The sequence below is a fragment of the Anolis sagrei genome, chromosome 3 (genome assembly GCF_037176765.1).
Source record: "Anolis sagrei isolate rAnoSag1 chromosome 3, rAnoSag1.mat, whole genome shotgun sequence".
Taxonomy (NCBI): domain Eukaryota; kingdom Metazoa; phylum Chordata; class Lepidosauria; order Squamata; family Dactyloidae; genus Anolis; species Anolis sagrei.
This window is the reverse complement of record NC_090023.1, coordinates 203,215,075-203,287,163: the sequence shown is the minus strand read 5'-3', so window position 1 is coordinate 203,287,163 and position 72,089 is coordinate 203,215,075. Positions and strand designations below refer to the sequence as shown.

At 39.8% G+C, this 72,089-nt stretch overlaps 1 protein-coding gene across 3 annotated transcripts; it reads right to left on the bottom strand.

Moving 5' to 3' along the window:
• Positions 1-13,643: 13,643 nt before the first annotated feature.
• On the bottom strand, positions 13,644-50,503 carry FAM204A (family with sequence similarity 204 member A). 3 transcript variants are annotated; one of them, XM_067465807.1, is made up of 9 exons: positions 50,423-50,494; positions 41,145-41,287; positions 38,056-38,312; positions 36,428-36,521; positions 34,641-34,677; positions 33,492-33,591; positions 30,729-30,818; positions 14,930-15,036; positions 13,644-14,616 (listed from the first exon to the last, which is right to left on the bottom strand). In XM_067465807.1, exons 3-9 carry the CDS (start codon positions 38,308-38,310, stop codon positions 14,565-14,567), a joined length of 735 nt encoding a protein of 244 aa, XP_067321908.1. In that variant the 5' UTR covers positions 38,311-38,312; positions 41,145-41,287; positions 50,423-50,494; the 3' UTR covers positions 13,644-14,564. The 3 variants fall into 3 exon arrangements, with proteins under 3 accessions (XP_067321908.1, XP_060624494.2, XP_067321907.1); XM_060768511.2 differs by lacking the exon at positions 41,145-41,287 and having other exon boundaries at positions 50,423-50,503; XM_067465806.1 differs by lacking the exons at positions 41,145-41,287; positions 50,423-50,494 and adding an exon at positions 43,311-45,660.
• Between the last annotated feature and the right edge of the window lie 21,586 nt (positions 50,504-72,089).

Here is a 72,089-nt window from a genome sequence, read left to right as displayed (position 1 = left end):
CCCGACTGCTCATTGGAGGGAAGGGTATTAGAGGCAAAGATGAAGTACTTTGGCCACATCATAAGAAGACAGGATGGATGGTATCCTTGAAGTGACTGGCTTGACTCTGAAGGAGCTGGCGGTGGTGATGGCTGACAGGGAGCTCTGGCATGGGCTGGTCCATGAGGTCACGAAGAATCAGAAGCGACTGAACGAATAAACAACAACTGCAAAATTACACAAATGACATAATAATATCTCAAACTGCAGGTGCACCTATATAATCATTTTGGCCCAAGTTTATATAAATTTGCCTTTGTTCAGTGGATTTAAAGGGTCCTCTTATTACCTGACAAATGTGATAAAAGGTAACTTTACAACTCAGCGTAAATCATAAGACACATATCTGGCATTTGCAACCAAATCTGCACACCAAGGTTTAGAAATATTGAAGGAACTGTGTGTTTTTAATGACTTCTTCCTTACTGTGTAACACAGACAAGCAATCCATCAAATGACAAATCTACACGTTAAATAGTGTGAGGTCATTGCTCTCATTAACTGTAGACCATTTGAAGTCAGCTGCAAAGTAATTCATCAAGGACAGATCAAACTGTACATAAAGTTGGGTGAAAGGGGGCAAATTGTGTGGAATGTGAAAAACAGTATGGATATACATATACAAACCTAGTACTTCAATGCAAAGTAGAATGCTCTCCTTACTATCACAGATTAGACCAATCACTAGTGCCACTAGGAATTTCACAATTATTGTAAAACAACAAACAAGACTTTGTACTGGAAATGTTAAAAATACACCATTAAATTATGTTTTAAATACTTCCATATTTTTTTAATTAAATCTATTTCTGAATTGTTTCCTTAATGCTATCAATTCCTCAAAATGGGGGGGGGGGGCTATTGGGAGGGATATTGGGAATTGCTTCCACAATAGCCTTGAACAACAATCATGGGAGAAAAAACAAGAAAATTAAAGAACTCACATAAAGCTTTTGTGTGATCACACAGAATAAATCAAATAGAATGATTAGGTTCTACTTTATTGGATACCCACCATTCTCTTTTACTGTCAAATCACAGCTTTCTATTTTCTGTCAAAGAAAAAAATAAATAAATAAATACAATTGCCTTTTCAAAAGTCATATCAAAGTAGTAATTTCATTGAAACTGGTTTGTTCAAATAAAACTAGAATATTCATAAATCAGCTGGGATGCATCTTCCCTACTAGAGTGAATTACACGTGCCTAGATACCCTTCCTAATGTAAAACCAAATATTGTCCAATAATCACCCTGTTTATGACTATGATTCCATATCAAAAACTATTTCTTTACACAGCAGACCTCATTTGAATGATGTACACTGGAAATTGAAGTGCTTTAAAAAAAAAAAACTAGACAGGGTCATTCAAAACCTTAAATAAATTACAATATATGCTAAATGAGAAGAGCTAGAATTAGTTATCACAGAACAGTGGTTCCCAACCTTTTTTTTGACCAGGGATCACTTTGACCAGGGACCATTCTATAATATTAGTACCAAAAGGGTTATGAATCAATTTTTGGTCTGTTTTAGATTCTGTTTGGTTATTTGGGGTGCTGATTCAGAAAATTACATTGGACAGACCACATCAGCTCTAGTTTCTGATACAGAACATATGCCATCCAGTAGTCACCATCTGCTCGCCAAAAGAAAACCATATTTAATAATCTGGAATTGATGTGGCCTATCCAATGCAATTTTCTGAATCCGGACCCCAAATAACGCCAGGAACAAACCTAAAAATGAAGACACCAAGGCTTCCAGGTGCCACATGGAATGGCTCCGATCAGGAGGGAAGAGGCGGAGAAGCAGCAGTCAGGAGGCTTGTTATCACGCCTTTCATGAGTAGTTAACCTCTCCCCTCCTGACATCCCCGTTGCCTCTGCACTATAAGAGGGTTTCATGAGACCAGTTGCTCTCATTGCAAAGGTGTAATAATGGTGAGGCTGCAGAACATATTTTAGTTCTTTGGGACCACTTGTGGTCCATGGACCACAGGTTGGGAACCACTGCTCTAGGTTTCATTCAGAGGAGACACACTAACCTCAGCTGAGGTTGTTTTTGAAGGCATGGAAAATATATTTTGGTGACATCAGCATACTGATAACACTCTGCCCCATGCCTCTAGATGATCTCTTTCAGCAGTTTCATGTAAATATTAAAAAAACATCAACACTGGGGACAGAATGGCACCTCATGGGATGCTATATATCAGCTCCTTTTTTGAGGAGCAGCCATCCCCAAGCACTACCATCTGGAACCTGCCTGCGAGGCACAACTGGAACCACTGCAACACAGTGTCTTCCAGTTCCTAACCCATTAAGGCATTCCAGAAGGATACCATGCATGGTCAATGGTATTGAACAGCATTGACAGATCTAAAAGCATCATCAAGATAGAAATCATCCACTAAAGTAACCATAGGAGTCTCAACACCTTGTCCTGTTTTGGAAGCAGTTTGAAATGGATCAAAGAAGTGTGTGTCATCCAAGCCTGCCCAGAGTTAGGCACCTCCAGTGAGAATTAATCACATGGATTCTCCTCCCCCTGATCACCTTTCTGTTTGCTAGGCAATAATAATGAGAATGATTCTCACTAAGTTATAACCCATAGCACAGCACATTCAGAGTGTTTGGGTGACAGGTTTATACAGTCCCCAACCTTAACCTTCTCTGTGCTAATGACAGATTTTGCAGCATGGTGGAAATAAAGAGACAACAGCCTTATGTGAAATCCAGATATCAACTTTGCCTCCACATCCATACTAATATCAACCTCAACATGAAGAATGTATTATTTCACCAATTTTTCTTTGCGACATATGCCACCCTCTGTCAGCAACATTCCTCTGTGTTCTACATAAGGCAAAAAAGGCAGTCTCTACTCAAGAAAAGAAAATGGACACAAAACTGACATTACATAAAAGCCAGCGGTGAATCTTTTCTGACTCCCAGGACAATCCATTGCTGACCTCAATTTAGAGATCTGGAGCAAAAGAATTTCAAGAGAAGACTAGAAAGGGAGACGGGAGAATCCGCAAATTCTAATAGTGGAATTAGTAACAATTTGAACAGGGATAATGACTTCTTAGCACATTACATATATTAATAGGCTGGCTTTTATTATATTAGAGTATATGGCCAAGTAAAGACTCTTATCTTCAATAGAACCAACTGTCCTGAAAGAAGAATGTATTGCTTTTGCAATTTAAAGTCAATTAACAAACCAGCAGCTACCAAATTTGTGCATTTGTCTATAGATGTTAAGTCTGTTCAAGATTTATGATAGAACTGGCTTTTTCCCATTTCACTCTGATGCCATCCCTATGATAATGTAACCATCAGCACATACGAAAAAGTGGATGAAGATTGAAACGAAAATCAGTTTTAATAATGTCACAAGATTATCTCCTTCCATTCTTTTTTATAACCATACGATTGGGCCTAGCCACATTTTGATATTCAAATGTGTACCATAGCATTGCCAAACTTCTCCAAAGCAAGATAGTTCCTCAACTAATAGTGATGTTGGAATGGTTACCCATTTTGTCCTTTTATGAAAAGGTTAGACATCTGAAATACATCTGTCTGTAGCTGTTGGCCCATGTTTTTAAAATCATTTATTTTTAAGCAGCTAAGAAAGGGAATGGACTTTGACTCAAAAACAGAGTATTAACAAAACATCTGGGTATAGTCTCAGTGATTTGCCTGAAATATCTTATGCAAAGTAAACAATGGGAGTGTTTTATAGTAATTTGTGTTGTTGTGATTTGCATGAGGAGCACAGAAATGAAGGAATGGTTTGATGACTGAAATTCTTTCTCTGCAAGGCTCCTTTCAAAATGGTACATGTTGTCAACATATTGATTGATTATAGTTGAAGTCAAGCCTTCAGAAATTACTTCCTCTAATCAGCATAAACTGTTGGGAAAGCATTGCAGAGAGAGAAAATTGACAATTTAGAATGCTGTTTTGCCTGTTTAACAACGACCACTACAGAAATAATTGTCAAGAATGTTGGGGCCCCATGATTCACACCAGTTTGTAATTTTTTTTTTTCTGTGAAAGGTTCAATTACCTGTTAAACAGATGGAGATCAAGTCAAGTCATGCCAATTTTTACTGTATGGCTAAAGCCATTAAAATAGACTTTCAGTCAAATGAACAGATCAGGAAAACAGTAACATAAACACTGAGTTTCATGCCAAAAATTGTAGTCCATCACTCCTGCAATTTAACAAATGTAGATGTATTTTACCTCTCTTAATCTTGGTAACTTTAACAGTAACTTTAAAAAAAAAACCCATAAATATGTCTATTGGTATGAGTCCAATGAGGTTTGGGGATTGACTCAAGACAATGGAAGTTGTAGTTTACTTTGCATCAAGATAAGAGTGCTGTGATCCCCACTGACAATGGACCTGGACCACATTTGGCACATAGAAACCCCATAACCAACAAAAAAAAATTACTGGAAAAGTTTGGGGGGAACTGACCTTGATTTATAGATGTTGTAGTTCACCTAAATCCAGAGAGAACTGTGAACCCAAAGAAAGATGGATCTGGACAAACTTGGCACGCATACCCGATATGCCCAAATATGAATACTAGTGGGTTTGGGGGAGGGGGGAATTGCCCTTGACATTTGGATGCTGTAGGTACTGGGATTTAAAGTTTACCTTCAATCAAAGAGCACTTTGACCCCCACCAATGATTGAACTGGACCAAACTAGGCACACAGAGCCACTATGCCCAACAAAAAATAATGGAGGGCTTTGGGAGAATTCACCAGGGTCTGAGGGAGTTGTAGTTCACCTACATCCAGAGAGCACTGTGATCCCAAACAACAATGCACACATGCCTAATACGCCCAAATTTAAATACTGGAAGAGTTTGGGAGAGATTGACCTTGATTTCTGGAGTTGTAGTTATCCTGCAACCAGATAAACTGTGACCTCCACAGATGATGGACTTGACCAAACTTGGCACACAGAACCTCAATGACTAACTCAACCAGCTGGAGGGGTTTGAGGGGACTGCCTCACCATAGTGGGAGTTGTACTTTACCCAACAGCCAGAGCGCACACTGAACCCCACCGATGATGCATCTAGAGCAAACTTGCCCAACATAACAAACTTTAAGTACTGATGGGATTTTCTCGGTGCTAACTTGGCATGATGTGAGTTGTAGTTCACCCACAACCTTGGGCAACCCCAGGTACCCAAGATAGTATTCTATAAAAATCAATCTTAGGTTTATTTGTCTTATTTATTTCGTATCAAAAGTATTGCATAAAGTAGTATAAAACTGATAAAAATAGAAGGTGTGCAGGTGGCTAAATATTTTTGACCAAAAACGGGCAACAGCAACGGCATTGTCTGTAGCCTCCAACAATTCCTCCTCTGTACATGGGGCAGGGCACAATGGACAAGCATACAGATGCAGAGGTGTCTGCTCTGCTCCACAGTCACACAAGGTGTGGGATTTTTTTAGGTAGTGCCATTTTACCAGGTTGTCTTTTGATCTGTCCACTCCGCTTCTGAGTCTATTCAAGGACTTCCAGGTTGCCCATTCTTGATTTGCCCCTGGAGGAAGACCCTCATGGGGGGGGGGGGGGGCATCCAGTTGGGATTTCCTGATTTAGCTGCCCAGAGGGATACCCTTTCTGTAGCCGGAGGGACACCAAGAGGAGTGGTAGTTCTCATAAAGCTTTTCCTTGATTTGAGTCTACTGTGAGGAGGCTGGTAGCCATGTAGTGGGTGGCTTTCAGAGTGTTCAACCTTATTTCTCTCAGATTTAGCAGCAACTTCCCATCGCATATCGGGGGGGGGGGAGGGGGGTAAATGACAGATAGCTTGTTGAGTTTATCAACAGGTGTAGGTTTAAGACACCGTGATTATTCTGCATGTTTCATTTAATGCTATGTTCACCTGCTTTGCATGGACAGACCAATGCCAAACAGGGCAGGCATACTCAGCAATTGAGTAAGACAAGGCCAAGGCCGATGTTCTTATTAATTTTGGGTCTGCATCCCATATGCTGCCAGTAAGTTTTCGCAGGATATTATTGCGTGCAGCTACTTTGTGCTTGGCGTTCAAGCAGTGTTTCCTATATGCTAGTGTTCGATCTAAGGTGACACAGAGGTATTTAGGATGGTTACAATGTTCAAGTTCTTGACCTTCCCAGGTAACTTTCAATTTCCTGTTGGCTTCACGGTTGCGTAGATGGAAAGCACATATTTGTGTTTTGGCAGGGTTAGGCTTCAAGTGGTTATCTTTGTAGTAGCTGCAGAGATCTTTCAAGGCTTTAATAAGTTGGATTTCAACTGTTTCAATGTTTTTTGCTTGTTTGTTGTTTGTTGTTTGTTGTTAGGCCAAGGTCCTCAGCATATATAAAGTTCTTTGTGAGTGGTGGTTGTGGCTGATCATTTGTAAAGATATTAAACAAGGTCAGTGCAAGAACGCTGCCTTGGGGTAAGCCATTCTTTTGCCTCCTCCATCTACTTTTCCTGCCCTGAAACTCCACATAGAAGCTACGGTTTTCTAAGAGAGTCTGGATAGTTTTTGTGAAATCATAATCTCGGGTAATATGGTAGACTTTCTGCAGCATTTTTCTATGTTGCACCGTGTCATAGGCTGCAGTAAGGTCAACAAAAACTGTTCCAGTAATGCAACCTTTCTCATATCCTTCCTCGATGTACTTGGTCAGATTAAGAATTTATTTGACTATAAAATTAGTATAAATACTATTGACTTTGTGATGCAAACTTTTATTTTATTTTATTGCTAAATCAGTAATTATGTTTTCCCTGAAGGACCCTTACCCCAAATTATAGAATGTAGCATTTGTGTTCTGGTCAGTTTTCACAAACAGAAAACATAAAGTAACAGAAAAGTTTTATGCATAGTTATTCAAATGTTGAGAGAGGTTTACTTCTAGGTCGGTGAGTTTGGCTCAAACTTGTGTAAATGTTATTTTAATGAATTAAATAAAATATTTTATTTATACAGTAAGAAATACCACCAAAGTGTTTAAGTTATGAAGTCTGAAATTACTTGATTCACAAAACTTTTAAGGCTTTTTTACAGGTATAAAATAGGAAACACTCTGAGAGCATAGCAACAAGAACATGTTGACGAAGGCTTTCATGGCTGGAATCATTGGGTTGCTGTGAGTTTTCCAGGCTGTATGGCCATGTTCCAGAAGCATTCTCTTCTGCTCTTTATTTACTAAAAACCATGAAAATGAACAAAATCTGGCTACAAGTATTTTAAAAACTCTAAAATAAGGACAGAAAAAAAAGAGCAACACTTAAAAAAAGTGAATTCCAGACAAGGATCAATCAGGGCCAGCTAAAATCTCCCAACAAAGAATCCCCCCCAGACAGCAACCGGGCAGGCTTTGAAGCTACAAGGCCATTAAATGCTAATCAAGGCAGCCAATTGCATCATTCACACTTGCCTCAAGCAGACAACAGTTCTTTCCTCTACCTTGAACATTCCATATATATAAACCCTACTTGCCTAGTTTCCAACAGACCTCACACCTCTGAGGATGCCTGCCATAGATGTGGGTAAAATGTCAGGAGAGACTGCTTCGGGAACATGGCCATACCGCCTGGAAAGCTCACAGCAACCCAAGGCACATGTCAGTTACAATGGCAATGGGTACAAACAGCAATGTTTACTTAAATACAATCATCATCCTTTCTTAGGCACAGAAAATTGAATTCCTCAAAGACTGTCTGTATTATTACATCTGGAAAAAACATTTAGGTGCTGTATAAGTAAACCTCGCAAACTGTAATCCCAAAATGCATTCAAATGAAAGAGTTTTGCCTTTACTGGAGGTAAAAAACCTCAAAGTCTTTTAGTTCTCTTTTGTTTAGGATTCCACTATTGCAGCTAAATATGTCATCTTGAAATCCAGAGCGGAAAAAATACTTGGGGTAGCCATGTCAGTTCTGCAGAAAAATTAAAGAAAATCTAAAATCAATAAGCAGCAATACCTGCTTTACCTTTAATGCTTTGGTGAGGATCCAAAAATATATATTTCTGTTTGTGGATTTTGTTTTTTCATCTTTTTCCTTGGTACTAGATATAAAATAGTGATAGTTTGTTATTATCCTTCCAGCATCTATCACTTGAATATCAAAACTCTGTTGAGGTTTCAATGAAACAAGATCTTGGAGCATCTTTGCCAAACTTGTGTTTCCTAAAACGGCTTCTGCCATAGTAAACCCATCTTGCCTGATTCAGGAGCACACCTGCCTAGCCCCTCTTCTTATCACACAAATACTTTTGGAGCGCACTTAGAGAAAACTCAAACTACTTTGAGGTTACTGCACATGCAGGGATGCAACTCCTCCCAATTTGTACTGTTCTCATAGAATAAAAGAGTTGGAAGAGACCTCATGGGCCATCCAGTCCAACCCCCTGCCAAGAAGTAGGAATATTGCATTCAAATCACCCCTGACAGATGGCCATCCAGCCTCTGTTTAAAAGCTTCCAAAGAAGGAGCCTCCACCACACCCCGGGGCAGTGAGTTCCACTGCTGAATGGCTCTCACAGTCAGGAAGTTCTTCCTCATGTTCAGATGGAATCTCCTTTCTTGTAGTTTGAAGCCATTGTTCCACATCCTAGTCTCCAGAGAAACAGAAAACAAGCTTGCTCCCTACTCCCTGTGACTTCCTCTCACATATTTATACATGGCTATCATGTATAAATGATATATCCTGTCATCTTAATATAAGAAGTGTGCTAACTCTGAAAGTTAAGATGTTAGATGGTGCATGTCTTCTGAATCTTGTGTTGTCACCATTCCGAACCTTCAGTCATACACATATTCAAGGACCTTTTAAAAAACCCTTTGCAATTTAAATGCTTTTCGTATTGTGTTTATTCAGCAAATTGGAGGTATAACTTTAAACTTTTAAAGCTTTTGTAATGAGGCAAAAGCACAAATGAGTGGAAAACTCCGCAAAATGTTGCTACCTTGCAAGAAAAGGAAATGTTCAATTAACAAGGGAAAATTAATATGAGGGGCTTGTGCAGAAAAGAACCATCCCAGTTTCTTCGGGGTTTGTTTTTTAAAGGAAGTGATTGGGACAATTGGGGGGAGAAAGTCAGGTTTTGCAGTTGAGAAGGACAGCCTATAATAATTGTCATATCCCCCCTCCCCTTCCCCCAAAACTGTGGCTGAAGTGCATTTCTCTTACCACATGGTAAAAGCTGCTTTTAAAATTCTTTGAAGTTCATTCAGGAGCTGAGAGACAGGGAAAGCTGGCGGAAAAGCGTTTTTATTTAATACAACTTTACATGACTTGAAGCCTGATTTGGAATGAGATTAGGACAATGTTGTGGGGTAGTAAGTGTTTGTATTCCTCTCTAGGGAGGCTCCAACGTGACTTACAAACTTGTGTATTAATCTCCCTAGTCTTCTGAACATACATATAAGGTACACAACACCTTTGCAAGCCTTGATGTCAGATGATCAACTGGGGGAGAAATGGATCACATTGACCAAGAAACACAACATATTGGGGAAGATCAGAATGGCTTAGATACTGATCAGTGGCTCATCCTTGATCAGTGTGCGGGGGATAGCCCTGACAGGGACAACACTTCACAACATTCACACTTGCACAATCCTGCAGGTGTACCATCCCCAACCATAGACCATGAGCAACAGGAACACATACAGGAGAACCATAGGCTCTCGGATGAATCTCAATGGATTGTCCTTGACGAATGCACCGGGGATGTCGAGGAGGAGGACAACACTTCTCACCTACACAATACACACCAACAGGATCACTTCTCTGGAGACCTACACACCACATTGCACAAAAGGGGCGCTGTCATTCCTGAAAGTAAACAGGTCTTGGTAGTAGGCGACTCCCTCCTTAGAGGAACGGAAGCTGTCATTTCCAGACCAGATGGGATGGCTCGAGAAATATGCTGCCTACCGGGGGCAAAAATACACCATATCACTCAGAGGCTCACCAGGCTCCTCAAGCCCTATCACCGTCCTCCCCTCATGTTGATTCATGTAGGAACCAATGATACTGCAAGGCATACGTTTCAAAAGATCACAAATGATTTTCGAGCTCTAGGAGCAATGCTAAAAGAATGTAATGTACAGGTGGTCTTTTCATCCCTCCTCCCTGTTGTAAGACACGGACCCACAAGAGCCAGAAAAATAGTACAGGTCAATGACTGGCTTAGAAAATGGTGTCAGGAGGAACGCTTTGGCTTCCTCGACCATGGCCTGCTATTCCAGGAGGATGGCCTACTGGCAAGGGATGGGGTGCATCTCACACAAGCAGGAAAACACTTTTTTGCTCACAGACTCGCAAACCTCATTAGACGCACTTTAAACTAGGTCCACCGGGGGAGGGGGACAACAGCCTTGCGAACGCTACTTTACCCATAATGTCTGGGAATCGCCAGAAGGCTAAACGGAGGGCTGCACAAACACAACAAGGACCACGTACCAAAAGCACAATAATCCCAATTAAACAGCTCAAGGGAAGATTCCAGGGGCTCACATGTCTTTACACTAATGCACAGAGCATGGGAAATAAACAAGACGAACTCCAACTTCTAGCACAACACCACAAATATGATATCATAGCCATCACTGAAACCTGGTGGGATGACTCCTATCGCTGGTATGTAGATATCGAGGGGTATAACCTCTTTCACAGAAACCGAACAAAGGGGAGAGGAGGCGGAGTAGCCTTATATGTCAAAAACTCTTATGCTGCAGAAGAAATTCAAGACAGCAATCTGGGAAACCAGCTTGAAATCATCTGGGTAAGAATCAAGGGAACTGGGACTCAAAAAGATGTCGTTGTAGGCGTCTACTACAGACCCCCAAGCCAGGAGGAAGATCTTGATGAAGTCTTCTGCCAACAGTTGACCAAACAGGCACAGAAAAGAGATGTAGTAGTCATGGGCGATTTCAACTATCCCGATATTTGCTGGAAAACAAACTCGACCAAGAGTACAAGGTCCAACAAATTCCTCGCTTGCCTTGCAGACAATTTCATGGTCCAGAAGGTAGAAGAGGCAACAAGGGGATTGGCTACTCTTGATCTCATCCTAACAAATGCGGAGGACCTGATCGATGCGGTCGAAGTGGTAGGATCCTTAGGGGCAAGTGACCATGTGCTCCTGCAATTTGAGGTACAAAGGAAGGCCGAAACTAAGACAAGTCAAACCCGCATTTTGGACTTTAGGAGAGCTGATTTCCAAAAAATGAAGGAAACGCTGAGCAGCATTCCGTGGACACAGATACTAAAAGACAAGGGAGCTACGGATGGATGGGAACTTCTCAAGAGTGAAATACTCAAGGCGCAATTGCAAACCGTGCCAACAAAGAGAAAAAATAGGACAAGTGCAAAGAAGCCAGAATGGATGTCCAAAGAACTTCTAACTGTGCTAAGACACAAAAGAGACATGCACAAGAAGTGGAAAAAGGGAGAAATCACCAAAGAAGAATTCAAACAAATGGCCAACACCTGTAGGGAAAAGGTCCGCAAAGCTAAAGCAAAAAACGAGCTCAGACTTGCCAGGGACATTAAAAACAATAAAAAGGGCTTCTATTCTTATGTCAGTAGAAAAAGGAAAAACAAGGAGGTGATAGGACCTCTTCGAGGAGAAGATGGGGCAATGCTGACAGGGGATAGGGGAAAGGCAGAACTACTTAATGCCTTCTTTGCCTCGGTCTTCTCACAAAAAGAGAGTCTTCAACCTCAGCAAGATGGAGTGGATGAGGGATTGGAGGACATCCAACCCCAAATTGGGAAAGAAGTCGTCCAGGAATACCTGGCCGCTCTTAATGAGTTCAAGTCCCCAGGACCAGATCAACTACACCCAAGAGTATTGAAGGAACTAGCGGAAGTCATTTCGGAACCATTGGCAATCATCTTTGAGAGTTCTTGGAGAACGGGAGAAGTTCCAGCAGATTGGAGGAGGGCCAATGTGGTCCCAATCTTCAAGAAGGGAAAAAAGGACGACCCAAACAACTACCGTCCGGTCAGCCTCACGTCGATACCGGGCAAGATTCTGGAAAAGATTGTTAAGGAAGTGGTCTGCAAACACTTAGAAACAAATGCAGTCATCGCTAATAGTCAACATGGATTTATCAAAAACAAGTCATGCCAGACTAATCTGATCTCTTTCTTCGATAGAGCTACAAGCTGGGTAGATGCGGGGAATGCCGTGGATGTAGCGTACCTGGATTTCAGGAAGGCCTTCGACAAGGTCCCCCATGACCTTCTGGCAAGGAAACTAGTCCAATGTGGGCTAGGCAAAACTACGGTGAGGTGGATCTGTAATTGGTTAAGTGGACGAACACAGAGAGTGCTCACTAATGCTTCCTCTTCATCTTGGAAAGAAGTGACGAGCGGAGTGCCGCAGGGTTCCGTCCTGGGCCCGGTCCTGTTCAACATCTTTATTAATGACTTAGATGAAGGGCTAGAAGGCATGATCATCAAGTTTGCAGACGACACCAAATTGGGAGGGATAGCCAATAGTCCAGAGGACAGGAGCAGAATTCAAAACGATCTTGACAGATTAGATAGATGGGCCAAAACTAACAAAATGAAGTTCAACAGTGACAAATGCAAGATACTCCACTTTGGCAGAAAAAATGAGATGCAAAGATACAGAATGGGGGACGCCTGGCTCGAGAGCAGTACGTGTGAAAAAGATCTTGGAGTCCTCGTGGACAACAAGTTAAACATGAGCCAACAATGTGATGTGGCGGCAAAAAAAGCCAATGGGATTTTGGCCTGCATCAATAGGAGCATAGTGTCTAGATCTAAGGAAGTAATGCTACCCCTCTATTCTGCTTTGGTTAGACCACATCTGGAATATTGTGTCCAATTCTGGGCACCACAATTCAAGAGAGATATTGACAAGCTGGAAAGTGTCCAGAGGAGGGCGACTAAAATGATCAAGGGTCTGGAGAACAAGCCCTATGAGGAGCGGCTTAGGGAACTGGGCATGTTTAGCCTGAAGAAGAGAAGGCTGAGAGGAGATATGATAGCCATGTATAAATATGTGAGAGGAAGCCACAGGGAGGAGGGAGCTAGCTTGTTTTCTGCTTCCTTGGAGACTAGGACACGGAACAATGGCTTCAAACTACAAGAAAGGAGATTCCATCTGAACATTAGGAAGAACTTCCTGACTGTGAGAGCCGTTCAGCAGTGGAACTCTCTGCCCCGGAGTGTGGTGGAGGCTCCTTCTTTGGAAGCTTTTAAACAGAGGCTGGATGGCCATCTGTCAGGGGTGATTTGAATGCAATATTCCTGCTTCTTGGCAGGGGGTTGGACTGGATGGCCCATGAGGTCTCTTCCAACTCTTTGATTCTATGATTCTATGATTCTATGATACCTTGAAAGAGATTGTTTGCTGACAACTAAGTGTGTTGAATGTACCTTTTCATTTTGCTGTTCCTATAAAGGCTATGAAAACTTGAAAGAACTATCTGGATAATAGGCTATTACTATAAGAAAGGAAATTAATATGTCTGTTTTGTTTCATGATGTTAATAATATTGCACACAGATATTTGACATTATGAGACTAGACAATACTTGTTTCCCTCTTTATTACAGGGGAAAAAAAGTCTTCCTGAACAGCTCCTGTGTATAGGATAAGGATTTGCAGATTTATAGTGCTGTGCAGTACAAACCTGTTTGGCCAGTGATTTAAAGACATTGCTGTATATTTAGCTGTCAATATAACTAATTACAGTTGACTTTAGATTGCTGTATTGCAAACTCTCATCTTTGTGAAATATAGCATTACATGAGGGGAGCAGAATCAAACATCCTTCGGGCTACAAAACAAGAACGAACCATCTGATATCAAGATGGAAGACGTAAGACTTGTCATAAAATCTGAAATTACTACTAGTTGGCGAAAAAAAAATAGTTCACAGAACTCAAATACAATAAATCACCATTAGGTTAAAATCATTCTTTGGGCCTCAAATATTTCATCTTGCTTAACAGTAAGTGAATTTTACTCGTCTCTCACCCAGGTAACAGACATTTGTAAAAGCTTCAGGGGAAAATAAAGCTAATCTACTTGCCTTTTTTGTTTTGAGGAAATATTACCATTGCCTGGTCTTATTAACAATAGGAACACTGCAAATACCATGTTTTGTTTTTAGGGAGAAACTGATTTTGATAGTGATAAATAACCAACACATTGATACAAAAGGATCTCCTTCCCAATTATATTCTTAACAGTTTTATGAAAAACAAGCACATTTAAATCCTCAGGCACTACAAAGAGAATACACTGAAGAAATGTCAAGGGCCAAATATAAAATATCTGAGTTCTACACACACACACATATACTAGGGATATCTCACCACACTGATTCATCCAGCTGTACAAATAATACATATAAAAACCAATGAATATATTAATTTATACATTTCAGTGTTAACAAACTTCCCTTCTCAGCTTTAAACCACCACCACCTCTTTTCAAGTCATAATGAGCTACATGTATCCCATGTTGCTTTTTGTTTCCCATCTTTTCTTGGCTTCAAACCTGAAAAGAAATACAAACATATGTCAGCGTCTACCAAAGTACACTTTAGGGACTTTTCAGTCAGATTTCATTTAGCAGCAATGGCTAATTTGGAAGTAGGTTTATAATACTCCACCAATCACAAAAGGGAAAGTATAAACATTTGAATAATGTATCAGTTGTAGTAAAGACTCTACATTAAACAGATGCACTACTCAAGGAAAAAGCCAAGGTCAAATTAAACAAACAAGGATTAGTGTGAGCCAAACTGAAGGAGGTAAACATTTGACTCAGAATCTCCCCTAGTCTTAAAGAAAGAAGGCCTATGATGTACCCCCAAGCAAGCTTCTTTTTCTTTCTAGCTTCTTGAGAAGTTTCTTCTTCTTCTTTTGCTTTCACAAAATTCCGGCAAGCAACAGCTTTGGTAATTTCCACACCAAGCTAAGGAGGAAAAAAAATCAAATGAATCTACAGGAAAAATGAATGCAAAACAACTTTTCTTCAGACCTTTTTAATATGTTTACATGACTAAGATTTGTCCTATATCCACCATGGAAGATTTCTGTGTATGTTCAATGAACAGGTGGAAGCATGATGATTTTTATAAAACAAAATGCAGAAAAGTATTATAACACATACACAACATAACATCAGAAACAGCGTGTGATTGTATTGTTCCACTGTCAAGCAACTAAAATTATGTTTAATTAGTCATATTTAGCTTGGGTATAGCTTGAAATGAGGCTTATGTGATCTTGTAGAACAACACATCATATCTTCTAAAGCCACAGTTGTACTTGAGTGTCATTTAAAAATATATGTAGGGCTTAAGATAGCAATAGCTACATTGTATTATTGTTCTGTAGCAAGACAAAAAGACACCAGAAAGCTTCAGAGTGCTGCTTACAAGACCTAATAAAGGAAGTGCTACTGTATTACCCTGAAGGTATCTAATGTTGTCCGATTTCAGCAGCTATCATGGTTGGGACTGGTTACTACTTAGTTGTAAAGCCACAAGGAAATACAAGGCTACTGATGCAGAGCTCAGAAAGAATCCTGTTTGAAAACAGAGTCACTGTCAAGTAGAGTGACAGCACTTAACTAGACAGATCTACAGCTGGACTCAGTATAAGGTTTCTTTCTGAATACCTGCAGGGCAAAAGATATCAGTGAACTAATGATTGACTGATTATACACAATGATTCAAATACAACTTCCAAATGGGCAAATTAGGGTATGATCCATTTGGGACTATTGCCATGAAATTCTGTTTGATATAAATAGAACCGGCACAGGACTGCTTGCAGAATTTAATTCAGCGCACCTCAATGTGGTGTGGATTATGTCCCTTCGCTAATGAAAACAGAAGTCTGATGTCATTAATATTTTTGGGGCAGGGGATTTTGTACAGCTTATAACCAAGGAAAAACTCCATAATGTAGCAAAATATTATCTTTGTTAAGATGTACATAAATTTTTTAAGAACATATATATTGAACTGCACTGAAGGCATAGGGGGTGATCTGTGGTCTTAGTAAGAGGGTCCTCACCTTGTAGGCAAAAACGCTCATAATCCATTTTTTGTCGGTTCTGATAATGGAAAACCAGTGCAGAGTGGTTACAGGGAGGAAAGGGAGGTTCGAAGATATAAGAAAGATAGTTGTGACAGGGAAACAAATGATTACAGAGAAATGAGAAGGCATTAACACACTCTCTATATAAATGCAGGCAAAGGGTTCCTTTTCCTCTGTACTCTAATTTCTTTCAAAAAGGATAAGACACTTCATGTACAAAGCTTAAAAATCATAAAATGGCAGCCAGTATATATTATTCAAAATGTTAAGTATGCAAATTTTCTTTGGAACTACACCAGCAATTTTTCTTGTCAATCTTATCATTAATCTACATGTTAGATTGCAAGCAGGGAATTTGTGGCCCTACAGATATTACAGGACTAATCTAGTCAACATAACAAAGACCTAGCCAACATAATACATTGTGAGGAATCATATGGCTTATGCTCAACAACATCTGAAAGGCCACAGGTTGTCTATATCATGTGAGATAACCTAATAAACTCTCATAATACTACCAAGAAAGTAAACATGATCACAGTAAATACAACAGATAGGTGTTTAGAGTATTTTGTATCAACTGCTCAGAGCAACACATTTTCATCTTTGCTTGATCCACTGTTATAATTTGACATTCATTACAAAAGGACTGAAGAATTAGTGTTCTATTTTACTGGAGAAATTTAAGACTTTGACCCTCAGTTAAACACTAGAGGGCTACCTCTACTCTTGACAGCTGTAAAATAGGAACTTGCCCTATCCCTGTTGGCAAGTTGGTTCAATGAGATTCTATGCATCAGTGGCTTCAAAAATATAGACAGAACAAACTAGTAGTTCGCAACATGAATCTGACCGATAAAATTGCTTAGGATAAATGTAAGCCTTGAACCAGGCATCTGATGGCATTGAAACACATTCTGAACTCCACAGAGAATGGAGTTATCTATTCTCTTCAATTTTCGTGAGTCCCTCAAGTCACAAAGATACATAGAGGTCTTTCTCCAAATGGCAAAAAAAGAATAACATCCATTTTAAACATGTGAAGCTGCTAGATTATAAACAACCAAAATCTCCAAACTTTGGCATCCCAAGTAATCCTTTCACCATTAATTAATGAGAAATGTACATTTTATTTGTTACTAGCTAATTAAAACATATTGTAGGTTGCCATGTGTTCTTGTTTTTGTGAGGAAAAACATGTTTTTTCCAAGACACTCTGCAACAGATATTTTAACTTACAGCAAGAAAGGGGGAGACAAAAACTAGACTAATGAGAGATAATAAATTAACAACTATAATGAGTATAGAATAAACCTTAAGGAACCAACTATATTTTAACTATGATGTAAGAAGTCAGCAAATGAGTAAATGTATGTGCTAGGCAAAACTACGGTGAGGTGGATCTGTAATTGGTTAAGTGGACGAACACAGAGAGTGCTCACTAATGCTTCCTCTTCATCTTGGAAAGAAGTGACGAGCGGAGTGCCGCAGGGCTCCGTCCTGGGCCCGGTCCTGTTCAACATCTTTATTAATGACTTAGATGAAGGGCTAGAAGGCATGATCATCAAGTTTGCAGACGACACCAAATTGGGAGGGATAGCCAATAGTCCAGAGGACAGGAGCAGAATTCAAAATGATCTTGACAGATTAGAGAGATGGGCCAAAACTAACAAAATGAAGTTCAACAGTGACAAATGCAAGATACTCCACTTTGGCAGAAAAAATGAAATGCAAAAATACAGAATGGGGGACGCCTGGCTCGAGAGCAGTACGTGTGAAAAAGATCTTGGAGTCCTCGTGGACAACAAGTTAAACATGAGCCAACAATGTGATGTGGCGGCAAAAAAAGCCAATGGGATTTTGGCCTGCATCAATAGAAGCATAGTGTCTAGATCTAAGGAAGTAATGCTACCCCTCTATTCTGCTTTGGTTAGACCACATCTGGAATATTGTGTCCAATTCTGGGCACCACAATTCAAGAGAGATATTGACAAGCTGGAAAGTGTCCAGAGGAGGGTGACTAAAATGATCAAGGGTCTGGAGAACAAGCCCTATGAGGAGCGGCTTAGGGAACTGGGCATGTTTAGCCTGAAGAAGAGAAGGCTGAGAGGAGACATGATAGCCATGTATAAATATGTGAGAGGAAGCCACAGGGAGGAGGGAGCAAGCTTGTTTTCTGCTTCCTTGGAGACTAGGACGCGGAACAATGGCTTCAAACTACAAGAGAGGAGATTCCATCTGAACATTAGGAAGAACTTCCTGACTGTGAGAGCCGTTCAGCAGTGGAACTCTCTGCCCCGGAGTGTGGTGGAGGCTCCTTCTTTGGAAGCTTTTAAGCAGAGGCTGGATGGCCATTTGTCAGGGGTGATTTGAATGCAATATTCCTGCTTCTTGGCAGGGGGTTGGACTGGATGGCCCATGAGGTCTCTTCCAACTCTATGATTCTATGATTCTATGATTCTATGATAACAGAAAATCCTAGTCATGTCTGCTCTCAGCAGTAACTTCCACTGACCTCCATGTAGCTTAGTCCAGGAATGTGCTACAGGGTTGGAGCCTAACAAATTTTTAATTAAAACCAATCAATATTTATATTCTGCAATGACCAAAACAAAGTCCACTCAAGTACTTATCACATACTTCTAGTCCTCCTCCTAGGACAGAGATGAAAATTGTGCAGCGACCTAGCATATCCAATGGTGGGGAATGCTGAGTGTTGCAGTCCAACAGTATCTGGAGAGCTGCATGATTCTCACCTCAACAAGGTGCTGTGACTATAGTAATCTACTGCTGGCTACTCACTACTGGTTGATTTGAATGCCTTTGCCTTCTTTCATCGACACTGAGGCAGAACAAAATAACTCTTTCTTGTTTTGGCCAAATATGTATTAGGGATTACAATCACTCATGCCATTGTGGAAGGAGCAGAGAAAAACATTTTGCACTATTCATGGTATTGTCAAAGGATGGTACTTGCTGCAAAACGCAACTCTGAAAAGACAAGTGTTGTGAATAAATCAGCACAACCATATCTGATTCAGTCAGAGTATTTTGCCCTCCCATAAACACCCTCATACACAGCTGCACTTCCCTTCCTAATAGAAGCCCCGGAAATCTTGGTCAATGGTTTATACATTTTAAAAAAAATGTTTCAGGTCATCAGATTATACAGCAAAATACGTTATAAGAAGCAGTAAGACATGAATAAAAATACATACAACAATTTCTTGTGTAGTCAAAGTATCAGCATTTTCCATATAGAACATCCAATATTTTGCTGCATTTTAATTAAGGTGTCTAAACATTATCACAAAGAACTGCAAATTGGTCAGAGCACGCAGTAAGGAAAATTAAGCTCTAAAGGCTTTTTATCACCACATTTCAGGAACCAAGGGTGTAAAATGTTCTAATTTGGGATATATTAAAAGCCATAAAAGGTCTTTCAAAAAGATTAATGGTACTTTGCTTGGATTTAAGATAAGGGCTTTAGCTGGTTGGAAAAGCAGGGCCCTGGCTAGACCCTTGAGGCATTCATCTTTACAGCCACTTGGAAGATTTGTAAAAGCGTCTGCATAACCTCAAGCAAACGCACTGCGACATTTTTTTTAATTCCTTTCAATTTTATAGGTTTAAAGTGTGTAAATCATATTGGGAAGTAATGTAGATATAACGGTTCATCCTTGTAACATAGCAAAAAAATTTAAGAGGCGAACTTTTTTTAATCAAGTAAGTTTTCTAGGAGGCAAAAACCATTCCTATTGAAGTTCAGAGATAATCGTTTCAAAAATCTTGCTCTCGCAGCTTAACCAGCGTAACGGCAAACTTCCTATCAATTATTTTTCTCATGGAAAAAAAGATGTGTGCCTCCATCAAGGATACCTGGTAACAAATCTTCATAGCTGCCCAAACAGTGTAAAGACACTTCTTTAAAAAAATGCCAATTATCATATTTAAACTTTTTGGGTGAAATAACAGGTTTCTATGAAAAAATATTTATGCTATTGGCTTTTGTTCTTTAATTAAATGAAAACAGATGTTTTCTGAAGTAAAGCGGAACCATTACTGAAGTACTTAAAGTGCTAAGGTCTTTAATTTTTATATCAGTTTGGTCTACAATTCCTGATTGTCTTTACTCAAGCTCAACATTAATGTCAAGCAAGTTACCTAGGAGACGAAAGAGATCAAAGAGACAAAAACCCCTCAAATGTCTGATTAATCAAGCCTGCAAACAGCTTATTTCTTTTAGCCTGCATGCAAGTATGAAAATGAGATTCAGGGAGCCGTACATTGTGCAGATTTGTTCATTCTTATCAGAACAAAGCCAGCGGCAGCTTATTTCATGGATCATTGGCACTGTCATCAGTGCTACACAGAACGGGTGACAGCTCCTCATTTTGAGGCTTGAACAAAATTAGCAAAAAGTCGGCACAAATTAGCCTCTCATCTTTTTAGTAATATGACATTATTCATTTACTTTTTATCCAATTTTTAATTTTTTCCTTGTCAGCTATCCCTTTCTAGTGTTTCTTGCACAGCATAAAACGCTTTAAAAATGCAAAGCAACGACTGAAGTCGAAATAGTAAATAAAGTTGAGGAAGGGAGACTGGGAATATGTGGCCTTAGTTCAGCTCCAGAAGATATTAATTCCAACTTTCAGCAAACATTGTCCTCCTCCTCCTCAAAAAGGACCTCCAAAACAAAGCCCAAACCAAAAGTTGGAATATTTGGTGGAACCATTGGTGATCCACCATGGCCCTTGAAACCCAATGGAGATGGTATTCATGCATCTAAGTAGAACATTTAAGAACATGTAAGCAAGCCATCTCGGTCATGGTTAACTCAAGAAACTCTGGGACTCATTCCCTTTGGAAACTTCCTTGATGCAAGCATGGTTTACATGTGTGGGATAATGCAAAGTATTTTCCTTAGCCTGGCCTTTAGTGGTCACTGACTGAAGCTTCCGTTTTGAGTTGTATATATTCATTTGAGTGATTTTTATTATTGTATTTATGATTGGGCTTATGAATAATTGTATTTTACCTTTTGAGCACCACCTTGAGGCTTTGGGCTGGTAGGATAAAATTACCCCCCTTCTTCCCCCAAAAGGAGAGATAAAGATTTATTTCAAACACCTATTGTAAAATACATACTCTCCAGGATATGAATAATGCGATAAAACATTCAATCCCTGATTCAGAAATGTCACATATATAGGTATGCTCTATAAAAGGCTAAACCCAAAGGGGATTTAACAAAACATCTCTATTCTAACAGGTCCTGGAGCATCTTGTGGTCTATCAGAGAAGCCAAACAGCCTTTTAATACTATATTACAGTTTCTCATCAAATATGAATCTAGTTATTTCAGGTTCTGCCTGTGGCAATGATTTTCTCCTTTTATGTTATGGAATGTTATCCATTGCTGATGTATATTAAATATATAAAGCAAACAAGAATATTGAGTGGATTTGGAAGTGAGAATGATCTTCTGTCAGTGATTTGTTCAACTTCTGCTGCAAAATACTTTGTAATACCTTTGTTGGGTTTCTATTGCAGGGTATTAAAACATAAGTTTATGTACAGACACTGACAACACCGATATATAGAATGGATATAAACATGTTTCTATATTAGAGCTTTGGTTTAGACTCAAATATTTATATGCAACTAAATTCTTCCATTCATAAAAAAGCATTAAAATTAACCATAAGCTGTTAGATGTTTTACACAGTCCCCTTGTAAGAAAGGCTGTTTTTTTTTAAAAAAAGAACTGTAGTACTGTTTTCAGCAATTTCTTTATCTCTGTTCTTCTAAGTAAGAAAGCTTATTAACAAGCTTTGAACTTAAAATCACATTTACAATAATGTGCCATCAACAGTTTTATAAGCTAATTAGAAAAAAAGATTAATTAATGACTGGCTGCTAATAAAATGGCAATCATGAAGAAAGAAACCAAGGGTGCTAAGCTTCAACTACCACCAATTAAGAGCTAATTACAAACAAATTATATATGTGTTTTGCTGTGGGCTTTAATTTACTAAAATGGTTTTAATTAAAAGAGAAAACATGCTGATTAATTGAACTGCAGAAAAAATCTACAGTATAAACTGTGCTTTGTCTCTTTAATTAGACTTGTAACATCTGAAATCTTTTTTTAAGGTTTGTTAAAAAGAAGATATACATAATTAAGAGAATATATGAATATAATCCTAGGTGATAACCTTTACTATATGACAAGGGTTAAGAGAAAAAAAAACCTCAATAAAGAGAAACACCTTCAGTAAGAAGAGGTGGGAAAAACAGTATAATGCATTTCCTCCCCACAACATAAACATTAAGGGGGAATTTGGGAGTTACATATGGTTTGTCTGCATTTCCCCACCAAATCCTTTGAAGATCTACAATACTAATGCAAATTCTGAATGTAATTTTGAAAAATAGTGCTTTTAAAAGCACGAATAAATTTCCTGGGGATTGTACTATGGATTTAAATGATGTGCCACAAAGTTCCTTTTACACAAAAGCTAAAGAAATTAGTGCAATCTGCATAACTCTTTCACTTGCATTTGGGAGCAGTACAGGGGAACTTCCAGATTGTGTCCCATCAGTTTATTTATCAAAGGGATCACTGTAGGTTCTTCTAACTATTAATTCCATCTAAACGGGAAATTTTAAAAAACTAGAAAAGGTAATTTATGATAACCTTAACACTAATAAACATTAATAACCATATTTATGAATTTTGTATTCACACTCATTGCGAAAGGATTTCCTCTTTTCAAACTATGGTTTGTTTAAGAATTAACAGGACGAGCAGGTAATAACAAAATCACTGGAGCACACTGAGAATAATGGCAGAAAGTACATAAACAACTTGGCTATAGTACAAGAATGATACCATGATTTTTGTAAAAAGCTAATTAAATGATACAGTCATTTAAAATGTTTAACCAAAACATACACCCACTCTTCACAAATGTAGCCTCTGACACCAAACTTCTTGAACTATGAGACAAATAAAGCAATTTTGACAGCACTGGCCTTATTTATACCGGTCTTATTTTCCCAATAGTTGGTTCCATTGAACTAAATAGAACTTAGCTCTGAGTAGACGTGTATGGATTATGCTGTTAATTTTCAGTGTTTCTGCTGACAGCTATTTTCAATTTCTTTTGACAAGAACATCAAATATGTTCAGGGCTTTTTCTTCTTCTTCAAGTTACTGCCCTCTGGGTAGTGCACTCTTAGACAACAGAGCAAAGTAATAAAGTCACAAGCTAAGAGAAGAAATTATCATAGCATAAAACCTCAGGGTTTTTTTTTAAAAGTTTATTTTGTTTATTGGGGTTTTTTTTTTTTGCAAGACATCAATTTTGCCAAGAAATAGTAGAGTATTTTTTCTTGAACAAAACAATATCATATTTTGAAATATTAAAAATAAGTGGGAAAATTGTGGCAGAACAAAATTAACAAGCTTATAATGCATAGGAAAAGAAGTGTCCCCCATTTTAAACCATGGGAAATTAAGTCTCACTGGGTCTTGGTGGCTTTACTAAAGATTCAAGTCCTTTAGCCCCTGCAAATAATTTCCATCAACATTCCTCCTTCCTCTAAATACCCTTATAAGGGAGGCTCCTAGGTTCGGAAGTGTCATGCTTAATGCCTGTATATTCCTCCACTGCTGCCAAGAACTGAAATCGTAGTTCCCAAAGCTCCCTAGCTTAATCCATTAGCTTCTGTTCATCAATAACCCCACCAAACCTAGCAGCCTCATTTGTTACGATAAGTTTGGGAAGTAGTCATATGGAAAGGTTCACAAGAAACCCTAGGATTGAAAGAGCTTCGGCTTTGTTGAGCTCTTAAAGACATTCATGCCAGTGTGGTAACTGGTGGCCTTCCAAATATTGTTGGACAGTATTAGTGGAAATGTAATGGGGGACAGGTTTAATTTTAAATTGAATTATATTGTTGGTGGATTCTCATCACAAAGAGTAAATATAATCATGCTGTCAAAGAAAACAAAGAACAAGCGGAAAGGTAGCAAAAGAAAAATAACACTACTGAGAATATGGATAAACAACTGTTCAGGGAGGTTAATGGTCATATCAGATCCACAGGGTCACGCCACTGCCATCCCCACCCCCCAAATGAAGTCCACCCCCAAACTCCACATCAGTTACTCCCTAGGCCCTAAAGGGATGGAGCATTTCTCCCATTTATTGGTCTTCTGTTGGCCATTTTAGGGCAAAGAGAGAACTTATTTCTAGCAGGATGTGATCCAGAAGCCAACTTGTGGGTCATTTCCTCTTCAAAATTATGCTTTCCCTAGGCCTACAATGGCTATATTTTCTCCAGATCCTTTAAACAGCAATTTTGAGGCAGACAAATTGGACACTCAGAAGCCTTTGGGGCCACAAACACAGCCCAGAGAAGTGCTTAAAAGAATGGTTAGCTATGAATTGAAATAATTAGTAATCAATCCTCTGAAAAGTCAAAAAATATTCAAACATAGTTTTTTTAATGCCAGTTTTTCTTAGAAATATACAAATAATCTTAAATAGTAAACTAATTTAAAGTTAATAAAACTTTCAACTAATTAGTAACTTTTTAATATTCTTTCTGCATGATGTAAAGTGTGGAATTATTTATGAAAAATATAATACAGGAATTGTCCATTTCTTTTTAGCATCTCCAAAGCAATAATGACAGAAATAAATAAATAAACTGAACTATGGTTTTCTGTAAAACTCAAAATAATTGTAGCAGGCTGCCTATTTTCTCTAGTAATCAAACATCCATTCGTCTTGTGGAAAGTTAGTCTTGTGGAAATAAGAGGCACTTTCACAAATGTCCTATCAGTACCCTCCCAACCAATACTATGACATCCTGCAAAATGGAGGGATGCGGGAAGACTCAGCAGATGGGGGGGGGGGGGGGAGGACAATGACGACACAATTCACTTATTCATCTTAAAATGAATAAATGCCAGAAGGGAGAGAGTCTAATGTATGCTGATAATCATGCCATCTCTGCTCGAGCAGGGAACTTTGAAATGGTTGAACAGAAGTTCTCCGAAGCTTTAGGTACTCTTACTACCTATTACAGGGAAAACCAGCTGATTCCTAATTCATCTAAAACACAGACATGTGCTTTTCACCTTAAGAACAAACAAGCATCTCGAGTTCTGATTGTTCTACAAATTTTCAGTTTTTCTCAGTTACGGAAACGAAATGTGTCGTTTCTTAATAAATTTGACATGCTGAATTCAAATATAATAATTAAATGTGTTAATTGGCTCTGGTTTTTATGCAACAGCTATTTCAATTTTCTCCACAATAGGTAATTCGTTAATATTATGATAATGCGCCTAACCTTACTGCATGTATATAAACCGTGAATATTTACTAAATTTTAGTCAAATTATATTGCCAATAGTTTATACATGAGAAATATTTATTTAATTAGTCTATTGTTTATGTTTGTGCAGCAAGAAACTATATTAGTAGGCCTAATGCAGTTGAAAAGTTTGAAAGTTTAAATGTCACTTTAATCGTGACTTTAGTTTATATCCTGTTTGCTTCTCTTGACTTTTCTTTTGTATCCAAGGAAAGGATTGTCTCTTACAATGCTCCAGCAGTAGTCTGATAGCATTGACGGAGTCCATTTGCCTTGATATCTTTTTTCCATAGTACTTTATTTACACACGTGCGAGGCATAAAATACAGTAAAAAGAACAATGTAAAACAATGTTTAACGATACTGTCTCAGTCTTCAACTGATTGACCCTCACCATTCAAAAGTCTGGCCTTATATAGGGCTTTCTGGATTTTGCACACGGCACTAATACTGCGTCATCAAACTTTCTAGAGTATTCTAGAATCTTCCATAGTGTAAGTCGCAACATGCATTTTTTCAACTATACGTGATCACGTGATTGCTTATATCGTAAAAACTAGAGCCAATATACATTTTTAAATGTCATTTTCGTTTTCAGCACCCCAAAATCATAAAAGAACAGCTATTTTCAGGCCCGAAACTTTTTCTCCGTTGAACAGTGTTACCTGGGAAGGAATCCCACTGAAGCATTGCAGCACACCCAAATACCTGGGAGTCACTCTGGACCGTGCTCTGACTTACAAGAAGCACTGCTTGACTATCAAGCAACAAGTAGGTGCTAGAAATAATATCATAGGAAAGCTGACTGGTACAACCCGGGGATCACAACCAGACACAGAGAAGACATCTGCCCTTGCGCTTTGCTACTCTGCTGCTGAGTATGCATGCCTACTATGGAATACATCTGACCACGTTAAAATAGTCGATGTGGCTCTTAATGAGACATGCTACGTTATCTCAGGATATCTTTGGCTAACACTGCTGGAGAAATTATACCGTTTAGCCGGTATTGCACCACCTGATATCCACTGGGAAGTAGCAGCCAGTAATGAAAGGACGAAGGCAGTAACATCTTCGGCCCATCCTCTGTTCAGATATCAGCCAGCATGCTAACAACTTAAATCAAGAAACAGCTTCTTAAGATCTACAGAGATACTTGCAGGAACACCTCAGCAAGCAAACACTGTGTGCTCTGGTACTACGAGATGCACAGCCAATCTTAGGAAATGGGGATATAAAACTGAATCCATGGTATGTCAGTGTGGAGAAAAGCAAACCACAGTCCACTTACTACAATGCAGTCTGAGCCCTGCCACATGCACAATAGTGGATCTTCTTACAGCAACACCAGAGGCACTTGAAATGGCCAGTTTCTGGTCAAAGGAAATTTAGCATAATGAAGAGTTTTTAACTTTGTTTGTTGTTTTTTATACATTATAACTGTATTCTCGATTTGCTTCTGACACAATAAATAAATCTTAAAAACAAAGTCATTATAAACTAAAGCAACATGTAAACCTAGAACTTTTAAACCTTCTATTTTCACAAAAGTATTACTAATTACAATTTCAGAATCAATTCAGTTATCTGAACCAGGTACATTTGGAAAATCTTTACTGAATAATTCCTGTGATGTATATGATCGTTAAGAACTCCACAATGCAATGACCATTAAATGGCATAGATAATTGTACTACTGGGATGATGTTGTTCTGTCTGGAGACATTATAAGTATCCAAAATGAAATGCAAAGAGCTATTTCTGTGTCTGTTTTGGGAAACTGGTACAAAGTCCTACTAAAGCTAGAAGAACAAATCTTACTATGGAACAACCAGCTTTAATTTTTTCTAAGAAAACCCTATCATCTTTGAATTGTATCAAGTAGGAAGGTATGGGCATATTAGTATGTGTTATGTGTCTGGAAATCCAAAAAGCTTTTGAAGGACACATTCACCTAATGTAACTACATTATCTTGAGATTGGAGACACTTATAGAACATCAACAAATCTGACATTAATATAGGTGTAGATGTGACTGGAACTTGTACTGACACAAATAATTTTGTATAATATAATGCACATTAGAGTTGGATAACTAAGACATTCTCAGTATGAGGTATCCTATGTAAGTCCCCTGAATTATCCATTCCTTATCATATCAGGGAGAAAAAGGAAATTAGTTTTACATGGTAAGAATTATACCAAAAAGTCCAGAGAGAAGTTCAGAATTGTTAAGAATATTTCAAGTGCAAGGAAGTGAAGAATCTGCATAACGCAGCCCAATACCTACTAATCTATTATTAACATATTCTGCTCCACCAGCACTAGAGTAACAATCTTAAAAATTCACAACTAGATGAAAGCCTTTCTGCAGTAAGTGTCCCGTGGTAAAGACCTTTCAAAGTTATGACTCTTTCTTCTAGTATATGTATTTCTTTTTTTACTCAATTTCTTTCCAGATTATGTACATTCTTCAAATCCATCCTCAGTTCTAAGGCAATCTGATTCTATAAAAGTAAGTTTTCCCTGCGACATAAAGATAGTGTACTGACTTACAGCTATGCTTGGAATTCCTTAACTTTTCAGAGCACATTTTCATAGCCTCTTTTTAGCTACCTCATTTGGGGGTTCATTTTCCCTGACTAAATACTAATGCTGCTCTATCAATTTCATGGGCTTATAAAAGACATACATCTAAAATTGTTTCACTTGTTTAGTAAAGGAACAGTGCTAAGAAGTTTGGGATCTGTGCCTTACAGCAATGGCTTTATCAGCAGATTCCAGTTTTCAATTCCAGGTGAAAAAAAATTCATTAATCAGACACTAATATACCTGATTTCCAAAGAATACCTACGCACTGAACACACATTCTATCATACTCTGAAACAGCTGCAATCACAAATGGAGCTCAAGTCATGTTTTGCATTAATTCTGTTAAAACAACAACGTATGATGTATTCCAGCTATAGGGTAACCATTTTCATGCTTTCTAAGTTGGCATTTACAGGTATATCTCAGTTAATAAAGCAGATATATGTATTGTCGAAGACATTCATGGCCGGAATCACTGGGTTGTTGTAGGTTTTTTCAGGATATATGGCCATGGTCTAGAGGCAGTCTCTCTTGACGTTTCGCCTGCATCTATGTCAAGCATCCTCAGAGGTAGTGAGGTGATATATATTCGTGGGCATTACTTCTTTAACAGAAAATTTAGTACCACAGGCAGAAATAACATGGAAAGAATAAGGGTAGCATACTACCTCCATAACACCCCCCCCCCCAAAACAACTATTTCCAGCCCAGTTCTTACACAAACTGAGTATTTGTATGTGTAAATGAAACAACCAAGTCAGATCATAGAATCGCAGAAAAAAGACTATTAAAAAGAGCTTCTTTATCAGAAGCTTTGTTAACTGAAGTATGCTTGGATTCTTTTTTACACTGCACTGAAAAAATAAACAGTCAAAAAGAGGTTTGAAAAGACCTAGTATTGAGGTTAGTTGCCTGTATTCCTGAGAATAGAAATTATAGATTTGAAGAGGACAGGAGAAACATACTTCTGTTCCAACCCACACATCAACTCGAAGAATTTGGAAGCATCCTAGGCCCCTTCTATACTGCCATATAAACTCCAAATTATTAGCTTTGAACTTGATTAAATGGCAGTGCAGATTCATATAATCAAGTTCACAGTAGATAATGTGGAACATCTGCTTTGATAATCTGGATTATATGGTGGAGTAGAAAAGGCCCCAGAGATTGTTAAGTGAATGATAAATGATCTTATTGGTCATCCAACCAACCTGGCTCTAAGAAATACATATTATATGCAGGTCACTTAATTTTGGCCATTTTATGATTAAATATTTTATGATTTAAATATTTTATCTCCATCTCATAAATTATTAACTGGAAAGATAGGATCTAAATGTCTTTGGCAAACAAACTTTAGTCCTTTTCCCACTTGATCTGCTAAATACACCTTGACTGTCCAGTTTTAACCTAACTACAAATAGCATCATTGACCTTGTATTGATTGTGTAGGTTCTCCTTCTGAGGGGCCTTCCAGACAGGCCCTATATTCCAGGATCTGATCCCAGGTTTTCTGTTTATCCTTGATTATCTGGCAGTGGGGACTCATATAATCCAGTTTAAAGCAGAAAACCTGGGATCAGTTCCTGGGATATAGGGCCTGCCTGGAAGGGCCATTAAGAAATAATCGGTTTTTCATATTATACATCAGTGGTTCTCAACCTGTGGGTCCCCAGATATTGGCCTACAACTCCCAGAAATCCCAGTCACTTTACCAGCTGTTAAGATTTCTAGGAGTTGAAGGCCAAAACATCTGGGACCCACAGGTTGAGAACCACAGTTGTACACTCACAAACCATTAAAACACAAGATATCCATAAGAATGGTAGTATCCAGTTTCTGATTCAAGTTAACCATAATTCGCTCTTATGTGAGATTCAAGAATTGCAATTGGTTTAGTCACAAGTGAGCAATGAATGGTTCACATACAGCCCTTTACTGCTCTCCAGGAAGCCTCATTTTCTCCACCAGCTTATCAGGCAAGAACTGTGGGGTGGAGAAAGAAAAGCTACTATTTACTATCAGTAGCCCTGGGACAATTATCTTGACTGGGCCTGCTGAGGAATTGTGTAGCATTCCCATCTCCATTCATTTATGAAGCCCAGTTTATCCCATCCCACTGCTGTGGCTGTTTCAAGACATTGGTGGAAAGTCCCACTAAAGCTAGAACAAACCTTACTAAGAAACAACTAGCATGAACATATTTCAATATGTCAAGTAGGCAGGAAGGGAGAACTAGTACGCAGTATATATCAGGATATCCAAAATGTTTTTGAATGAGACATTCATCAAATGTTCCCTCTTGTAACTATTTTATCTTGATATTAGGGACACCAACAAAACAGCAACAAATCTGCCATTAATCTGAGTGCAAATATAGAACATTAGAGCTAGATAATAAAAAAAATCCTTCAACAACTGGATATGCTATACACACACACATACACAAATACACAACAAACACTCAAAGGATATGGCTGAAAGAACATGTTATGTAAAGGAACAGAGAACCAGTATAGTCCAAACACTATGTAACTACATATATACACACACACAAAAAGCTCAACTTACCTCTCGTGTAGCTAATCTATCACTTAGTTCCTCTGCTTGTTCAATGTTTCCTTCAGCCAAAGATTTATCTATGCTGATTTCAAGACCAGACTGGGAAAAAAATAAAGATAAATGCATCCCCCTCAAGAATACCAAATGAACACTGTAAACAAGCACTCAATTAAAAAATCATCACAACCAAAACAATACTCATTTTCATAGCTATAATTTTCATGTATAACAAATCACTTGAAGTGTGTTTTAAAGGACAGTATCATTAAATATTCACAAGAATGGTTGTTTTAGAAGGCAAAATTCCAGCGAGCCTAAAACAGGCTGTGATAAAGCCGCTGTTGAAGAAACCATCACTTGACCCCACTAAATTGGACAACTTTCGGCCTGTTTCCAATCTTCCCTTCTTGGGCAAAGTCATGGAAAGCGTGGTGGCCTCACAACTCCAGGTATTCTTGAGAGACACGGATTATCTGGATCCGGCACAGTCTGGTTTCAGACCGGGACATGGTACCGAGACGGTCTTGGTCGCCTTAGTGGATGATCTGCGCCGGGAGCTAGACAGGGGGAGTGTGTCCCTGTTGGTGCTCCTGGACCTCTCAGCGGCCTTCGATACCGTCGACCACGGTATTCTTCTGGGGCGCCTTGCAGAGATGGGTCTCGGGGGCACTGCCCTGCAGTGGCTCCGGTCATTTCTGGAGGGTCGTACTCAGAAGGTGTTACTGGGGGACTCCTGTTCAACGCCACAGCCGTTGACCTGTGGCGTTCCTCAGGGTTCCATCTTGTCCCCCTTGTTGTTCAACATCTACATGAAGCCGCTGGGTGAGATCATCCGGAGTTTCGGGGTACGGTGTCACCTGTACGCAGATGACGTCCAACTCTGTCACTCCTTCCCACCTGCTACTAAGGAGGCCGTCGAAGTCCTGAACCGGTGCCTGGCCGCTGTAATGGTCTGGATGAGGGCGAACAAACTGAAATTAAATCCAGACAAGACAGAGGTACTCCTGGTCAGTCGCAAGGCCGAACAGGGTATAGGGTTACAGCCTGTGCTGGACGGGGTCGCACTCCCCTTGAAGGCGCAGGTTCGCAGCTTGGGTGTGACCCTGGACTCATCGCTGAGCCTGGAGCCCCAGGTTTCGGCGGTGACCAGGGGAGCATTTGCACAGCTCCGGCTCGTGCGCCAGCTGCGCCCGTATCTTGGGAAGTCTGACTTGGCCACGGTGGTACATGCTTTGGTCACATCCCGCCTCGACTACTGCAACGCTCTCTACGTGGGGCTGCCCTTGAAGACGGTCCGGAAGCTCCAGCTAGTCCAGCGCGCGGCAGCCATGTTGTTAACGGGAGCTGGACGCAGAGAGCATACAACGCCCCTGCTGGCCCAGCTCCACTGGCTGCCGATCTGCTACCGGGCCCAATTCAAGGTGCTGGTGCTCTCCTACAAAGCCCTAAACGGTTCCGGCCCAAAATACCTTGCAGACCGCATCTCGGCCTATGAGCCCACGAGGGCCTTGAGATCATCCGGGGAGGCCCTTCTCTCGGTCCCGCCTGCCTCACAGGCACGTCTAGCGGGGACGAGGGAGCGGGCCTTCTCGGTGGTGGCCCCTCGGCTATGGAACGCCCTCCCTGCTGAAGTTAGACAGGCGCCCTCCTTGATGGCCTTTCGTAGGAGCCTGAAAACATGGCTCTTCGAGCAGGCCTTCAGTTGAGAGTAGTGAATGAAAACGGAATGAACCAGGACTACGATTTTGCTTACGACCCCAGGACCTGACGAAGCGGATTTTTAGTATAGGTGTGTGTTATGTTGTACTTGTCTGGTTAGTGTTGTCTCGGTTTATTGTACATTGTCTTCCTTGTTGTTGTTCACCGCCCCGAGTCGCCTTCGGGCTGAGAGGGGCGGTCAATAAATGCAAAAAATAAATAAATAAATAAATTTTCTCAAAGGTTATATAAGTGTGGTTCCCGGAGTAGCCAAATAGTATGTACAAAGTTCTCACTATTCAACTTTGGTGGGCAGTGTTGATGAATGAGCTCAATGCCACTGCACAATTGACTACACAATATGAGATCCTACACAACTGGTTGCATACAACATATATTATTATTGCTACTGATGTTGTTGTTGTTGTTGCTGCTGTCCTTGCAGCTCAAGGCAGGGAACAACAAATGCCTTGTCTTGAATCTGCAGAATTGAAGGGAATCACATTTGTGGAGTTTGTTTCCAAAAGGTACCAAATCCAAAAGAGAAAGAAAGGAAGAAAGAAAGAAAACAAACTGAGTTGCAGGTAACAGCACATTGTTGGCTAGGAGGAGAATATCATGTACAGATCAAAACTATCCAAGCATATCAAATCACTGTGGTATAGCGCTTTGAAAACAGCATTTCACAGCAAAAGAATGCATATCATCAGCATGTATTTTTCCTAATTTTTGTAAAAATTGTTCAGATGGATTTGGTTCCTTTTGGAAATAAGCTCCACATTTGGGATTGTATCATCATGTAAAAAACCAAGAGAAACTGGGATTTTCCAACTCTAGCTCTTGAGAAGTAAATCATGACAAGGGGAAGACCAGCTTGCCTCCATTCTATCATTACCAGAAAGAACACAGAGTTTCAACTGCTGATTTCTCTGTGTTTGAAAAGTTGCAGGGTATGTTATCTAGCACCATCCAAGACTGCTGAGTTTTTACTTTATTTTATTATAATCAGTTGTATGATGCCTGAGGAAACGCAAGCCACAAATCTACAAAATTAATTAGATTCCATTATGTCACCTTGGGAGGGGCTTCCTTGCTTGAAAGTGGCTTAAACCTGTCATTGATTCCAAAATATTGAGTGAGCTCCTTCAACTTGTTTTCCTTTATGGATTGCTGGCTGGAAAAGAAAGGAAAGACAAAACAAATACTTTCATGACATTTTAATTTCAAGAGGGGAAAATCTACATATTATTTCAATTTACATGAACATATTCCTATTTTTAGTATCTTTAAGTCTAAGAGACCTTTTACTATACTCTGATATCTTCTCTTTGGAAACAGTTACATGACATTTTTATTTGTACCTTTGATGTATAAAGGCAGATAATCTATTTGATGAAGTCAAAACACTGCCATTTTTAATGTTACATGGGGAAAGTATTCTATTTATACCACAATCTTACTCAATAAATAAAAAATTCTTAGTGGTCTCAACTGTGCACTCATGTGTTTCACATATTCTTTGCATACATAAGGATGAAAGAGGTAATAGGCAGACTTGACATTAAGGCAGTCAATCATGGATCAGGAAGACTGAAGGCCCTTCTACACAGTCATATAACCCAGAATATCAAGGCAGAATAACCCACAACATCTGCTTTGAAAAGGAATATCTGAGTCCACACTGCCATACATTCCAGTACAAAGCAGATAATGTGGGATTTTTTTCAGCTGTGTGGAAAGGGCCTATGAAGGAGGTCTGTAGGGGAACATAAGGTATCAAAAGGCAGATGTTTGCCTCTGTGAGATTCAGCTTTGAGCTGATAGAGGCAGCATAAGAAAGAATGGAAAACTATCTATGACTCTAGGGAAATTAAAGAACACATTACTACATGTTATTATATTTTTCTATTGCATTTAGTAACCCTATTTTGTTGTTGTTTTATACCTATCTCTGGCTTTCAAGATTGAATTGGAGTTTGGACAGGCATCCACATTCAGAACCCAAACAACAGCATAGCTACAGGTACACATTTAAGGGTTCACTTTGAGGCCCAGTAACTTAATCCAGCAAGAAAATAACAGGGGGAACAAGAACAAGGTGAGTAGAAAGATTTTAAGGGTTGGAGTTTTTAGGCCAGGACTGAGTAAGAAACTGAATGGAAAATTAAAAAGGTAGGATACTTTAATATGAAGTTTAAATCATTGTGGCAAATCTTCAAATACCTTTCAGTTATTTCTTCACTGTCCTTTTTCAATTTAGCTGGAAAGAGAAGAAAAGCATTAAATATTTGTTAGAAATGACTCCACAATTTTCTCTCATTGTGCAGCAATGAACATTTTTGGAAACACAATGCACAGAAGTTTGGTTTTACAGAAATAAAAAGTTTATGGACACTTTCAGTAGCCCTATAATGACTTGGTGCACTGTGTATCTGTTGTTGGAAAGCAACTTTCATCATTCTCCACCATTCACTATGTGGGCTAGATCTCATAGGAGCTACCATTCAACATCAGTGGTGGATCACATATTTTTCCACTCCTGCACTATAGGAATCTAGCTGTCCAGTGATGTACCTTTGTTGGGCAGAATGGAGATCTTACTAGAAATAGAAAATTTAAGCACACTTACCTTAACTCACTAATCACAATAGAATCTACTTCTGGGCAAACACGTCAAGCCTGATAATGTAACTAACTGAATATTCATATTGAGTGTGTGTGTGTGCGTGCATGTATGTATGTGTGTGTGTGTGAAGTTATGGTGACCCCATGAATCTCATCTGATTTTCTTAGCAAAGAATACTCTGAGGTGGTTTTTCCAGGTCCTTTCTCTGAAATAAAGCCTCCAGCACCTGGCATTCATAGGCAGTATCCAAGTACTAACCAGGCCTGATTCTGCTTAGCTTCCAAGATCAGAGGGGATCTGGGGTGTTTACAGCATTTATTCTTCTTAAAAAACCTGGTAGAATTAATTATAACAGAATAATGTTTCACTTAAACATGCATTAATATAAATGGTCCCAATCCAAAAATAATTCCATCAGTAGGGAATAAAAGGAGTGCATGGATTACCTATGTAATTCAGTACAGGAAATCAGCACTATTTGAGTTGACAGCACTGATGACTGCATATAATTAAACATGTAAAGCAACCTGAAATCTTCTACTACTATAGAAACCTGCTGTGATATATCAGAGAGCTCCCGAAGGGATATTTGATGCACTAGTTTCTCCACACAAGGGCGTTTAACACCACTTCTGGCTCAAGAGGACTAAATCATGTAAGAATCTACAATAATTTAAATGTTAGTTCAAATGCTCTGAAAACTCATTAATTATTTAAATTTTGAATTGCCTTACAATCAAAATACACAGGAGAATCTCAGAGATTCAATTAGTCATGTACTGGACCAAAACTTAAAATTAAATCTCAGCTGAGTCACTGACATTGAGAGTTTGTGGGCAAGTCACTAACTCTCACTTCAGTTCTCTAATAAAACTAGAGTGACCTATGTAATACGGTCAGGGAAAAAAATAAATGACAAACACTGTAGAGTGTATGGAATATTAAAGGTACTACATAAATGTGCCAAGATTCAAAGAGCTATTTCAGGCATGCCTAAAGGCCTCTGACTTTTCTTTGAAGCATGGTCCCTCCTGCTTTAATATGAAATGCTTTTACAATCCCTCTCAAATTCAATAAATGGTTTGCCATGTGGCACACAGGCTGCTGCTCTAGAAAAATGTCCAAACCCCTTTGGGTACCTGGAACTAGCTCTGCAGCTCTTTGGATCCTGACCATAGCAAATAATAGTATCTATTTTTATACCTTTGGATCATAACCAAATTACTGAAATCCTGAACTTCAATAAACCATAAAATGTCTGTGTCACTGCTGCCACCAAACCCGTTCACATTAAACCATTTTGGAACAGGATTACACACATTGTTTTCAACCAAACATTACTAACAGCTTTTCCCAGCACTTGTATTAATTGGAAACAGAACACCTTTTCTGGAACGCTTTCGCTTTTGTCCCTTGTCTCTCTGATTTTTTACTTGGATTTTCATTTCAAAGTTTTTCTTTTGCAGGCTCTGAAATTTCTGTTGAAAGAGAAAAATGGGAACTGAGAGGAGTAGGCACCTTTTGTTTGTTTATATTCATTGTTCATACAATGAACAAAATAAATGTTTTACAGGAATTATTCAGAATCTACTATATACAAAGTACTCTATTTATATTAAAGATGCATTGATGTCCCAAATTGTAAGGATTAGAAATATATCTCAAACTCTACACTCACCACCATAGAATACAAAATACGCAAAATTTCTCTGTTCAATGGAGCTTGTTCACGAATGAAAGGGAAGATATGTATTTATGAAATGTGCATGATGTTCAAAACACAAGTGATTATAGGACCAGATATACAAATACAAACCTTTAGGATGTAGCTAACCTCCCACAATTGCACAGAGCTTCTGGATGTCATTGATAAGAATTCCACTAGCTTAAATGTAGTATATTTTCCTTCCTGAATTATTACTTATTGTATATACTAATGTATAAGTCAACTTCATATGGCAGTTGAGGACACATTTAGAGGTCAAAATTATCAACGTTGATATGATCTGTAGATATGTTGAGCCTCATTCCACACAAAAGGAGAAAGCACCAATGCTGCCTCAGGGGACCAGCAGGCCCTGGCTATTGCCACCTTTTTTCCAACCAGGAGAGAAGTGGGTTAATGGCAGGAAAGTAGAGGATTCTGTGATTCTCTTATGTTCTCCCAGGATCGACTAAGCTTTTACATTTTGCCACTCCTTTTTGACAAAAGATATGGTACTTACATTGCCTCATGAACAAGTCAATAAACTTCTAAAAAGAGGCTGAGTGAAATAGTGCCTTCAGGATGCTGAAATGTTTGGGCAAATCAAAATTTCAGCATGCTTTTTGTTTTGCTTTGCCCTAAAAGCTGAACCTCTGGCTAACTTGTATCACAAACTACTTTTGAAATTCTGCATACAGTTCACTGCTATTTTTGTCTACTCATAAGCTATTCCCATTGAGCGTAATGAGGGTCACTCCTAAGTGAGTGAGCATAGGATTGCAACACCAGACATATATGCTATTCAGGAAATATAAATTCAAAGTCCATGTAGACATTTAGTACCAGAACTGAAGCAAAACACAATTGACATTTTCAGGAAATGTAGTAATAGGTGAACAGGTTAATAGGTTTACTAGACATGGTTAAAGAAAAGGCTGCTGAATTTGGAACATTTAAAAAGATATGTAGGTTGAACTATCAAATCTGGTCTATTAACTAATCAGGTTTTCAGTTCTCTTCCTCTGTATGAAATCAAGATATAAAACCAACTTTTAATAAAGTAAGTTAGTTTATACACAGTTTTTCAGAAGTCATATAAGGAAATTGATCACATCTCCTGACAGCAAACAAATCCGGAAGTTTCTTCTTCTTAGCATAAAATAAGACAGACCAGGTTAAATTCCAAATAATTTTGTCAACTTGTTTTTCCCAGAAGTACTACTGACTTAAATTGTTTCTTTACATAAAAGGTTTACCAGCTTACATAACATCACTACTATCAAGTGCAGGGCAGCAATCAAACTCACATTCCACATATCTAAAGAAACTCCAGATGGACATGCTTGGGAGTCCTGTTCTTCATCTGCCAATGTTGTGGGATAAGGTTTGTTTTGTGTGACCCTTTCAGGTTCCTGAGTCTCCAAAATCTGACATCCTTCTAAATCTTTTTGTTCTCTTTCCTCCTTCATGATAGACTCAGGATCATCCAATGTTTCCTCCTCATCAGAACTTATGTCAACATCGCTTTCATTCATACCAGGAGGTAACAAACCACTCCACATCTCTAGGTATGAAACAGAGATTAAATATCATTATGCAGAGATCTGTATCAAAATTATTAAACGTGTCTATAGAGCAACTTCTCAATTTATAAAACAGGGACTTCTCATGATCTTAAATATTATGCATCAGTGTCAAAAGGAATACAGATTTGCTTAGATCCAAGGGAACTGGATGAGAAAATAAATCCTCTGGACATATAAAGAGAATTAGGAAAATACACTATTGTTAAATATTAGTTTTTCATTTTAAGTGACTTCCACAGGCTTAGTAGAATTAATGACCACTGTCTTAATATTATCAAATGGCCAGTTTATTCAACTATATTAAACAATGACAATAATCCAAATGTATGTATATATTTTCTGACGGACATTACTGTATTGTGCCAGGAAAGGTAATGACCCCATGCTATTTTCAAAAGACATAAGAAAAAAAACCCATAACTCACTTATGTCGTGACTTGAATAAAGAAAAAGGAATTTCTATGAATATTTCTTTAAATTCTTTACATGTGGCTCAGACCCATATGTCTCAGTTATAGTTCTGTTCTTGTGTCCTTTAACATGCTTTCCTCTGGGTGAATATATGGATGATTACAATTACAATATTATTAATATTAATAAACTGTTGGGATTATTAAGAACATGGAAGAAAGAAGGCTTCATACAATAAAGCAAATACATTTTTTTCAAGAAAGATAAAACAAAACAAAAATGAAACAATACAACAGCATAAGCCAAATCTTTAAAAGCAACAACCTAAACCTAAAGTTGCAATGATGCCATAGCACTAATAGGGCATAGCCTTATTCTCCCCTTTAGGCTTTGGATCTGCCGAGAAAATTGGTTCTAGTCAATTTCTCAACTCTCCAGAGCAAGGTTTTCCCAGACAAGGGAAACTACGGTGGGAACAAAAGTACGTATCCCCCGCATTCACTACATTCTGTTTTTCTATCAGCTGAGGTTTAGTGCTGGCTCCTGTCCAAAATGGTTGCTACATGAAACATATGATTACAAACTTGCAAAAGTCTTAATAGCTGCTTAAAAGTATAAAAATAAGAATGCAGCAAATGTGAGATCAACCCAAAATGCCCACCTGCGAAAAGCATCTAGTATCCCTGATCTTACAAGTTAATGAGGAAAATTAGCCTTAAAAACTGGAGATATTTGAAAGGAGAGGATTCTTCAGGTGCTTGGGTTGCATGGAAGCAATGTCTACAGCTGCCAAGCATACATGCACAAAATGAAGAGCTCAAATGCAAGTCTATCAACATGCAAGATTCCCATTATATCCCAAAAAGCATAGAACTTCTCCAAAGTTTTAATAGTCCTTTAGTCTTTTAAAAGTGTGAATCATAAGAAACTTGAATGTTCATAATTTTTTTGACATATCTATGCATGAAATACTTTTGCGCTTACAAAGAAGTCACACTAAACTAAGTAAGGAATCCATAATATCTGAAGGATATCATGCAATGCATCCATTTATTGCTCTGAATTTGGAAAAGGAACAGCTGTTAAGAAAGCGGGATTCTTGTTAAAACATTAGCATAATAATGGACTTGATCTTATAAGGTTATAATCTTAGAGTTTAGAATGAGAATATCAGTGAAGGCAACTTTTCTCTAAAGGCAGTATAAAGGTAATGTATCTGTATAACGTGTTTTAATGATTTTTACTGTTTAATTGTAACCCTTGTTGTTTACATGTTGACAACATCACATGATGCTAATGTGAGGCTGCCCTGAGTCCCCCTTTGGGGGGAGAAGGGTGAGGTAGAAATGCATGTAATAAATAAATAAATATAGAAAAAATTTATTTTATTTAAAAATGTATCTGAACATGAGTGAGACTGGGAGAGGGGCTGTTGCCAAGAGCCATCTACAATGACATTAAACCTAGAGAAACATAGCTCTATATGATTCAAAAGACCTCATATCCTCTTATGAGTTAGCTAAGGTCTCCTACTGCCAAACAATCCATTTCAGGCGGTCTTAAGCAATTGATGCAGCAACATAACCTTCACTGTGGCTCATAGCATCTTCTCTTTGCTTCACTAAGATGCTCAACCTTTGATTCAGCAGAAGGTGGTAGCTTGCAAGGGTGACTTCCCTTGGCATCAGATGGAGGGTTCAGGCAATACAAAGCCATTAAACAGGATAATTTTCAAGCATGAAATTAATTGCTTCGATTTCAGTTGCACAATAAGGTTACATTTCCAGTAATATGCAGAAGGCCAGTCTTTCTCCTTCTTAGTTGTGTTTAAACAGGGTCTTCTATGGAAATTTTTGTTCCTAGTCCCATATTATGGTCAGCCAGTCTTCCTTTGGTGTCTCACACTACCTATTCATATTAGAAAATTACTGGGCTATATGCCAGTATTTGTTGCCTTTAGTTCTTCAAGCTATCCGTTGCCTCATAATATTCCTCCCCTAAAGCTGATTTTGTCTATATATAACATTAGTAGGAAGATTTGCTGAGCTGTCATTTCTGCATACATTACTGTTTTTCTCCAGTTTTGTGTGTTATTTTGGTTTTTATCAAAACAAACACAGTAAAGCAAACTTTAAATGTATGTGCTATAGCTAATCTTTGCTGGCTAGTGGTAAAGAAATAAAGTGATGCGCCCGTTTTGTTACATGCCATGTTAAAAATTCCTCAAATAACAGAAATTTTCACAAAATAAGATCGCAGATAGCAAGCCCTGTAGTATTGCATTGGGTTTTTCTCTCATTGTTATTCAGGTTCTAAAGCTGCACGCAGGTACTTAGGTCAATTTGCTATGAATCACTTATAAAGAAAATAAGATCTGGTTCTTAGTCTGAGTTTCTTACTGTGTTGAAAATGAACCGTTCTGCCAAAACTGGTGGCTCAGTGGGTTAAAGCACTGAGCTGCTGAGCTTGTTGATCGAAAGGCCGCAGGTTCGATTCCGGGGAGCGGTGTGAGCTTCTGCTATCAGCCCTAGCTTCTGCCAACCTAGCAGTTCGAAAACATGCAAATGTGATTAGATCAATAGGTACCGCTCCGGCGGGAAGGTAACGGTGCTCCATGCAGTCATGCCGGCCACATGACCTTGGAGGTGTCTATGGACTATGCTGGCTCTTCGGCTTAGAAATGGAGATGAGCACCACACCCCAGAGTCAGACATGACTGGACTTAATGTCAGGGGACTACCTTTTACCTTTAATCAAACATATCTTGCCATTCTTTGTACATTTACTGCCCCCTCTCCCTAAAAGTTTGATCTAGTTGAGTGTCAAACTCCCCCAGCTGTAAAAAATATCTTTTCACAATATTCTATTCTTTAAAAATTGCACTATAAATCATTCCTGCTATGGATTAAATGACTGACCTTGGTGACATTACTTATGGCTCATTCTCAGTTAGTAATACATAAAACATGAAAGTTGCTTTTGACCAAATTTTTAGTTCCTCTGTTCATCACTTTTTGCTTTTGATGTTAAATATGTGACTTAGTCAACAATCTCTCTCAGCTTAAATATGGTAGAGACATGCAAGTATATAAATTGTATATTTCTGTTTCCCACTTGGAGAGGTTATTGACTAAGTTGTTTTATCAAAAGTTCAGAAAACTTTCAGGCCCTACAGATAGCCTTCTTACAAAACAAATGGAAACTGGCTGCCAAACTACAAAGGATCATAGAAGAAATCACATTGTTATTGTGAAGTTGCTGTTCTGGATATTGCAAATTACAACACATATGAATGTTGCAAATTAAGGATGATTATGTTTATTCACAAAGGAGCAAGATGGATTTTAATGTCATTCCTGTTTCATATCTCATCACACAGGGCCAAAGTCGACATGACAGCAATAAACTTTTGTGGTAAAACCCAAATCCTTTACACAAGGATCCAAAAGAGGAGGAGAGAATCCTATTTTCAGAGAAAAAAAGAGATGAAATAGGGCAGGCATATAGAGCCCTACTGTCAGATAACCACCTTTAACATTGATCCATATTTACTTTCCCATCAACTGTATTCCAATACTGGCATCCAGAAGTGTTTTGGAACTTTTGGAAATGGCTGCTACTTTGGGTTTATATCCTTTTAAATTTTTAAGGTTTTATTTTTTAACCAATTTTAATTTTTTTTAGTCTTATTATATTAGTTGAGTTAAATTGTAATTTTACCGTTTGCTTAATTCGGTGGAATTATCTTGTTATTGCTTATGTTAAGGTTTACTATGTCATTTTTAATGTGTTTTCTTGTTTATTGGCTGGTGGAATAATACAGCACTGAATATTGCAATTATATGATGTTAACCGCCCCGAGTCCTCAACAGGGCGAAAGGGCGGGATACAAATAAAGTTGTTTATTGTTATTATGTTGGAAAAAGAAAAAAGAAGATGATAGTGATGTTGCATCATTATAATTTCCACATCTCTCTCAGACTTAGGCTTAGACTGCATCACTTCCTTCATCGGCTTGCCTGTCTTTAAGTCATTCCCAACTTATTTCAAGCCTATAAAAGTTTTTTCTCCTTCAGTAGGACTTGCTTTCCTCTGAGGCTGAGACAGTGTGGCTTGCCCAAGATCACCCAATGGGTTTCCACAGCCACAAAGGAATTCAACCCTGGTTTAAAAGACCTGGGTTCGAATCCCTGCTCTGCCATGGAAAACCATTAAGTGACCTTGGGCAAGTCACACTCTCTCAGCCTCAAAGGATGGGACTGGCAAACCTCCAAGTAAAGCCTGTGATAAACGCGCCTTAGAATCGCTACTTGAAGGCACAAAAGAACGATAAAAAGTCATGGGATTTCTTTCCATATAAAGACTCTGTAGTAAGCCTGGGCAAACTTTGGCCTTCCAAGTATTTTGGATTCCAACTCCCACAATTCCTAACAGCCTCAAGCCCTTTCCTATCCCCATCAGCGGTTTAATGTCTATAAACCGAGATCTTCACCTCCTCCTTGAATAGTGCTTCCCATGCTTTAGGCCTCGAGAGTTTTTGGACCTCGTTTCCCAGAATTCCTTACCGTTGACCAAGCTGCTAGGGCTTCTGGGAGTTGAAGTCCCAACACGTTGAGGACCAAAGGTTGGGAAGGAAACGAGGAAAGCCTTTTTCTTTAAAGGAACTATCAAAACTCGGAGAAAAAGAAAGGCAGCGTCCATTTGGTCCCATTTGGTTTCACCCAAGCGCGGCCCAGGGCGATATGGCGGGATACGAATAAAGTTGTTTATTGTTATTATGTTGGGAAAAGATAAAGAAGATGATAGTGATGTTGCATCATTATAATTTCCACATCTCTCTCAGACTTAGGCTTCGACTGCATCACTTCCTTCATCGGCTTGCCTGTCTTTAAGTCATTCCCAACTTATTTCAAGCCTATAAAAGTTTTTTCTCCTTCAGTAGGACTTGCTTTCCTCTGAGGCTGAGACAGTGTGGCTTGCCCAAGATCACCCGATCGGTTTCCACAGCCACAAAGGAATTCAACCCTGGTTTAAAAGACCTGGGTTCGAATCCCTGCTCTGCCATGGAAAACCATTAAGTGACCTTGGGCAAGTCACACTCTCTCAGCCTCAAAGGATGGGACTGGCAAACCTCCAAGTAAAGCCTGTGATAAACGCGCCTTAGAATCGCTACTTGAAGGCACAAAAGAACGATTAAAAGTCATGGGATTTCTTTCCATATAAAGACTCTGTAGTAAGCCTGGGCAAACTTTGGCCTTCCAAGTATTTTGGATTCCAACTCCCACAATTCCTAACAGCCTCAAGCCCTTTCCTATCCCCATCAGCGGTTTAATGTCTATAAACCGAGATCTTCACCTCCTCCTTGAATAGTGCTTCCCATGCTTTAGGCCTCGAGAGTTTTTGGACCTCGTTTCCCAGAATTCCTTACCGTTGACCAAGCTGCTAGGGCTTCTGGGAGTTGAAGTCCCAACACGTCGAGGACCAAAGGTTGGGAAGGAAACGAGGAAAGCCTTTTTCTTTAAAGGAACTATCAAAACTCGGAGAAAAAGAAAGGCAGCGTCCATTTGGTCCCATTTGGTTTCACCCAAGCGCGGCCCAGGGCGATATGGCGGGATACGAATAAAGTTGTTTATTGTTATTATGTTGGGAAAAGATAAAGAAGATGATAGTGATGTTGCATCATTATAATTTCCACATCTCTCTCAGACTTAGGCTTCGACTGCATCACTTCCTTCATCGGCTTGCCTGTCTTTAAGTCATTCCCAACTTATTTCAAGCCTATAAAAGTTTTTTCTCCTTCAGTAGGACTTGCTTTCCTCTGAGGCTGAGACAGTGTGGCTTGCCCAAGATCACCCGATCGGTTTCCACAGCCACAAAGGAATTCAACCCTGGTTTAAAAGACCTGGGTTCGAATCCCTGCTCTGCCATGGAAAACCATTAAGTGACCTTGGGCAAGTCACACTCTCTCAGCCTCAAAGGATGGGACTGGCAAACCTCCAAGTAAAGCCTGTGATAAACGCGCCTTAGAATCGCTACTTGAAGGCACAAAAGAACGATTAAAAGTCATGGGATTTCTTTCCATATAAAGACTCTGTAGTAAGCCTGGGCAAACTTTGGCCTTCCAAGTATTTTGGATTCCAACTCCCACAATTCCTAACAGCCTCAAGCCCTTTCCTATCCCCATCAGCGGTTTAATGTCTATAAACCGAGATCTTCACCTCCTCCTTGAATAGTGCTTCCCATGCTTTAGGCCTCGAGAGTTTTTGGACCTCGTTTCCCAGAATTCCTTACCGTTGACCAAGCTGCTAGGGCTTCTGGGAGTTGAAGTCCCAACACGTCGAGGACCAAAGGTTGGGAAGGAAACGAGGAAAGCCTTTTTCTTTAAAGGAACTATCAAAACTCGGAGAAAAAGAAAGGCAGCGTCCATTTGGTCCCATTTGGTTTCACCCAAGCGCGGCCCAGGGCGATATGGCGGGATACGAATAAAGTTGTTTATTGTTATTATGTTGGGAAAAGATAAAGAAGATGATAGTGATGTTGCATCATTATAATTTCCACATCTCTCTCAGACTTAGGCTTCGACTGCATCACTTCCTTCATCGGCTTGCCTGTCTTTAAGTCATTCCCAACTTATTTCAAGCCTATAAAAGTTTTTTCTCCTTCAGTAGGACTTGCTTTCCTCTGAGGCTGAGACAGTGTGGCTTGCCCAAGATCACCCGATCGGTTTCCACAGCCACAAAGGAATTCAACCCTGGTTTAAAAGACCTGGGTTCGAATCCCTGCTCTGCCATGGAAAACCATTAAGTGACCTTGGGCAAGTCACACTCTCTCAGCCTCAAAGGATGGGACTGGCAAACCTCCAAGTAAAGCCTGTGATAAACGCGCCTTAGAATCGCTACTTGAAGGCACAAAAGAACGAAAAAAGTCATGGGATTTCTTTCCATATAAAGACTCTGTAGTAAGCCTGGGCAAACTTTGGCCTTCCAAGTATTTTGGATTCCAACTCCCACAATTCCTAACAGCCTCAAGCCCTTTCCTATCCCCATCAGCGGTTTAATGTCTATAAACCGAGATCTTCACCTCCTCCTTGAATAGTGCTTCCCATGCTTTAGGCCTCGAGAGTTTTTGGACCTCGTTTCCCAGAATTCCTTACCGTTGACCAAGCTGCTAGGGCTTCTGGGAGTTGAAGTCCCAACACGTCGAGGACCAAAGGTTGGGAAGGAAACGAGGAAAGCCTTTTTCTTTAAAGGAACTATCAAAACTCGGAGAAAAAGAAAGGCAGCGTCCATTTGGTCCCATTTGGTTTCACCCAAGCGCGGCCCAGGGCGATATGGCGGGATACGAATAAAGTTGTTTATTGTTATTATGTTGGGAAAAGATAAAGAAGATGATAGTGATGTTGCATCATTATAATTTCCACATCTCTCTCAGACTTAGGCTTCGACTGCATCACTTCCTTCATCGGCTTGCCTGTCTTTAAGTCATTCCCAACTTATTTCAAGCCTATAAAAGTTTTTTCTCCTTCAGTAGGACTTGCTTTCCTCTGAGGCTGAGACAGTGTGGCTTGCCCAAGATCACCCGATCGGTTTCCACAGCCACAAAGGAATTCAACCCTGGTTTAAAAGACCTGGGTTCGAATCCCTGCTCTGCCATGGAAAACCATTAAGTGACCTTGGGCAAGTCACACTCTCTCAGCCTCAAAGGATGGGACTGGCAAACCTCCAAGTAAAGCCTGTGATAAACGCGCCTTAGAATCGCTACTTGAAGGCACAAAAGAACGATAAAAAGTCATGGGATTTCTTTCCATATAAAGACTCTGTAGTAAGCCTGGGCAAACTTTGGCCTTCCAAGTATTTTGGATTCCAACTCCCACAATTCCTAACAGCCTCAAGCCCTTTCCTATCCCCATCAGCGGTTTAATGTCTATAAACCGAGATCTTCACCTCCTCCTTGAATAGTGCTTCCCATGCTTTAGGCCTCGAGAGTTTTTGGACCTCGTTTCCCAGAATTCCTTACCGTTGACCAAGCTGCTAGGGCTTCTGGGAGTTGAAGTCCCAACACGTCGAGGACCAAAGGTTGGGAAGGAAACGAGGAAAGCCTTTTTCTTTAAAGGAACTATCAAAACTCGGAGAAAAAGAAAGGCAGCGTCCATTTGGTCCCATTTGGTTTCACCCAAGCGCGGCCCAGGGCGATATGGCGGGATACGAATAAAGTTGTTTATTGTTATTATGTTGGGAAAAGATAAAGAAGATGATAGTGATGTTGCATCATTATAATTTCCACATCTCTCTCAGACTTAGGCTTCGACTGCATCACTTCCTTCATCGGCTTGCCTGTCTTTAAGTCATTCCCAACTTATTTCAAGCCTATAAAAGTTTTTTCTCCTTCAGTAGGACTTGCTTTCCTCTGAGGCTGAGACAGTGTGGCTTGCCCAAGATCACCCGATCGGTTTCCACAGCCACAAAGGAATTCAACCCTGGTTTAAAAGACCTGGGTTCGAATCCCTGCTCTGCCATGGAAAACCATTAAGTGACCTTGGGCAAGTCACACTCTCTCAGCCTCAAAGGATGGGACTGGCAAACCTCCAAGTAAAGCCTGTGATAAACGCGCCTTAGAATCGCTACTTGAAGGCACAAAAGAACGATAAAAAGTCATGGGATTTCTTTCCATATAAAGACTCTGTAGTAAGCCTGGGCAAACTTTGGCCTTCCAAGTATTTTGGATTCCAACTCCCACAATTCCTAACAGCCTCAAGCCCTTTCCTATCCCCATCAGCGGTTTAATGTCTATAAACCGAGATCTTCACCTCCTCCTTGAATAGTGCTTCCCATGCTTTAGGCCTCGAGAGTTTTTGGACCTCGTTTCCCAGAATTCCTTACCGTTGACCAAGCTGCTAGGGCTTCTGGGAGTTGAAGTCCCAACACGTCGAGGACCAAAGGTTGGGAAGGAAACGAGGAAAGCCTTTTTCTTTAAAGGAACTATCAAAACTCGGAGAAAAAGAAAGGCAGCGTCCATTTGGTCCCATTTGGTTTCACCCAAGCGCGGCCCAGGGCGATATGGCGGGATACGAATAAAGTTGTTTATTGTTATTATGTTGGGAAAAGATAAAGAAGATGATAGTGATGTTGCATCATTATAATTTCCACATCTCTCTCAGACTTAGGCTTCGACTGCATCACTTCCTTCATCGGCTTGCCTGTCTTTAAGTCATTCCCAACTTATTTCAAGCCTATAAAAGTTTTTTCTCCTTCAGTAGGACTTGCTTTCCTCTGAGGCTGAGACAGTGTGGCTTGCCCAAGATCACCCGATCGGTTTCCACAGCCACAAAGGAATTCAACCCTGGTTTAAAAGACCTGGGTTCGAATCCCTGCTCTGCCATGGAAAACCATTAAGTGACCTTGGGCAAGTCACACTCTCTCAGCCTCAAAGGATGGGACTGGCAAACCTCCAAGTAAAGCCTGTGATAAACGCGCCTTAGAATCGCTACTTGAAGGCACAAAAGAACGATTAAAAGTCATGGGATTTCTTTCCATATAAAGACTCTGTAGTAAGCCTGGGCAAACTTTGGCCTTCCAAGTATTTTGGATTCCAACTCCCACAATTCCTAACAGCCTCAAGCCCTTTCCTATCCCCATCAGCGGTTTAATGTCTATAAACCGAGATCTTCACCTCCTCCTTGAATAGTGCTTCCCATGCTTTAGGCCTCGAGAGTTTTTGGACCTCGTTTCCCAGAATTCCTTACCGTTGACCAAGCTGCTAGGGCTTCTGGGAGTTGAAGTCCCAACACGTCGAGGACCAAAGGTTGGGAAGGAAACGAGGAAAGCCTTTTTCTTTAAAGGAACTATCAAAACTCGGAGAAAAAGAAAGGCAGCGTCCATTTGGTCCCATTTGGTTTCACCCAAGCGCGGCCCAGGGCGATATGGCGGGATACGAATAAAGTTGTTTATTGTTATTATGTTGGGAAAAGATAAAGAAGATGATAGTGATGTTGCATCATTATAATTTCCACATCTCTCTCAGACTTAGGCTTCGACTGCATCACTTCCTTCATCGGCTTGCCTGTCTTTAAGTCATTCCCAACTTATTTCAAGCCTATAAAAGTTTTTTCTCCTTCAGTAGGACTTGCTTTCCTCTGAGGCTGAGACAGTGTGGCTTGCCCAAGATCACCCGATCGGTTTCCACAGCCACAAAGGAATTCAACCCTGGTTTAAAAGACCTGGGTTCGAATCCCTGCTCTGCCATGGAAAACCATTAAGTGACCTTGGGCAAGTCACACTCTCTCAGCCTCAAAGGATGGGACTGGCAAACCTCCAAGTAAAGCCTGTGATAAACGCGCCTTAGAATCGCTACTTGAAGGCACAAAAGAACGATAAAAAGTCATGGGATTTCTTTCCATATAAAGACTCTGTAGTAAGCCTGGGCAAACTTTGGCCTTCCAAGTATTTTGGATTCCAACTCCCACAATTCCTAACAGCCTCAAGCCCTTTCCTATCCCCATCAGCGGTTTAATGTCTATAAACCGAGATCTTCACCTCCTCCTTGAATAGTGCTTCCCATGCTTTAGGCCTCGAGAGTTTTTGGACCTCGTTTCCCAGAATTCCTTACCGTTGACCAAGCTGCTAGGGCTTCTGGGAGTTGAAGTCCCAACACGTCGAGGACCAAAGGTTGGGAAGGAAACGAGGAAAGCCTTTTTCTTTAAAGGAACTATCAAAACTCGGAGAAAAAGAAAGGCAGCGTCCATTTGGTCCCATTTGGTTTCACCCAAGCGCGGCCCAGGGCGATATGGCGGGATACGAATAAAGTTGTTTATTGTTATTATGTTGGGAAAAGATAAAGAAGATGATAGTGATGTTGCATCATTATAATTTCCACATCTCTCTCAGACTTAGGCTTCGACTGCATCACTTCCTTCATCGGCTTGCCTGTCTTTAAGTCATTCCCAACTTATTTCAAGCCTATAAAAGTTTTTTCTCCTTCAGTAGGACTTGCTTTCCTCTGAGGCTGAGACAGTGTGGCTTGCCCAAGATCACCCGATCGGTTTCCACAGCCACAAAGGAATTCAACCCTGGTTTAAAAGACCTGGGTTCGAATCCCTGCTCTGCCATGGAAAACCATTAAGTGACCTTGGGCAAGTCACACTCTCTCAGCCTCAAAGGATGGGACTGGCAAACCTCCAAGTAAAGCCTGTGATAAACGCGCCTTAGAATCGCTACTTGAAGGCACAAAAGAACGATTAAAAGTCATGGGATTTCTTTCCATATAAAGACTCTGTAGTAAGCCTGGGCAAACTTTGGCCTTCCAAGTATTTTGGATTCCAACTCCCACAATTCCTAACAGCCTCAAGCCCTTTCCTATCCCCATCAGCGGTTTAATGTCTATAAACCGAGATCTTCACCTCCTCCTTGAATAGTGCTTCCCATGCTTTAGGCCTCGAGAGTTTTTGGACTTCGTTTCCCAGAATTCCTTACCGTTGACCAAGCTGCTAGGGCTTCTGGGAGTTGAAGTCCCAACACGTTGAGGACCAAAGGTTGGGAAGCCCAGAGGAAACGAGGAAAGCCTTTTTATTTAAAGGAACTATCAAAACTCGGAGAAAAAGAAAGGCAGCGTCCATTTGGTCCCATTTGGTTTCACCCAAGCGCGGCCCAGGAAAGTTTTTGCCCTCTCCCACCACACTCACCCGCCGCTGATTGTTTACATCGCCGCCATCTTGGACCTTCTCCTTCAGCCGGCGATAGCTCCGCCTCTCAGCCAATCAGTGGCGTCAAATCACCAGTCCCGGCGGTCTCCATAGTAACCTGCTTTCTTTTCGGCTCTAGAGCTAGGGTCCTAATGACCGCAGATCCAAACGTGCGGTTCCCATTCGCAGACGTTGTAATGGAGAGGGATCCTTTATGGGAACAAGGCATGAATGGGTGACTCTCCCCAAAGTCTTTATACATGGGGAAATTAACAAACTCATATATATTACATTACATTATAAAATATTGTAATATTTACATGTTTAGACTTTCAGATATATTTTCTAATGAATATTTTGTAAATAAAGGTCCATTCAGCTACAATTTCCCATTCTGCCCATGTATGGTGTCAAGGTGATGCATGCCATATGCCAGCAAATATGGAAAACACAAGAATGGCCTTCAGACTGGAAAAAAATCAACTTTTATCCCCATACCAAAAAAGGGAAATGCTAAAGACTGGCAAACTTTCGTACAGTGGCCCTTATTTCTCATGCCAGTAAGGTAATGCTCAAGATCCTGCAAGGAAGACTCCAGCAATACATGGAGAGAGAGTTGCCAGATGTACAAGCTGGGTTCAGAAAAGGCAGAGGAACAAGAGACCAAATTGCCAATATCCGCTGGATAATGGAGAAAGGCAGGGAGTTTCAGAAAAAACATATATTCCTGTTTTATTGACTACTAGCTTGGGGACCCGGCGCTGCCCGGGTTATTAGAGAAAGGAATTGTATATCAAGGTTGGTCTTTATCAGTTATTTATATGGCTCGCAGTGGTCTCAGGAAGTTAGTGAAGGTACTGCGAGTCCCATCATCTGTGGTCCATCCTCCTCCAAACTGCACAAGGATGGAGAGTGGGTCATGGGGGTTCTGTGTGCTAAGTTTGGTCTTGATAAGTCATTGGATGAGGGTCACAGCGGTCTCATATTGTGAGTTAGGGTACTGCAAGTCCCATCATCCATAGTCTCCCTCAAACATCACCAGAATATTGAGTTGGCCATGGGGGCTCTCTGTGCCAAGTTTGGTCTTTATTGGTATTTGGATGAGTGTCACTGTGGTTTCAGGAAGTGAGTGAAGGTACTGCAAGTCCCATCATCCGTTGTCCGTCCTCCTTCAAACAGCACCAGGATGTATAGTGGGTCATGGGAGCGTTGTGTGCCAAGTTTGGTCTTTATTGGTATTTGGATGGGGGTTGCAGTGGTGTCAGGAATTGAACAAAGGTACTGCAAGTCCCATAATCCATGGTCCATCCCTGGCCAAACCACACCAGGGCGTAAAGTGGGTCATGAAAGGTCTATGTGCCAAGTTTGGTCCTGATCAGTCATTGGATGAGGTCAATAGCGGTCTCAGAAAGTGAGTGATGGTACTGCAAGTCCCATCATCCATGGTCCATCCCCCTCCAAACTGCAGTAGGATGTCGAGTGGGTCATGGGGGCTCTGTGTGCCAAGTCTGGTCTGTATTGGTAATTGTCTGACTCAGCCCCCTCTGGCCTTTTCCTTTCCTCTGTTTGTCATCTCGGAATCTTGGAATTGAGGCTGGCCAATCAGAGACCATATGCAAATTTCCTTCTCATGTCCCCGTTTCTGTCATGAACTCTTTTCTCCACCAGGGGCTCCTATTGAAGCTGGCCAATCAGAGCCCATATGTAAATAGCATCACAGCGGCAGCCAATCAGAACGCTGGCACATACTCCTCCCGCCACACTTTTGTCCTCCTCATACAAACTTTGACTTTTATTATATGTATGTATAGATAGATAGATAGATAGATAGATAGATTCTAAAGCTTTTGACTGTGTGGATCATAATAAATTGTGGCAAGTTCTTGGTGGTATGGGCATACCAAATCACCTTATCTCTCTCTTGAGAAATCTGTACAACGACCAAGTAGCAACAGTAAGAACTGGCCATGGAACAACAGACTGGTTCAAGATTGGGAAAGGCATACGGCAGGGTTGTATACTCTCACCCAACCTATTCAACTTGTATACAGAACACATCATGCGATGTGCGGGGCTTGATGAATGTAAGGCTGGGGTGAAAATTGCTGGAAGAAACAACAACCTTGGATATGCAGATGACACCATTTTGATGGCCGAAAGCGAGGAGGAGCTGAGGAGACTTCTAATCAAGGTGAAAGAAGAAAGCACAAAAGCTGGGTTGCAGCTAAACATTAAAAAAAAACACCAAGTTTATGGCAACAAGAATTATTGACAACTGGGAAATAGAGGGAGAAAAGGTGGAGGCTGTGACAGACTTTGTATTTTTAGGTGCAAAGATTTGTATTTTTAGGTGCAAAGATTACTGCAGACACAGACTGCAGCCAGGAAATCAGGAGACGCTTACTTCTTGGGAGGAGAGCAATGTCCAATCTCGATAAAATAGTGAAGAGTAGAGACATCACACTGGCAACGGAGATCTGCATAGTTAAAGCAATGATGTTCCCTGTAGTCACCTACGGATGTGAGGACTGGACCATAGGGAAGGCTGAGTGAAGGAAGATAGATGCTTTTGAACTGTGATGTTGGAGGAAAGTTCTAAGAGTGCCTTGGACTGCAAAAAGATCCAACCAGAGGGGCTCAGAATGGATTAAAATACACTTATGAGGCAAACATTCAATGCCTTTTACACACAAGAGTGAACAGCTACGTACAACGCAGACAAAGGCAAAGGCCTCCCCCTTTTTTTCCATCTCCAGCGTCTGGAGGCGATGCTCAACTCTGGCCACGGGGAGGTGCTTTTGTTCCATTTTTCCATGCCAAAGAACCTGTTGTCCATGGACATCTCTGATTGTGTTGCCAGCATGTCTGCATATCTGCATGAGGCATCCTTCTCGCTGAGGCAGTACCTATTGATCTACTTGCATTGCATGCTTTCAAACTGCTAGGTTGGCCGAAGCTAGGCTGACACTCGGGAGCTCACCCCAACTCGTGGCTTCGAACTACCAACCTTCTGGTGAGCCGCTTTTCTGGAACTACCGATTTAACCTGCTGAGCTACCATGACCCTTATGCCAGGAGGAAAGCGAGACATGCGGTGATTGCTCCAATCTTCCTCCACAATATTCATCCCTTGATCTTTGGGCTCTCCTCTCGGCATTATGCCAGGAGGCGGGCAAGACAGGTGACATCTGAGAGTGCTCCAGAGGGCTCTCAACCACTGTGTACCTTCCTCAAGCCATCCTCCTGGCATAAGGACAGGGTTGCTTGCACTGTCCTTATACCAGGAGGAGGGCAAGACTCGTGGTGGCTGAGATCACTCCAGAGGGCTCTCAGCTGCTGCGTGCCTTCCTCCCCCACCATTTCTGCATAAGGATGCAGCAAGTCACTGCATCCTTAGGCTGAGAGGACAGGGAAAATGAGGAGAGCCTGAGGTAAGTGCCCAGGGGGCCTCATCCAACCCCCTCTCCTTCGTTTGCCCATGCCTGTCATAAAAATCTCAACCAATTCAACATAGTTTTGGCAGTCACAAATACGAAGTTTCTGGAGTATAACAACTATTTTCAAAGTATGTATCATACAATTAAACAGGAAATAACACTTTCAATCCAGGAACAGAATATTTTTCAAATTTTGTTACATAGTGTATGTAACAAAATGTGGAAATAGAAGTATATGATTGGTATTCACAATCGGATAAGTTATGTTTTTCTCTGAGGATCCATGTGGGAACAAATAAGGTATAGAAATAAATGGGCTCACAGGCATAAAACTATTTGATGTCATACAAGTGTATGCAGAATGCTTCTGCCTTGGTAGTGAAATCTTGATCATATTCAGTCCAGATCATGCTTTATTTTTCCAGTTACTCCAGAGTGTGTATATCTCTCTCATGCCAGTAGTCTAGTCATTGTCTCTTAAACTGACATTTGATTTATTCCTTGAAGTCACTGAAGCGAACTTCCTTTCTCACTTAAATTCTTGTCCTGGAATCTGGCCAAACAATAATCTGTATGAACGGAAGAGTAATGGGCTGGGGATTCTCCAGAACATAAACCAACTAGAAAGATCAGTAATTAAACCATATGAGATAGAATTTGTGCTATTGTGGGGAAAAGTAATGTGGCGAATGATAAAACAAAAGTGGGAAAAGTCTGGCCCTCCTAATGGTGTTTCACTACAACTCCCATCAGCCATAACCAGTATAGCCAGTGGTGAAAATGCTAGAAGATGAAGTTCCTTGTCATCTGGGGGGGGGGGGGGGGGCTGCATGAATCCCAAACCTGCTATAACTGGAAGCTGTGCAAATCTGTGCAAAATCAGCTAGCTGCCCCATAACAAAATGTGTGGTCTTTGAAAGGACAACACTATGGGACACGATTTTGGTTCCTGGGTTTTTTCCTAATTAGGTCTATCATAAAAATTCAGAAAAAGTTTATTAAACTGCAAAAACATTTTTGCGGGACATCCTGTACCACATTTTGCTTTAGTTTTTCAATAAGTATCTCATTGAGTCTCAACCAATTCAAGATAGTTTGTGGCAGCCACAAAAACTAAGGTTCTGGAATATAACAACCACTTTTGAAGTTATTCCCCCAGATTTGAACAGGAATAACCTTTTCAAACCAGGAACACAGCTTTTTTCCTAATTTTGTTACATAGTGCAATTAGCAAACCAGATCACATCTTTCAGCAATCAAATAGTAAGGGGCATATATTAAATCTAAATACCTTGCCAAAAGACAAACCAAAAAAGAAAGCAAACTTTGGCAGGAACAAATGCAGTTGACATAAAGAAGTGAATGGTGCAACCCAAATACAACCCTGTTCCCAGACTGTGGCTGTGTCTACACTCTTAATATTATAGTGGTTTGTCACTTTTAACTGCTATAGCTTATTCTATGTAATCTTGTGTAGCTAGGGACAGAGAATTATCTGCAAGAGATTACCAAAGCTCCTTCTAGACTGCCATTTAAAATCCAGATTATGTGCTTTGAACTGGATTATATAGCAGTGTAGACTCATATCATCCAGGACAAAGCAGATAAAGTAAATTATCCACTTTGATAACCTGGATTATTTGGCAGTGTAGAAGGGACCTAAGGCTTCTATCTGAAATTGGAGAGCCAACAAAGACTAAACTAGGTTTAGTATGACTCAGTATAAGGCAGCTTCCTGTTTCCTTATGGCAGTTCTGGATTTGTTGCCTATCATCATTAGGTCCGTCAGTATGTGCTTGACTGGTAAATAATGTCATCATACAGAAATTTACATTTTAGCATGTAATGAATTAAGTAATTTTCAGTATAAGTTCTATCTGTCTGCCTGGAATTAAGTCCCATGTAAGTACAGGATGGCTCATACCCTGGTTTGGAACCTGAACTAACTTATTTTAAATCTTTCTATCTTGTCCACACTGACTTTGGCACCTTTCAATATGTTACACAGAATGCTTCTGGATCTTCAATTAACACATTCCTATGATACCTACTTCCAAAACTCTTGAATATTGACCACGTGTATTTTCTTCTTCCACTGCAACATCTTCCTGTTTTGATTTCTGTAGTTTAGGGTACAGTATACAGTAGAGATCAACATAAACGGGCTGGGAGAATGTTGGATAAGCAAAAAGGATTCTTTCTTTCTCCCATCTGGACATTATTCCACAGGTAAATATACACTTCACTTCTCTCACCTGGGATCCAGGTGGGAGGCAGACTGTGTTGGATAATACAGAACATTGGATAAGCGAAGGTTGGATAAGCGAGACTCTACTGTATTGGCAAAGTTGATGAACTTAACAAAGCCATGCTATTAAGAAGATCACAGGATATTATATCATTGTTCATGACTGAAGGTGCAGCCACACTGTAGAATTAATGCAGTTAGTCCCCTTCCACACAGCTGTATAAAATCCACATTGAACTGGATTATATGGCTGTGTGGACTCAGATAACCCAGTTCAAAGTAGATATTGTGGATTATCTGCCTTAATATTCTGGATTATATGGCTGTGTGGAAAGGCCCTTTGACAACACATTCATTGTCATGGCTTAATGCTATGACATCGTGAGATTCGTATTTGTCGTGCAATGTAAAATAAACCATGTGTAGTTCACGTTTGATCAGCCCACACATTGTCTTGCCATAGAAAGAAAATATACCACACAGTTGTTCATTCATTCAGTCGTTTTCGACTCTTCGTGACGTCATGGACCAGCCCACGCCAGAGCTCCCTGTAGGCTGTCACCACCCCCAGCTCCTTCAAGGTCAATCCAGTCACTTCAAGGATGTCATACCACACAGACGATCAATAAAGAACAAGTAGTTTACTCTTCCTAATTCAGAACAACATATTTACAATCATGTGATCTGTTGCATCAACTCACGTAATGAGAGATTTAAAATGGTCTTTCTTTGTCCATGTGGAAAAATTCCTTCAGAAGCTCATGATGCAAGCGTACACTCCAGACGTCTCCCTCTCTCCTCTCTGCAAGCACCTGCATAGCTCAAGTCTGAAAAAATGTAACAGTATGCAAAAGTCCCAGGCTCAGCTAGCTCCCCAGGCATAGCCCAACCAATCAGCTTTGGGCATCTTATTTTACACTTGATACACACACACTAACTGTTTTCTTACATGTATTATGGTGGGAACCAGCAGTCTTTGGAAGACAACGCTGAAGATCTTGTAAAACTGCAACTCCTATGATTCCCTAGCAGAGACCCATTTCAGTTAACATGGTGTCAAAGTGCATTAATATTATAGTGTAAATGCACCCATAGATGGCAGCTGCCACTTTGGGTTTTACAATTCCTAGATGCAAATGTCATAACCATCATAAGCTCTTATTAAAAGTTCAGCTGAAATAGCGCTTGGGGACTTTAAGACAGAAATAACACTACTTTTGAAATTACATATGGACTTACTTGCACACAAAAAGGTAAATTATATAATCCTGATGTTAAAATGTATATTTAAGATAAATTAACTAAATAATCACTATGTGCTTTTGGCAGTCTGTGTAAAGGAGAGAATCTAAAGTTATTTTCTCTCACAAATATGGAAAAAATATCAATTTTGTTCATTTTAGATAGTGTTTTGGAAATAAGTTGAAATAATCAAGAATGGAGTTCCTGTTTAAACATACTTTGAAGAACTTATTGTATTAGTAGATTACAGTCATTGTGTTAGTATAGTATCTAACCTGTATTCATTTTTGTGAACATAATGGGAAATTCTCCAGCATGATTGTGTTTTAATAAAAAAAAATGAAGAAGAAAAACTGCTGAAAAGGAATATTAATGATTTTAGAAAGAGATGCAAAGACAATAAAATGACCTTTAAAATTTGGCTGCCCTTTTACGACATCCCTAACTTGACAGGTTTTGTTTTGTATTAATCCTTTGGAATAATAACTTCCAACAGAACATTTAAAGATAGCTTTAAAAAAGACATTATGCTCTTTAAGTCACTTCATTTTTGCTAATGTTTGTGACCGATTTGTAATTGGATTCAAATATCATGTAGGTCATCAAGATACTGTAAGGTAAATAATGCGTAAGAACAAAAATGTTAGCTATGTTTTGTTGAGGGCTAAAGATTGGATAAGTTCATGTTCTTGGAACCAGTCAACAATCCCAGTGATCTTGGATCAGTCAAGAACTCTTAGCCAAACCTATCCATAGTATACTGTAGGATAAAGTTGTGTATGTGTAAGAGGCAGGTTGAAGACAGACAGACAAACCCTCAAGACATCTTCAGCTCCTTGTAATGAAGGTTTCTACTGCCTTGAAAGAAAGGGAAGATATAAATTAAAAATGATATAGAAGTGGAAGGAAATGGGAAAAAACACCTCTGAAATCCCTATGAAATTCATGAGGTCACCACAAGTCAACACAAGAATTGTAGGTTATACATACACATATAAACAAATGGCATCCAGGTCCTAGTATATTAGTGCTATTTCACAAATTATGGTTCAGTCCTTGCATGAAGACCAATGAATAGCTAAGTGTGCAGCAGACATCGGCTCTAAACCTGTGCTGTCAACTATCACATTCAAGCACCCAGATCTTCTTTTTCATGACTATCATCTTCATTGCTGCCATTACCATCATAATCAGTCTGATTTCTACCTTCCCCTTCCTATTATGTTCTCTATTACTATTTAATGAATGAAAAACTGCAGTGATAAGACATCAGTTTTATTCTTTATTAAATACACCCCCCAAGTTACAAGTATCTGACTTACAAATTACTCATAGTTACAAACAGGGGTGAGAAAAGAGGAGTTGAAAGAGATCTACCCCTTGGAAGTAAAATTTACTCCTGAAAGTGTTATCATGGGGGAAAGGTGTCTCCACTGAAGTTTTATCACTAGTCCTTGTTTCCACAACAAGCCAAATTTTTCAAAATCCAATAATCACAGGGAAAGAAAGTGAGGTGAAATCTTATGAACAGGGTCACAGACAGCAAATAAAACACCACAGGGGTGTGAGCCCTTCCGTATACTATCAACAACTTTAGATAGATAGATAGATAGATAGATAGATAGTTTTGGCTGAAGTTGCACGTAAAAATGTACCTGTTTTGACTTACATACAAATTCAACTTAAGAACAAACCTACAGAACCCATCTTGTTTGTAACTTGGGGGTTGCCTATACACACATTCATGGTAGAATAATAGTGTGTTTTCTTTTAGCTTTATTTCTGTAACTTTAATTCATCTGATTCTTCCTCATTTGATAACCTGACTTTTGCATCAATTTAAAATGGATTTGAGACTATACCATGGATTTGAGACTATACCATGCTCTCAGCAGTACAATATTTTACAGAATAAATTATCAGCAAATGCAAGTATTCTTCGGGGGTTTACAAAACGCACACTAACGACGTTGAACATTGCTATTTATAATAAATTTTCCTATTTTTAAGGACCCCTTTACCAATTTTATTAGAAGCAAAACAGATCTAAGAGTTGAACTTGACAAGTCAAAGAAACACTCTTTGCAATATGGCTGTCATATAAGGTACAGGCAAGTCAGAACAGGTACATTTTAAAGTGGAGACCCCTTTTTCCCATGATAACGCTTTCAGGAGTGAATTTCCCTTCCGAGGAGTTGATTTATCTCACTTTCTGTTGTATCACCTCCATTCTTAACTAGGAGTTATTTGTAAGTCAGAAGTTTGTAACTTGGGGACTGCCTTTATTGAAAAGTGAATTAATATTTCATAATATAGCTCACCCTCATTGCTAGGAACTGCGTATGAACCCACCTGTATTGTTGAACAGGCAGGATTACTTTTAATATATGTGTGTTATGGCGACAATTTTTATGCTTATATTTTGTTTTGTTAATCTTATGGTTATGTTGTTTTTTACTTTGTATGTTTTGTGATGTTACCTGGGAACCGCTCTTGAGTACCCTCAGGGAGATGGAGCGGTATATAAATAAAGTATTATTATTATTATTATTATTATTATTATTATTACTATTATTATTAAATGCTTTGGTTTGGCTCTTGAGCCTCACCAAAATGTATAATATAGCAATAGGTCAAAGCATACCCTACAAGATTAAAAGAAAAAACAACTAAGGATATATCTATGTCAGTGTAGGCCCATGTAATGTAAAGTTTGAACTGCATTATATGAGTCCATACTAACCATAGAATTCAGTTAAAACTGCCTCAGTCTGAACAATAGATAGGTGATCTAATTTGTTACAGATATATCTGATGGGAAATACCTAATTCGAGATGTACAAAATTGGACAATTTGCACTCTCTTGAATCTACTAGTTTGATTTGAGCCATGGCAACATGGAGCATAATAATGTTTTTGCTGTCTAGATGGACAAATAATAAATAATATGTCCTTTCATCTTAGGTCAAGTACTAAGGGCAAGAGGTGGGGCATCCAAGGGCGGTGGGAGGAGTCCAAATCTTCTCGTTTTTGCATTTCCGCAAGGTGGTAAGTATGTCTGGTGAGCTCACAACATACTTTCCCTATGCCATGAATCCAGGGGTCACGTGATTCTGGAATGTGTATCCAAAGATAATGCTACCTTCAGAAGACTCTACTTACAGGTAAGTAACTCTCCTTTAAAGGAGGTATCTTTGTGTGGCAGACTGTTTATGGGAGCAATTTGAATTGAACTTTAAATGAAAAAGGCATATCTCTGTAAGTGGTAATAATTTTAGTCATCTCGCTGTGGCTAGGGGTTGTGGAATTCATTAGCACAGATTAACATATAAAGTGGGTGAGATATCTAATAGCAAACGTAGAGGTTTAGGGACCTTAATTCATCACTGAATGAACAGCGTGTACAGTATTAGGGACTATGAAATTTTTAATTTACACAAAGTGTCCAAGAATATAGGGAATAAATTTAAACCCAAAACAGATAATGGAGCTGTGCCCTGCCTCGCTGGCAAGTTGAATTGTTTTTACACTGAGTGAAGAAAGCTAATTATCCCAAGCACAAGGAGACTGCTAAAAATAATAAGATTATAAAGAATAATTTGCTGATATAATTACAACAAAATTGGGTACACACAATCGTCAGATACATGTATTGCTTGACCTGGGCGAGAAAGTGAAATAAATCCTTCCTCTATAGCCTTCGTAAATTTGTTTTTATCATCTCAAAGTGGTGTTTGCATAGGCAACACAATTTGCATGTGTAATGTGGCTGTACAAATTGACAACAAGTAAATTATTCAAGGAAATAGGCAGGTCGCGGGTCTGAACTATCTCCACAAAGCCTATTCATTTTGAAGAATCACTGAGACGTGAAGCTCATACATCAACCATTTTCTGACAATCCTCAGACTTATTGTCTCCTAAAATGTCATTATGGCTATTATTTATGAAGCTAATTCATTTATTAATATATATTTAACTCTGACTTGTCATGCACCTTAGCAGGCTTTCTGTGCACTGCATATTTTTGAATAGATGAAAGAGTTTTGCATGCTTTAATGATTACTCTAAGCTGCTATAGATTTATAGAATGCAGCTTTATTATCTACTTGCATTAATACCTTTTTATAACTTTTCCCCCTTAAGGCCATCAAATATAAATGGCAAATGACATATCCAAAAGATTGTGTAAAAAGAGATTTTCTTGGAGTTTGTTGAATGTTAGAATAAAATGGGTTAGCTGACTGTTTAAAGCTTAGCTGATTTTAAGAGTATATAACAATTATATTGGATTCCTCCCACCATCACCCTATTTTCATGCAAAAGAAAAATGCAGAATACACACACACACACATACACACAAATAGAAATCATTGAATTATTTTAAATCCTTTTCATCTTGAAAAAAATCTATTGGTCATAGCCCCATTTAGAGGAATCTCTGAGGCAGAGTATAGACCCAACCCATTATTTCAAATATATATATATATATGGTACATGCAAGTAAACTATAGCACCAAATGCTCTGCCTGGAATAGATTAGTAGATAAGTCAAAAAGAGCATTAGTTACGGTTAGCAATTTTTTGCCTCTCAAAACAAATATTTTAAGAAGCTTGGTACTAAGTATAAGAGAATTAAATGCTGTATTTGGAGCAATAGTTGTGGATAAACATATTTAAGTTGTTTCCAACTTTGTCGGGCAGTTAGATACCATTTGTTTTGCCCCCCCCCCCCCATTCAGAGCTTCGGGGGCTTCTGTGAATTCACTTTGATAAAGCGGTAACGCCTTCTTCTGAGGCAGAAGAAGTACTTGCCTGCCTCTGCTGAATAGATGGGTACAAACGCGGTACTTGTCATCAAATTTGGAGTTAGCATTTGTTATGATTTGATGGCAAAGTCAGATAACTGTATGAATAAAATTTCAGAAGTGAGGGGAAATAGAGTTACAAATCTAAGCCCAGAATCAAATACGTACTGCAAATTATCCAATTCTCACTCAGGCTTTTCCTTTCTTTTTCTGTGCCAACATGAGTTTAACTTGAATTATTGTACCCAGATATTTATTTATTGTATCGCCTTCCCCATCTTGTAACTTTCGTGACACTATAATTGGGGCTTTTGATCTGACCAGAACTTGCTCGGTTTCAGCAACACCATGGGCCTTCAAATATCTGTGCATAGTGTCTGTTAAACCATCTGTAGATCTATCTTCTCTGCTTGTGGCTATTAGACATAAATGCTATTGTTAGTCCTGGCTAAAACAGAGAGATTCAAACAAAGAGTTGGCTCACTATTCAACGATAGAGTCAATGGATCTGAGCTGGGCGGATTCTCCAAATGGACCCAGCCAAGGTGTACCAGCAGTCAAAGTCCTTTCCTGCATCCCTGTTGTATGAAATAAGTGTTCTTTTTAATGAAAAACCTTCAAATACAGAGTTCTTGTCCTTATTCCAAGAAGCACAAGCCCATAATACAGTTGTTGCTGTTGCAGAGAATTGAATGCTATAGCTGCAGCAATGAAGGGTGGAGCTATCAGTGATTGCAAATCATAATAGATGTACATTTCCTGCAGTCTCAGAGCGGTTCCACATAGGACTTTAACCTATGCACAATCAAGTTGAAGTTCAGACACCTCCCTCCAACATCCGTGCTTTTCCGGGGGGTGTCCAGGACATCCAAACACAAAACAAACACCCCCCCCCCACCCCGCAAAGCCTTTAAAATAGAAAAAACTTACTTGGGTGGCATTCCCTCTTCTCCAGAGCTCTCCTGGAATGTAGAAATGTTGTGCCAGGATAAGGGGGAGGGGGGCTATTTTGCTCCTCTCCCCTTCTCTTGGTGCATCATTTCTACATGCCAGGAGAGCTCCCAAGAAGGGGGAATGGCCAGGTTAGTTATTTTCTTTTTTAGGGGATTTTCTGGGGGGTTTTGAGAGAAGGTGGGGGCTGCCTTGGGTTTGTTGGGTTCCAGCAACCCAAGAAACATGAGACAGCTGTGTGGATGGCCACCGGAAATCGTGCAGCATGATCCTGGTCCTCATCTACACAGTGCCCGCAGCTATCAAATTACTTCGGCACAAAGCAGGATTTCCCTGTTTTGTGCCGAAGCAATTAGTTTTTCTCTGAGGCATTGTTTGGACGCCCCAGGGGAATACACAGGAGGGCATGCATTTTAGGTGCTGCCTGGATGTTCCCTCAGAAGCACTGAGGCAGTTTTCCCCTGCATATGTCTTTCTGAATGGATTGAGCAGGATGGTACTATTGCTTTTGTGACTTGCTTGTGGGCATCTCATATGCAACTGATTAATCGCTATGTGAACACAAATTCTGAACTACAAAGGTCTTTGGTACAAATTAGTAGTATTTTTGTGTTCTTAATTGTGCCAGCATCAGGTAGTGGTTTGAGTGTTGAATTAAGGATTTTTTTCGTATGAAGCATGCAAAGGGTAATTGCACATTCCACTCTTGGTCTACTTCCTCTCTGTGATTGTCCCATCCCTAGATATTGATGAGTGAAACCTGTCAATAGCTTCTAATACCAAAACATTCCCATAACCTACCTTCTGTTCAGATGGAAGGCAAAACAATGGTATTCTCCATAGTCACCTACAGATGTGAGAACTGGACCATAGGGAAGGCTGAGCGAAGGAAGATAGATGCTTTTGAACTGTGGTGTTGGAGGAAAGTGCTGAGAGTGCCTTGGACAGCGAGAAGATCCAACCCGTCCATACTTCAAGAAATAAAGCCTGACTGCTCATTGGAGGGAAGAATAGTAGAGGCCAAGATGAAGTACTTTGGCCGCATCATGAGAAGAAAGGAAAGCTTAGAGAAGACAATTATGCTGGGGAAAATGAATGGAAGAAGGAAGAGGGGCCGACCAAGGGCAAGATGTCTGGATGGTATCCTTGAAGTGCCTGGATTGACCTTGAAGGAGCTGGGGATGGTGACGACCGACAGGGAGCTCTGGCGTGGGCTGGTCCATGAAGCCACGAAGAGTCAGAAATGACTGAATGGATGAACAACAAACCTTCTGCTTATGTGCCAGCATGTTAGCAGTAAAATGACATCATGGGGCAGGATGCTCTCTCTCCCTCTCACTATTTTGACGCTGTTTTCCATTTATTTTATATTTTATAGATATATTTGCTTTTGTTTGTATGTTGTACAAAGCTAGAAGTGCAAAATTGTTCTAAATTCAAAATAAATAAAATACAAAACTGTTAAAGTGCAGGAAGGCAGACTAACAAGGCTATGCGGAAGTATGATCACAACACCACAAACTGGTGAATTGGCTCACTTGTGCGATTGTAGAGAAGAGCAATATTGAAGGTGTCCAACCCAGAGTGTATCCACTATCAATGATAATGCGATTACTGTGGAATAATGGTTTAGTATAATAAAGTCCCAGGACTCAGGAGATCAGGGTTCAAATACTCACTTGGCCATGTCTTTGGTTAAGTCACACTCTTTCAGCCTCAAAAAAAGAAAACCCATGATGAGGTCACTGTAAGTCGAAATGACTTGACGACACTTAACACACAAACATTTGCTTTAGTGGGGAAATAAGCATGTGACATTTAATAGCTCACATCCTCCAGATCATGTCGTCTGCAGTCTTACCAAACTCACAAACAAAAATGACCCAAATATTAGAAGATTTAATGGTTCAAGTAAAACTGTAAAGTTGCTTGCTTTACTCTGCAAGTGAAGTGGGATTCACTTGACTTCAGTTGTTGAAGCTTAAAATGTTGGCCTCATTTATTTCTTATGGCAGTGCAGGAAGAACATGTGTGATATGCAATTATGGTTTGGACTGAATATCGGCATCAAAGAAACATGTTTTTTAACATCCAAGACTATTTAAAATTACCACCAGTTTTACAGTACAGTGAAAGCTTCCTTTCTTTTCATACGAATACATTTGGATTATTTCACTTTATATTTTTTATTCCTTCTTCTTCTTTAGAATAAGCACATTCCACGAGAGATAGTGATTATCAAGAATTGGTGCACATAATTAAACCTTGGTCTATATCATCTAAAGGAAAAGGAACGAATGTAACTCCTTGATCGTACGAAAAAAGCTATGCATTAATAATTACAGAGTAAAAGAGAAAGTATTGCACATTTCTTATTATGATGTATAAACGCTTCCTAACATGTGTTGGATGAGCTCACTGTGGACAAGGCTTCGCAGGTAATCACATAACTGGTAATAAATGTTCAGAGGTCATCCCCTTGAACTGTTTCTGTTCAGATGGAAGGCAAAGATAAAATGAAATGAAATCTTGGAAGCCAGATGTGTGGTTTTTATACCAACTTTTAAATTTTGTTTTACTTCATAATATAAATGAAAGAGAAGCTAAAACACATAAAGGTTACTATGTTTCTTAAATGTTGAAATTCCACTCTAGGAACCAGCATGATGTAGTGGTTTGAGCGTTGGACTTCTTCTATTAATACCAGGGTTCAAATCCCTATTTAGCCATCGAAACGCACTCAGTGATGTTGGACAAGCCACACACCCTCAAACTCAGAGGAAGGAGAGACCATTCTGAACAAATCCAGCCAAGAAAATTGAATGATAGATTCTTGGAATCACCAAAAGTCAGAAATGACTTGAAGGCGTATAACAACAATTCCACCCTGTATTCATCTCTTAGCTTTACCTACTGTATCTCAGCCAAAATCCCTATGTGAAACTGAAATGTTATGAGCCCTTCTTGCATGGCTGTTATGAAATAAAAGTTATAAAATGTTTTGTGCAGACATAATACATTTGTTCTTACTGGGTTGCTGTTTCACTCAATGGCTTTAATCAAGGAAACAACTTTGACATTGCCCTCTCCATCCTGTTGATACACATGCATTACTTCCTGCCACTGCTAATGCAGTTACAAATGATTTTTCAGTCCCATATACATATACATATTGATAAATAAACAAATACAATTAAAAACCAACTCAATTAGAAACATAACATTAAAACATCAATTAAAATCACATAATCCAGGTCATATTCGAGGTCTGATCCTAGTTGTCATTATGTTATTTTATAGCCTCTTAATGCACTGCTCCTTTTTTGAACAAAATTCTTGGTCCGAAAGCCATGTTTTTAGTTTTTTCTGAAGGTCAGGACAGAGGGTGCCGATCTAATTTCACTGGGGAAGGAGTTTCATAGATGAGGGACCACCACTGAGAAGGCCCTGTCTCTTGTCCCCAAGTCGTGCTGGGGGTGGGGGGGGAGACCAAGAGCAGGGTCTCCCTCAATGATCTTAGCCTCCAAGGTGGGTCATAGAGGGAGATACATTCAGACAGGTAAGCTTGGCCAGAACCATTTAGGGCTTTATAGGCTAAAGCCAGCACTTTGAATTGAGCACAGTAGCAGACTGGCATCCAGTGGAGTTTGCATAATAGGGGGGTCGTGTGCTCCCTATACCCCACCCCAGTGAGCAATCAGACTGCTGCCCATTGGACCACTTGAAGCTTCAGAACAGCCTTCAAAGGCAACTCCACATAGAGTGTGTTGCAGTAGTCTATTCTTGATGTAACAAAAGTGTAGATCACCATAGCCAATGATTTTCATCCAACTAAATCTTAAGCTTTTTTATATATTTCTATTGATTAACCAGTTTGAGCCAATTTAAAATTGTCTACATTTTTGCTCCTCTCTCCTGTTTCTATTCCTCCTCTTCCAACAATTTGACCAAATTTAAAATTGCTATAAGGAAGAAAAAGCCCTTTATTATTAAACAGTGGGCACATGTTGCAGCACAACTTTATTTTAAAAGTTATTCCATTGCTCCTGGATGCAGAACGGAATGCCTCCTCTAGTATGGCACTCCCATCTGTTTGTTTGTTTTATTAAACCCATTATAATTTGGAATATATATATATATATACATACTTCATAGTTCATTCAGGGCATCTGTTTATTTGCCCAAATTAATTGATTCATCTTTTATTTCTATGCAACGACGACAACAACAACAACAACATCAATAGAAAATGCATGTCATGCTTATAATAATCTTCCTATCAGTTGAACATATGGGGAAGATTTAGAAGCAGAGACAGATGGAAAACATTTCAAAAGGAGTTTCGACACAATCCTGCTGCCCTGTTGTTGTTTCCAGGCTGTGCAAAAAGAAAAGTGCCCCCATCGGAAGCTTGCCTCCACAGCTCTTTCAGCGGCTCCCGATGACACTAATCCACATCCCACTTCTAAGTTGGCTGCATCTCAAGGAAAATGCTGCCACTTCAACATCTTTCTCGGCTGATCCTGCTTTACATTTTTGGAACAATCTAGTGACTCTCGCTTCCTCTTCTGTAACCTAGCAAAGTGAACACAGTTTCTTCTATTGCAGGATGAAAATACATTAGCAATGTCACAATATTTCTATTCAGATGTTCAGGAGTTGAGTAAAATAGGAATATGATGATAGGGAGCAAACTTGTTCCACCACCATAATCTTTTCTTTTGCTCTCTACAGAGAGTGGCTTTCTGAAATGGAGGAGAATTTCCTGTATCAATAGAGGTTCTAAACACAGTTTGCTTGCTATTTTTTAAACTGTTCCAAATTATGAAGACAGCCTTCACAGATAAGAAGCTTCGCCCATTCAGAAAGCTGTCTTCTATGTGTGGGGATGGATGGCTATGTGACTTGAGTGCTCTCTCTATCTTCTTATGTGCTTATCTTGCCAAATACCTGAACAGGATGAATACTTCTACAAGTTATAGCCTCATCGTATTGTCATACTCAGCAATGAGACTGGCAAAACACAGTGGTCACATCATTCTAACCAATTTTGAAATCAGTACCTTATAGGAAAATAACAAAGGATGAGGTTCTCATTCCTTGGAAATCCAAACGTAATGACTCCATTACATCAGCAAAAGACCACTCTGTGAATGGAATTGTCAATTAGTAGGTCTGCCTTAAGGAATATAATTTGCAGATGGACTTAATTTAAATATACAACAAAACTACAAACCTTTATATATATACCGCTCTATCTCCCCAAGGGGACTCAGAGCAGTTTCCGGGTAACATAATCAACACATATGAAGAAAACAGCATAAACATAACATCAACAAGACAATATAAGCATTAAAAACCACAATAGCAAATATATTTAAAATAATCCTGCCTGTTCAAGGCAGTTTAAAGGCTGGGCCGGGCTAATGCGATTTTAGAGGGCCTGGGAAATTAGGTAGAATCTATGGCTGTACGTTTCCAGGGCCTAATAGAAGAAAGTGACCTTGGTAATTGGTAGAAAAAGATATGGCCAATTCCAACAGTATCTGGGGCAGAGCTAGAACTAGTCGTTCTCAAAGGTTTGTTTAAACCACAAGGTCTTCAGGCTCTTACGAAAGGAGGGGAGGGATGGGGCCTGTCTTATTTCTCCAGGAAGGGTGTTCCAGAGGTGAGGGGCCACCACTGAGAAGGCCCTCTCTCTCTTCCCCACCAACCGTGCTTGTGACGGTGGTGGGAGTGAAAGGAGGACCTCCCCAGAAGATCTTAAAGTAAAATAAAAAGAGTTGGATGAAGAACCAGCACTTTTGGCAGAGAAGACTAAAGATTTTGTAAAATGCCCTCTTCTATCACTCCCTACGTAGAGCCAGGGCAGTTAAAGTGGTGTCAAACTGCATCAATCCTATCAGGTGGATGTACCCTCAGTCATATTTGAGTGCAATAATCATAGATACTGATTCATACTACCACTACTATAATTGTTTTTTACTTTCTTCCTTGATCTGTCTTAGGAGAGTCTATATTTTAAATAAGTCCCATGTTTTCTCCTGAATATGAGAGCTGCAGCAAAAGTCTCCTTATTAGTACCTAACATCAGATATGTGAATTAAAACCAGAATCTGAAACTGTTTACAGTGGCAAATGAGACCTTTCCTGGGAGTCACTGCATTCAAATTCTCTCCACTTGCCCTGAACTAGACAGCATTCTGTCAGTTATGAAGTCAGCTGACTACAGATTTGACCATATGCAAATTCCTCTATGCATTTTTTTCTTAATTGCTTCTCTAACAGTGAGTTGCCCCCCACACCATTGCTTGATTCAGATTATGCTTTCAAGAAGCATAATCCAACCTCAAAAGAGGTAAGCTTCTTTTTCCTCCTCTTCTTCTTCTTTTTGAAAAGAATAAAAGTAGGGTCTCTGAGAATTAAAAGCCATGCCTGTCACATTTCATGTCTTAGGAACATTCCATCTTAAGGAGGTGGTACTGGTATGTTTTTTAAAGCTCAGAATTATAGCAAGCTGGGTTCCAATGGTAGTCTCGGGGGGAAAAAACATAATCATGTCCAGAGTATGGACCTTTTATTAAAGTGTATGTGAAATATTTGTAGTAGAAGTAGTCATTATAGCAGCAGCAGCAGCAACAGCAGCAACAACAACAACAACAACAACAACAACAACAACAACAACGAAACATGACAAAAGCAAATAATATTTTGTTGAGTCTAAGTAGGAGGTCTCTATAACCAGAACAAGAAACTTATAAAGGTAATTCATACATGTACAGATGCTGCCCAGACTAGCAATTGCATTCTCATTCAGTATCCTGACACTGGGACAACACTATCTTAATGAACTTTAATGCAACAGGATACTTATGAAGGAAAAGGGAGAGCTATGTGGCGTACTTCCGTGTCTTCTAACACTCCGCTGTCCTCTGCCAGTCTCCATAACCTGATGTAATTGTTTCTATGGTCAGCCCTTCACATTTGTTGGGATGGACACAGGACCCACACAAAAGTGGAAAAACTATGAACTTTGAAATGCCCTTCTTACCTAAGCGATCACTCTTTAGGAATCACCACGTCCTCCAGCAGAACTCTATGGAAATTTTTCTCCAAACGTTTGCTATATAGTCACATTGGAATATCTACGTATGTATGCTTATGTATGTATGGTGAAAATTTACTAAAGAGTCTCACTGAAAGATTTAGCCTGAACAAGTCAAATCCACAAAAATGAAAGATATATAATGGTTGTGCTAATCCTTGCACTATAAGGTCAGTTTGAAGTGCAGCAAGTTTCTAATGTTGACGTGTGTCCTCACAATATTTCCAACTTGTGTTGACCCTATCATGTTGTTGCTTTGTTTGTTTACCATTGCCTTCCTCTCAGTGTGTGTGGTTTGCCCAAGCCCACCCAGTGGGTTTCCATGGTTAAACAGGGATTTGAACCGTGTTTTCCCAGCACCCAAGGCACCGCAGCATGCTGCCTCTCACTGCAATGTATGTTGCCTATTGCTCTTTTTCTTCACCATCAATGATTTCACCTCTGGTTGCTATCAGCCCTGGCCAGGCCCATAGCCAGGATTTTGTTTCGGGGGGGGGGGGGGGGCTGAGTTTGTTGGGGGGGGCTGAGTCTGAGTGAAAGAGGGTCTACCTTAGCAAACCTTTTGTATCGTTACCCCAATACCGCCATGCATATGGGATATATTGAGCATGGTGATCAGATCATGATATGAATAAACATAACAGTTTAAATAATGTACCAGTAAGGCCTTTTCACAGACCACCATGAGAATTTCGGGGGGGGGGGGCTGAAGCCCCCCAAGCCCTCCCCCCCCCTCCGGCTACACGCCTGGCCCTGCCTATACAAGGGCAGACCTTAATCCTACATAGAGGGTAATATGAATTTTTGTAAATCCATTTTCCTTTGTAGAAAGATAATTTTCTGCTGAAATAGTCATTTTAAAATCAGTTTAGTTATTTGAGGTGCTGATTCAGAAAACTGCATTGGTGTAATTGAGAATGGTGTTCCTAAACTTGTTCATAACTGAAAGAGTGAGTCCTGATGTGTAACCTCCATCTGCTTCACTAATCCTGCAGTCACCAAAAGCAGGTGGGGAGAGATCACAGAGCAGCTGTGGAGAAAGACATAGGTGTACCTCAGAGATGGGTGCATATCCATCCCATATCCAAGAAATGCAACATATATATGTATCCAACATTGTAATCAATTACCATGATAAGGAGGAAAAAAAGGAGTGAAGAAGCAACAGTGTCCCAACTTTGCAGTAGTGCCTTTGAGTAAAATTGTTTTCTGAAACTTAAGGTTACACCAAAGTAATTGCTAGTTTTAGAGCTGAATTTTCTTCTTTCTTTTCCCTTTTGTGTGTGGGGAAACTCTTTCTAATTTGCAGAGCTGTATATTTTCCACAAAAGTGGCTGATTGGTGACCACCATCTTTTTTGCCATGGAATATATAGCCTGGCTTCTAGAAGAATTGCATGGAAAATGATAGCCATTACGTTCAGGGAAAACCCGTGCTACCACAACACGGGTTTTCCCTGAAAATGCCCTCTGACACCAATTAATCAGGGACAAAAATGAATGTGTGCATGTGTAGGGAGAATTAGGAATAGCTCTAATAGCACACTTGAAGCTAAACAAATTGTATAGCATTGTGATCTTGTTAATATGATATTGCTTTCCAGCATTCGTTAATTGCAGCATCATCCCAAGGACACATGAACAAGGAGGGCTGAATGGTGCTTTGTACATTGTACCAAGTCTTACCCTGCATATTTCAGAGAAGTGAGTGCATATCCAGTTTCTAGAACAGTGGTTCCCAACTTGTGGTCCATGGACCACCAGTGGTCTGCAAGAACTAAAATATGGTTTGGCCTTACCATTACTACACAGTTGCAATGAGAGTGACTGGTCTTACAAAACCCTCTTATAGTGCCTCTTATGGTGACAATTGGATG

Coding starts and splice junctions, on each gene's coding strand:
- FAM204A (XM_067465806.1), bottom strand. CDS start 43,446: ATGGACGCTGCCTTTCTTTTTCTCCGAGTTTTGATAGTTCCTTTAAAG. Junction 38,313..43,310: donor CCCTAGCAGCTTGGTCAACG/GTAAGGAATTCT, acceptor TTTCATACCTAG/AGATGTGGAGTGGTTTGTTA. Junction 33,592..34,640: donor AGTGAAGAAATAACTGAAAG/GTATTTGAAGAT, acceptor TTTCTTTTCCAG/CCAGCAATCCATAAAGGAAA.